General features: G+C 42.1%; 1 protein-coding gene across 2 annotated transcripts; it reads left to right on the top strand.

The window, feature by feature from the left end:
• Positions 1-15,001: 15,001 nt before the first annotated feature.
• On the top strand, positions 15,002-57,536 carry UPF3A (UPF3A regulator of nonsense mediated mRNA decay). 2 transcript variants are annotated; one of them, XM_057707812.1, is made up of 12 exons: positions 15,002-15,270; positions 15,757-15,863; positions 17,814-17,920; positions 19,195-19,293; positions 19,410-19,520; positions 22,823-22,878; positions 22,968-23,126; positions 27,851-28,011; positions 29,733-30,027; positions 37,736-37,873; positions 38,683-38,831; positions 57,437-57,536. In XM_057707812.1, exons 1-12 carry the CDS (start codon positions 15,064-15,066, stop codon positions 57,441-57,443), a joined length of 1,596 nt encoding a protein of 531 aa, XP_057563795.1. In that variant the 5' UTR covers positions 15,002-15,063; the 3' UTR covers positions 57,444-57,536. The 2 variants fall into 2 exon arrangements, with proteins under 2 accessions (XP_057563795.1, XP_057563796.1); XM_057707813.1 differs by lacking the exons at positions 37,736-37,873; positions 57,437-57,536 and having other exon boundaries at positions 15,003-15,270; positions 38,683-40,509.
• The last annotated feature ends 4,723 nt before the right edge of the window (positions 57,537-62,259 follow it).

The raw sequence follows: 62,259 nt of genomic DNA, 5'->3' as shown, positions 1-62,259 counted from the left end.
GGGTTTTGGGTTTTGGGTGTGAAGTACCCTTCTCATGACATTGTGTCAGGGGTACACATTATCAGCATGATTTACCACAGGAGGTGTGGACCTGATCACTTGGTGGCAGTGGTGTCTGCCAGGTTTCTCCACCACAAAGTCACTGTTTCCCCCTTTACATGCTTCAGAGTCAAATCACTAAGTCCAGCCTACCCTCCTTTGGACAAGGGGTTTAAGTTAAGCTCCATCCCGGGGTTGGGGGAGGTATGATTTCATCTGTTCTCTCTTATTCCTTCATTTTATTTATTTATGCCACTTATCAACATAGACTCATGTATACATATTGTCTATTTTAGGTTATAATTCTGTACTAATGTTAATTATTTTGCAGCTTCAGTTGTTTCAGCTTTGGCCATTTGGAGCTCTTCCAGCTTGGCTCTTATGTCCTTGTGATGTGCCTCCATCCATTTGTTTTTTTCTTCTGGTTTTTCCTTTATTTTGGTAAAATATATACAACATAAACTATGGACTTTAGTTAATACTAATGCAGCACTCTTGGTAACAACCGTACCACATCAATGCAAGATGGGGATGTGGGTGGGTGGTTAGTGTATGGGAACTCTGCTTTCTGTCCCGTTTTTCTGTAAACGTAAGAAATAAAGTGTATGCATGTGCAGATAGGTAGCCATTTTAATTGTTTTTAACTGTATAATTCAGTGGCCTTTATTTCCAACTTTTTTTCATCACTGCAAACAAACTTTTTACCCACTAAGCAGTAACTTCCCACTTGTCTCTCCCTCAGCCTCTGATAACCTCTAATCTTAATTTCTGTCTCTGAATTTGCCTGTGCTAGATAATTTCGTGTAAGTGGAATCATATACTTTTTGTCCTTTTGCATCTGGTTTATTTTATGTAGCATAATATTTTCAGGGTTTATGCATGTCGTAGCTTCTTTCGGAATTTGGTTCCTTTTTATGGCTGAATACTATTCCGTTATGTGTATGTTTACCACATTCATCTCTTGGCAGACATTTGTGAACCGTGTTGCTGTGAACATGGCTGCATGGTTCCCTGGGCCCCTGCTTTCAGTCCTTCGGGTGTGAGCCTGGGAATGGAATTGCTGGGTCATGTGATGACACTGTGGTCAGTGCCTGTACCGTTTTACATTCCCATCACCAGTGCACACAGGTTCCAGTCTCTGCATCCTCATTAATGCTTTTTTTTTTTTTTTTTTTTTTTTTTTTTTTACTGTTTTTCTCTTGTTTGTAGTTTTTTACCATAGCCCTCACAGTAGGGGAAGTGGTGTCTCATTTGGGTTGATTTGCATTTCCCTCATGACTAGTCATGTTTAGCTTTGTGTCCTGTGCTTATTGGCCATTTGAATATCTTCTTTGGAGAAACGTCTATTCAAAGCATTTGCTTACTTTAAAATTGGGTTATCTTACTGTTGTGGAGTTGTTGGATTTCTTTATAGACTTTTGATATTAAACCCTTATCAGATACATGATTTGCACTTATTTTCTCCCATTCTTTGGGTTGTCCTTTCACTCACTTGATAGCGTTCTTGATACGCAAAAGTTTTTAATTAAATGAAATCCAATTTATGTATTTTTTCTTTTGTTTTTGACTTGTAGACTGTGCTTTTGTATCATTTAAGAAACTACTGCTGAATCTAGGGTTATGCAGTTTCACTTCTGATATTTCTTCTGAGATTTTTATCATCTTAGCTCTTTAAATTAGGTCTTTGATCCATTTCGAGTTAATTTTTTTAAGTGTCGTAAGTTAAGAGCCCAACTTCATTCTTTCACATGTGGATATTGTTTTCCCAGCACCATTTCTTGAAGAGACTGTCCTTTTTGGCATCCATGTTGAGTTGATGGTAAATAGGAGGGTTTGTTTCTGGGCTCTGAACTCTATTCCATTGGTCCACATGTGTACCTTGATGGTAGTACCACACCATTTTGTTAACTGTAGCTTTGTAGTAAATTTTGAAATTGGGAAGTGTGAGTCTTCCAATTTTTTTTTTTTTTTCCAGGATTATTCTGCCTATTGTAGTCCCTTGAATTTCCATATGAATTTTAGAACTTTTTTCCATTTATGAAAAAAAGCCATTGGGATTTTGATAGGTATTTAATTGAGTATGTATATCTTCTTAGTTGTATGTATGTATGTCTAATCCATAAGCACATGATGTCTTTTTGTTTATTTGTCTTTAATGGCTTTCAGCAGTCCTTTCCAGTTTTCATTGTACACATCTTTCACCTCCTTGGTTAAATTTATTCCTGTGTATTTTATACTTTATGATACCATTGTGAATGGAATTGTTTTCTTAGTTTCCTTTTTGGATTGTTTCTTTCCTAGTGTATAGAAATACAACTGATTTGTGTTGACTTTGTATCCTGAATGTGTTTGTTATTAACTTTAACAACGTGTGTGTGTGCGTTCGTTCTTAAGAATTTTCTACACAATAAGATCATGTCATCTGCAAATAGGTTTTACTTTTTCCTTTCCAATTTGGATTCCTTTTATTTCTTTTCCTTGCATATAACTGCTCTGATTAGAATTCCAGTATTTTATTGAATAGAAGCGGCAAAAGTAGGCATTCCTGATCTTAAAGGGAAAGCTCTTAGTCTTACATAGATGTCCTTTTTAGTGTTGGAGACGTTCTCTTCTATTCCTAGTTTATTGAGTGTTTTGTTCAATCAGGAAAGGGTGCTGATTTTGTCAAATGCTATTTTTTTGGATCAGCTGAGGTGTTCAGGTTTAATGAGTTCTAGGATTTTGGAGCTGTTCAAGGAAAAGACACCACCATAAATGGCAGTCGCATGCTTTATTTGGGGTAGCTTTATTTGAGCCCTGTTTTGATAGGTTGCAAGAAGGGGTAGCCCCTTCCAGAGATGGCAGCGTGGGGCCACAACCTAGAAGGAGAAGAGGGCAACGGAACTCCTGGGGGAGAGGGAAGTTCCAGAGGGGCTCACATGTCTCCATGATGGAGTAGCAGCATGCAGGGAGTTTCTGGGTTACAGAAGTGCAAAGTGCAGTAGCACCTTAGGGTCTTTTATAGCCCCAGGGTTTGTCTTATTTACAGCCGCCAGATGCTAGGTATAGTTTTGATGGGTGGGCAAAATAGGCAGGCTCTAAATGGCTGCAAATATGTGCTTGTTTGGGCTATATATGAACATGTGAAAATTGTGATTTGGCTCTGGTGGACTTAAGCTAATCATCCTAGCAGCCTGCTATGAAGGAGGAAACAACATGGGGTCAATATGCAGGGGCCATATTTTACTCATTTGTGTAACATCTTGCAGGGTTTTTTCCCCTTCATTCTATTGATAGATTTTCATATGCTGTACCAACCTTGCAGTCCTGCAATAAGTCTTCAATTTTTTTGAAATGTTTGAGAATACATGTTAATTCCTTAAATGTTTGGTGGAATTCATCAGTGAAGCCCTCTGGTACTGGGCCTTTGTGTGTTGCAAGGTTTTTGAGTACTGATTAAATCTCCTTACTTATTATAGCTGTTTCTTGAGTCAGTTTTCATGGTTTGTATGTTTCTAGGAATTTGTCCATTCTGTCCAGGTTATTCAGTTTGTTGGTGTACAGTTGTTCATAATATCCTGTTATAATCCTTTTTATTTTTGTAAAGTCAGTAATAATTTCTCCTCTTCCATTTTATGTGTTAGAAATTTGAGTATTTTTTTTTCTTTGTCAGTCTGGCTAAAGATTTGTCAATTTTGTGTGTCTTTTGAAAAAACTAACTTTTCTGTTTACATTTTCTTGTTTTTCTTGTCTATATCTTATTTCCACTCTAATTTATTGTTTTCTTATTTCTGCTAGCCGTGGTTTTAGTTTGCTGTTCTTTTTCTGATTCCTTAAGGTGTATAGTTACACTATTGAATTAGAATTTTTTATTAACATAGGCATTTATAGCTATAAATTTCCCTCTGAGCGCCATTTTTGCTGCATCCCGTAAGTTTTTCCATTTTTATTTCTGTCTGTCTTAAGGTACTTTCTAATTTTCCATGCAATTCTTCTTTGATCCATTAGTTGTTTAAGAGTGTGTTAATTTCCAGGGACTTCCCTGGTGGTCCAGTGGTGAAGAATCCATCCTGCAGTGCAGGGAATGTGGGTTCGATCCCTGGTCAGGGAACTGAGATCCCACATGCTGTGGGGCAACTAAGCCCACGCGCCTCAACTAGAGAGCCCGTGTGCCGCAAACTACAGAGCCCACACGCCACAACTACAGAGCCCACACGCTCTGGAGCACGTGCACCACAACTAAAGAGAAGCCCACACACCACAGCCATAGATCCTGCATGCTGCAACAGAGATCCTGCATGCCGCAGCTAAGACCCAATGCAGCCAAAAATAAATATTTTAAAAAGTGTGTTAATTTCCACATATGTGAGTTTTCCAGTTTGCCTTCTATTATTGATTTCTAGTTTCATTCCATTGTGGTTAGAAGGATACTTTATGTGATTTTAGTGTGAGGATATTAAGACTCTTCTTGTGGCCTAATTTATGGTCCTGCTGGAGAATGTACCATGTTCAGTTGAGAAGACTGTATGTTTTGCTTTTGTTGGGTGGAGTGTTCTGTACGTGTATGTTAGGTCTAATCGGTTTATGGCATTGTTCAAGTCTTCTGTTTCCTTGTTGATCTTCTACCTCGTTGTGTTATTTTTGAAAGTGGGATGTTGATGTCTCCAAATATTGTTGTAGAACTGTTTCTCCCTTCAGTTCTGTCCATTTTTGCTTCATATTTTGGGGGCCCTCTAATTAGATGCGTATATTGAATTGGCCAAAAAGTTCTTTGTAGTTTTTCTATAAGATGTCAGACAAACTTTTTGGCCAATCCAGTATATTTATACCTGTTATAGCTTCTGAATTCATGTGTAATAAGCAGGTGATTATCATTAACATGTCTTTTTTTCGTTGATTTTATAGAAGTATAGTTGATGTGCAATATTACATAAGTTACAGGTGTACAACAGAGTGATTCATGATTTTTAAAGGTTATATTCCATTTATAGTTAAAATACTGGCTATATTCCCTGTGTGCAGAATACATGCTTGTAGCTTATTTATTTTATACATAATAGTTTTTACCTCTTAATCCCTTACTCCTATCTTGCACGTCCCCTCTTCCCTCTCCCCGCTGGTAACTACTAGTTTGTTCTCTATATCTGTGAGTCTGTTTCTTTTTTGTTATAGTCACTAGTTTGTTGTATTTTTTAGATTCCACATATAAGTGGTATCATACGGTATTTGTCTTTCTCTGTCTAATTTATTTCACTTAGCATAATACCCTCGAAGAAGTTCGTCCTTGTTGTTGTAAATGGCAAAATTTCATTTTTTTATGGCTGAGTAGTATTCCATTGTGTATGTGTATATGTGTATATATATGTACACACACCACTTTTTAAAAATTTTTTTTAGTTAATTATTTATTGCCTGTGTTGGGTCTTTGTTGTTATGCGAGGGCTTTCTCTAGTTGTGGGAGCAGGGGCTACTCTTTGTTGCGGTGTGTGGGCTTCTCACTGCAGTGGCTTCTCTTGTTGCAGAGCACAGGCTCTAGGTGTGTGGGCTTCAGTAGTTGCAGCACGAGGGCTCAGTAGTTGTGGCTCTCAGGCTCTAGAGTGCAGGCTCAGTAGTTGTGGCACATGGGCTTAGTTGCTGTGCGGCATGTGAGATCTTCCCAGACCAGGAATTGAACCCGTGTCCCCTGCATTGGCAGGCAGGTTCTTAACCACTGTGCCATCAGGGAAGTCCCGCTACACCACTTCTGTATCCATTCTTCTGTTGATGGACACTTAGGTTGTATCCATATCTTGACGATTGTAAATAATCCTGCTATGAATGTTGGGATGTGTGTATCTTTTTGAATGAATGTTTTTGTTTTGCTTTTGTTTTTTGGCTATCTACCCAGGAGTGAGATTGATGGGTCATATGGTAGTTCTATTTCTGGTTTTCTGAGGAATCTTCATACTGTTTTCCATAGTGGCTGCATCAGTTTACATTCCCACCAGCAGTGTACAAGGGTTCCCATTTCTGCACATCCTTCTTTTTGATGATAGCCATTGTGGTTTTAATTTGCATTTCTCTGATGATTAGCGATTTTGGAAAAATGTCTGTTCAGGTCTTCTGTCCATTTTCTACTTGGGTTTTTTTTTTAATTAAGTTGTATGAGCTATATATATATTTTGATACTAACCCCTTATCAGTCATATCATTTGCAAGTATCTTCTCCCATTCAGCCGGTTGTCTTTCTATTTTGACAATGGTTTCCTTTGCTGTGCAAAAGCTTTTAAGTTTAGTTAGGTCCCATTTGTTTACTTCTGCTTTTAGTATTTCCTATGCTTTAGGAGACATCCAAAAAATATTGCTACAATTTATGTCAGAGTGTTCTGCCTATGTTTTTTATCTAGGGATTTTGGAGTTTCTGGTCTTACAGTTTGATCTTTAATCCATTTTAAGTTTATTTTTTTATATGGTGTCAGAGAATGTTCTAATTTCATTGTTTTACGTGTATCTGTCCAGTTTTTCAAGCACCACTTATTGAAGAGATTGTCTTTTTGCCATTGTGTATTCTTGCCTCCTTTGTCACAGATTAATTGACCATAGTGTGTGGGTTTATCTCTGGGCTCTCTCTTCTGTTCCATTGATCTGTGTGTCTGGTTTTTTTGCTAGTACCGTGCTTTTTGCTTATGGTAGCTTTGTAGTATATAGCCTGAAGTAAGGGAGCATGATTCCTCTAGCTCTGTTCTTTCTCAAGATTGTTTTGGCAGTTCAGGGTCTTTTGTGCTTCCTTACAAATTTTCGGATTATTTATTTTAGTTCTGTGAAAAATACCCTTGGTATTTTGATGGGATTGCATTGAAGCTGTAAATTGCTTTGGGAAGTATGGTCATTTTAACAATATTAATTCTTCCATCCATGAGCACAGTATTATCTTTCCATCCGTTTCATCTTCCGTTTCCTTCATCAATGTCTTTTAATTTTCCAAGTATAGGACTGTTACCTCCTTAGATAGGTTTATTCATAGGTGTTTTTTTTTTAACGTGATGATAAATGGGGTTAATTCCTTAATTTCTCTTTCTCATACCTTGTAGCTAGTGTATGGGAATGCACATATTTCTGTATATTAATTTTGTATCCTGAAACTTTACTGAATTCATTGATGAGCTCTAGTAGTTTTTTGGTGGTGTCTTTAGGATTTTCTATGTATAGTATTATGTCACCTGCAAACAGTAACAGTTTTTCTTCCTTTCCGATTTCGATTCCATTTATTTATTTATTTATTTATTTATTTATTTATTTATTTATTTATTTATTTATTTTCTTGTCTGATTGTTGTGGCTAGGACTTCCAATCCTGTGATTAATAAAAGTGATGAGAGTGGGCATCCTTGTCTTGTTACTGATCTTAGAAGAAATGCTTTTAGGTTTTCACCATTTTGTGTGATGTTAGCTATGGGTTATATGGCCTTTATTATGTTGAGGTGTGTTCCCTCTTTGCCCACTTTCTGGAGCGCTTTTATCATAAATGGCTGTTGAATACTGTCAAAAGCTTTTTCTGCATTTATTGAGATGATCATACGGTTTTAATTCTTCAGCTTGTTAATGTGGTGTATCACATTGATCAGTTTGTGGATATTGAAAATTCCTTGCATCCCCGGAATAAATCCCACTTGATTATGGTATATGATGCTTTCATTGTATTGTTGAATTGAGTTTGCTAATATTTTGTTGAGGATTTTCGCATCTGTGCTCATCAGTGAGCCTGTAATTTTTGTGTGTGTGTGATATCTTTGGGTATCAGGGCAATGCTGGCCTCACGGAATGAATTCAGAAGCATTCCTTCCTCCGCAATTTTTTGGAATAGTTTGAGAAGAATAGGTGTTGACTCATCTCTAAATGTTTGGTAGAATTCACCTGTGATGCCATTTAGTCCTGGCCTTTTGTTTGAGAGTTTTTTAATTACTGATTCAGTTTCATTACTGGTAATTTGTCTGTTGATATTTTCTGTTTTCTTCCTAGTTCAATCTTGGGAAAGTGTACATTTCTAAAAATTTGTTTCTTCTAGGTTATCTGTTTTATTGGCATTTTGTTGTTTGTAGTAGTCTTTGTATCTCAGTGGTGTTGGTTGTGAATTCTCCCTTTTCATTTCTCATTTTATTCATTTGGGTCCTGTTTTTTTCTTGATGAGTCTGGATAAAGATTTATCAATTTCATTTATCTTTTCAAAGAACTAGCTCTTTTTATCTTTTCTATTGCTTTTTTATTCTTTCATTTATTTCTGCTCTGATCTTTATGATTCCTTTCCTTCTACTAGTTTTGGGTATTGTTTGTTCTTTTTTATTTCCTTTAGGTGTAAGATTAGCTTGCAGTTGAAATTTTTATTGTTTCCTGAGGTGAATTTGTACCTCTATAAACTTCCCTCTTGGGCCTGTGTTTGCTGTGTTCCATAGATTTTGGGTTGTTATCTTTTCATTTCATTTGTCTTGAAGTATATTTTTATTTCTTCTTTGATTTCCTCAGTGACCCATTGGTTTTAGTAGCATATTGTTTAGTAGCATAATAGTTGTATTTTTTAAATTATTTATGTATTAGGCTGCATTGGGTCTTAGTTGTGGCACACGGGATCTTCGTTGCGGTGTGAGGGATCTTTTGTTGTGGCATCTGGGCTCTTTGTGGCACACAGGCTTCTGTCTAGTTGTGGTGTGCGGGTTCAGTAGTTGTGTCACGCAGGCTCTCTAGTTGTGGTGCATGGGCTCCAGAGCACATGGGCTCAGTAGTTGTGGTGTGTGGGCTTAGTTGCCCTGCTGCATGTGGGATCTTAGTTCCCCAACCAGGGATCAAACCCTTGTCCCCTGCGTCGGAAGGCAGATTCTTAACCACTGGACCACCAGGGAGGGCCGTAAGTGTTTGTATTTTTTGCATTTTCTTCTTGTAGTAAATTTCCAGTCTCATAGCATTGTGGTCAGAACAGATATTTGATGTGATTTCAACTTTCTTAAATTTACTGAGGTTTGTTCTGTGGCCTAGCATATGACCTATTCTGGAGAATGTTCCAGGTGCACTTGAAAAGAATATGTCATTCTGCTGCTTTTTGGTGGAATGTTCTGTATATATCCTAAATCCATCTGGTCTAATGTGTCATTTAAGGCCAGTGTTTCCGTATTGATTTTCTGCCGTGATGATCTGTCCATTGGTGTAGGTGGAGTGTTAAAGTCCTGTACTGTTATTGTGTTACTGTCTTTTTCTCCCTTTATGCCTGTTAATATTTGCTCTATATATTTTGGTGCTTCTATGATGAGTGCATATATTTACAATTGTTATATATTCTTGGATTGATCCCTTGATCATCATGTAGTGTTCTTTTTTGTTGTAACAGTCTTTGTTTCAAAATATATTTTTTCTTATATAAATATTGCTACCCCAGCTTTCTCTTGATTTCCATTTACATGGAATATCTTTTTCCATCCCCTCACTTTCAGTGTGTGTCTTTATATCTGAAGTGAGTCTCTTCTAGGCAGCATATATACAAGTCTGGGTTTTCGTGTTGATTTCAGCCACTCTGTCTTTTGATTGTAGCATTTAGACCATTTACATTTAAAGTATTTATTGATATGTATATTTTTACTGCCATCTTGTTAATTGCTTTGTGTTTGTTTTTGTAGGTCTTTTTGTTCCTTCTTTTGTTCTCTTCTCCTTTGATTTGATGACTATCTGTAGTGTTATGTTTAATGATTCCCTTTTCTTTTGTGTGTATCTCTTACAGATTTTCGGTTTGTGGTTACCACAAGGTTTTTATATAGCAATCTGTATGTATACGTGATTGAATTAAGTTGCTGATCTTTTAACTTCAAATGCATTTTAACATCCCTGCTTTGGACTCTCCTCCCCTCACGATTTTTGTATTTGATATCATATTTTGCATCTCATTGTTTTGTGTATCTCTTAACTGCTTATTGTGGATATAGATGATTTTACTGCTCTTATCCTTTAACCTTCCTACTAGCTTTGTGCTTGAGATGATTTGCTACCTCTGCTTTATGTTTGCCTTTACTGGTTAGCTTTTTGCTTTCTTAATTCCCATGTTTCTAGTTGTGACCTTTTCTTTTTTACTTAGAGAAGGTTTACATTTCTTGTAAAGCTGGTTTGGTGGTGCTGAACTCTTAGCTTTGTATTGTCTATAAAGCTTTTGATCTCCATCAAATCTAAATAAGAGCCCTGCCAAAGAGAATATTCTTGGTTGTAGGTTTTTTGCTTTCCTCACTTTAAATATACCACTCCCTTCTGGCCTGTGGAGTTTCTGCTGAAAAGTCAGCTGATGTTCCCTTGTATGTTATTTGCTGCTTTTAATATTCTCTTTATCTTCAACTTTTACTATTTTAATTACTAAGTGTCTTGGTGTGTATCTCTTTGGTTTCATCCTGTATGTGACTGTGTGCTTCCTGGACTTGGGTGACTGTTTCCTTTCCCAGGTTAGGGAAATTTTCAGCTGTTATGTCTTCAGGTATATTCTCAGCCCCTTTCTCTTTCTCTTCTCCTTCTGGGACCCTAATAGTGTGAATATTAGTGCACTTATTGTAGTCTCAGAGGTCTCTTAAACCACCTTGTTCCTTTTCGTTTTTTTTCCTTTTTTTGTTCAGCATCAGTAATTTCTGCCAGTCTGTCTTCTGGCTCACTGATCTGTTCCTCTGTGTCATTTACTCTGCTGTTGATCCCTTTTGGTGTGTTGTTCATTTCAATTATTGCCTTCTTCATCTCTGTTTGGTTCTTCTTTATATTTTCTAACTCTTTGTTAAATACTTCTAACCTCCCGTTCTGCGCATCCATTCTTCTCCTGAGTTCCTGGATCATCTTTACAATTACTACCCTGAACTCTTTCTCAGGTAGGTTCCACTTCACTTAGCTCTTCTGTGGTTTTATTTTTTTCCTTCATCTGGAACATGTTCCTCTGTTGCCTCATTTTGCTTAAGTTTCTGTTTGTAATTTTACCTTAGAAAAGTGGCCTCTGTAGGAGATGTCCTATACGTCCCAGCAGTGCACTCCCCTTTTGTCTCCTGAGCCGTGTGCTCTGAGGTTCCCCCGTGAGGACTGCGTGGGTCCTCCTGTTGTGGCGGGCTGACCATGTGAGCAGTCTGGTAGGCTTGGTTGGCACCCAGTCTGATTGGTTGCCAAGTTCTGCTTTGTGTGGAGGCTGCTGGTTGGCGGGGTCTGGTCATTGGGGCCTGGTCAGGAGGCAGCTGACTGCAGAATCCCTGGGGGCTCTGGGGCTAGTGCTGGCTCATTGGTGGGCAGAGTCATGGTCCAGAAGACTTTGGGGCTATTGCCTGCCTACTGGCGGGTGGAGCCAGGTCTTGGGGTTAGTGCCAGCCTACTGGTGGGCACAGCCAGGTCCTGGGGTCTGGTTGCAGGGCCCATGGTTCCCAGAGCTGGTACTGCATCACTGGTTGGGGGGGCCAGTTTTGACACAGTTGGGTACAGAGGCCAGGGTGTCCCAAAGCTTGTGTTGTGCTGCAAGTGGGCGGGCTGGATTTGCAGGCTGTGGAGCTGTGGTTTTCTTGCATCTGGTGTTTGCCCTCTGGTGGATAAGGCTGGTCTGAATGCTACAGCTGGCTTTCTGGAGGGCAGGGCTGAGGCCTATGCACTGGTAGGTGGAACTGGTTCCTGGGCCCTCTGGTGGGCAGGGCCTTGTCTAGAGGTGGCTGTGGGTTCAGGAGGGGTCTCAAGGCAGCTTGTCTGCTGACAGGTGGGGCTATGTCCCCACTCAGTTAGTTGCTTCAGGTGTCTCAGCAGTGGTGCCTACAAGCTATAAGCTAGAGCGAGGGTTCCAAGGGCACTTCCCAGCACCAGTGTCCATGTGGTAGAAGGAGCTTCCAAGAGTGGCTTGCCCCGGTGTCTGTGTTGCCTCCTGCCTCTCTAGGAGGCTCTCCAGGATCAGCAGGTCCGTCTGACCCAGCCTCCTATCAAATTACTGCTCCTGCCCTGGGTCCTGGAGCGTGTAAGATTTTGTGTGCACCCTTTGAGAACGAAGTCTCTATTTCCCTAATCCCTCTGGCTCTCCCAAAAGTAAGTCCTGCTGGCCTTCAAAACCAAATGTTTTGGGGGCTTGTCTTCCCAGTACAGGACCACTGGGCTGGGAAGCCTGACGTGGGGCTCAGACCCCTCCCTCCTTCGAGAGAACCTCTGCAATGTAATTATTCTCGAGTTTGGGGTCCTAGGGCTGCGGGACTTGACCACATCACAAGTCCACCCTCCTACCCATCTCATGGTTCCTTCTTTATGTCTTCAGTTGTGGAAGCTCTTTTCTGGTAGGTCCCAGTTTTCTTCACTGATGGTTGTTCTGCCAACAGTTGTGACTTTCGTGTGCTTATAAGGTGAGGTGAGCTCAGGCTCATTCTACTCCACCATCGTGGCCAGTCCAGGAATTTCTTCATGCTGAGCCAGCCTCTTTCCGGAGTCATTTCCCAGGCAGTTAAATACAGCCATGCACAGTCCACTGGGCCAGAGCCTGAACTAATTAGGGTGTCTTGAGTTTTACAGTTGCTTTTCTCCAGTAATATGTCATTTTTAATATGTCACAGCTTAGATAACTATCTTGTCCAAGCATCTGAATCAGTTGTGGCAGAACTGATTGAAATGATATACCACATTTGTTGGGGGCAAGAAAGAAAAGTTCTTACATAGTTTCACACATTGGCAGGTGATTTACAACATGAAAAACATGTTAAAATTATCTTTAAAAAGTTTATACAAGTACAAAAATTTTACTAGATCTCTAATCTTTGAACATATTTTCACCTCTTCACTGAAATTTGCAAAATAAAAAGTCTTGCTGTTAAATAGAGGGTAACTATAAGCAGAGAACAACTGTTAGTACAATAAAGAGATGGAATTAGGTCCTTCATTTGTTGAAATCGTTTCTTTCAAGCTCTCATCCTGACATCAGGCACATTGTCCTGTTTTTTCATAGAAAATGTTTTATTGCAAGACATTTATTTACAGCATCATTAACAAATAAGGTATTGTATAGAAATGAATTTCCAATATTCTCCCTTAAACAGTAAAACTTTTTATCTTAACCTAAAACGTATCGTATATTTCTACCTTTTTAAGGGTTAGAAATGTAATAGCTAAGGCAGAAAATAGAGATAGCATATAAGATAGAAAAATAGCTCTCATTTATTGAGGCCCCCATGTGCTAACTCCAGTAAGTCTTTGAAGACTTTGTACAGATGAGGAATCTGAGCACAACTAGTGAGGCATCCAAGGCTGCATTCAGCCCCATTCCCTGTCTCAGCTCCTCACACTACCACGGTAGCCGTAGGCAGTGATGCACTTAGAGTCCTTGAATTGCCTGCTGCTATTTAGACTCAGAGTGTTCCTGAGTTTTCATTTTTCTTTTACAATGGCTTTTCTATCTCTTCTCTGTCAGGCATCACATATGCCTATTTTTATGCCTCCCCTCTCTTTAGCTGGGCTAGAATATCAGATGACAAAACTTAAAATAGTCACTTTTAAAATAAATAAAAATGAAGGTATTAATGCTTTTCCACATTTATTTTGCCCACCAGACAGTAACATTTTATTTTTTTCATAGGTCATGTGGCATGATATTTTCAGTTTTTTGGAAAAGTGAACTGATAAGTAAGCCATGATCTTGTCGACAGTGCTTTAAGACATAAAAGACAAGAGCTTCATGACATTTGACAAAGCTGTTCCTCACATCAGCAACAGTTTAATATGTTGTGTTCAGAAAGTGTCAAAAAAAAAAAAAAAGGTAATGTGTAATTGTACTGCCAAGTATTTTTCTGTTACCACCCAGTTCTCTAGTATCTCATCATAATGGCTAGTTTCCTAAAAGTCAGCCTTCTTGCCAACTTTAAAATGACCGTGCTGTCATCTTTAAAGAAAAATTGGAGTGTAACGGTCCCCAGTTGCTTTAAGCCACTGTTATCCATCCATTAGACCTGTGCTCTGCAGCAAAATGTATGAAATAATAAAAACAGCTCCTGGCCTCCTTTCTGGGGTTTTAGAGAACCCAGTTTCGGAACTGCTTTTGTGAGTCTTTCGGCCCCCTTAAAATGACACATTTCAAGTGTGTTCATAGGTAGTGAGTGGTTCAGGGATGAAGGACTGGACTGAGTTAAACCTGGATTTACCCCCAGCGGCTGCCAGCGACTCCCTCATCTCTTAATGCCTCAGTCAGTCTGTTCTCAAGTGTCTACGTTTGTTTGTACTTAAAGTTCTGGGAAGAAAGTTGCTACGGATGAAAACTGCTGCCAAAATGAATATGGAAAAACGTGGCATTTAAAAATTAACTTCTATATGAATCATTCTAACCCGGAGTGTTTCCGCCTGAGTATTTGTGAAAGAATCCCATGGAGAGCCTCGAAACGCTGAGTGAGACCCACGGTGGAAACCAGTGAGGCCCCGTCTCCTGAGCGCCCAGGGCGCCCGAGCCGCTGCGGGCCTCGACACCCGCGCCCTGGGACCCGCCGCCGCGCACCTTCGTTCTCCGCTTCTCCGCAGCCAATCCCCTCCCTCAGCTCCGGGCGTCTCTTCCGCTCCGCAGGGGAGAGCCACGTGCTGATCGCCGCCGCTCGTCAGCCGCTCGCTCTGCTCGCGTGTGGCTGCTGCTCTGAGGAAACGCTCCCGTTTCCCGGGAAGCTCAGGCAGCTGGAAGCAGCCCGCGAGCGCTTGTGTGTCCCCCTCCGCAGCGTTCGGCTGGACGGCCGGCTCTGCTCTGAACGGCTCCCGCCCGGACCAGGCCCTCGGGCCCCGACCGCCCCGCTGACCCGCTCTTGGGCGGCGCCTCCAAGCCGCTGTCCGCGCGCAGCCCCTCCTACGTCAGGCTGCTGACCGCGGCCCCGGGGCCGCCCCGCAGGTCCCGGACTCGCGCCCGGGCGGGGGCGGCATCGGAGGTCGCGGGCGGGAGAGGGACGCAGGCGTGGAGCGGCCGGCGGGGGCGGGGGCCGTGCGGCCTCGGGACGCCTGGGACTGGGTGGGGGCGGCCCCCTTCTCGCGAGGTTTCGGCGCTGACGGGAGGCTGTGGCGGCTCGGCGGCGGGTGCGGGATGCGCTCGGAGAAGGAGGGAGCCGGAGCCACCAGAGTGGCGGTTGCTACGCGAGGTCCGAGCGGGAGGGAGAAGCCGTCTCCCGCAGAAACCCAGTCCCGCCGGGAGTCTCCGCGGCGGGATCCCGAAGCGCCGCCGGCTTCGTCCTCCGGCTGCGGGGGAGGCGCAGGCAAACCTCGCGAGGAAAAGAGGGCGGTCCTGAGCAAGGTGGGGGCGGGGTGAGGGCTGGGCCATGCCGGCAAAGATCGCGATAAGAGGACGGTCCTGAGCCGTTGGGGGCGGGGCCGTGGGCGTTTCAGCACCGCGGACAGCGGCCGGGCCGGGCGGCCGTCGCGACGGCGAGCACGCCCTTCGGCGCGATCTTTTCGGGCTTTGGAGGAAGAAGTCAGTTCAGCCTGTGGTGGTTTCCCGTCGCGGCTGTGGCGCTGGGCTCCCCAGCGCGGGCAGTAGCCGTCCACGCTGCCGAGCGCCTGGTCTGCTGCAGGGGAGGTGGCGGGCCGGGAGAGCGGAGCCCGCGGCGCCGGGGCGTGGGCGCGGGCGGGCCGCGGGCGGGAGGCGGAGGGCGCCCCCGGGACGGAGCCGCCGCGGGTGCGGCCCTGCGGGTGCCGTGCCGCCCGCTGGGGCGCGTGGGGGCGGGCGCGCGCGGCGGTGCGGTGGCCGGCGCACCGGAAGCCGGCCGGCGTTTCTCCCCAGGTGGTCATCCGGCGGCTGCCTCCCGGCCTCACCAGGGAGCAGCTGGCGCAGCAGCTCCGGCCTCTGCCCGCCCACGACTACTTCGCCTTCTTTCCCGCGGACCTCAGGTGAGGGGATTGTACCGCGGTGGGGAGGCGGAGGGGTTTCCCTGGTGGCCGCGCGGTTGGGGCGCTGAGCTGTCACGGCTGCGGCCCGGGTTCGGCCCCCGCTCGGGGAGCGAAGCTCCCACGCCCTGCGCAGCACAGCCGAAGGAAAAAAAAGTGCTGAGAGGCATTGTCAGGTGATGGTAAAGTGACACGGATAACAGAAGCCGTGTCTGCGTCCATCTTCCTTCCCACACGTACGCAGCGCTCCGTGCAGACCTTTATTTCTGAACGTTATTCCTAAGTAGGCAGATCACTAAATTCCCCTAAAATAGATTTGAATATCTCCATAGCACCACCATAGTCTAAAAACAAAAGCAATCCAACAACATATTGCTGAATTTTTTTACTTTGGATATAACTAAACCTTATTTCATATAATTTTTTTTAAAGATTTTTAAAATTATTTTATTTATTGGCTGCATTGGGTCTTCGTTGCACGCGGGCTTTCTCTAGCTGCTGAGAGGGGCTGCTACTCTTCACTGTGGTGCGGAGGCTCCTCTTTGTAGTGGCTTCTCTCGTTGTGGAGCACGGGCTCTAGGTGTGTGGGCTTCAGTAGCTGTGGCACACGGGCTCAACAGTTGCGGCGCGTGGGCTTAGTTGTTCCGTGGCGTGTGGAATCTTCCCGGACCAGGGCTGGAACCCGTGTTCCCTGCATTGGCAGGCGGATTCTTAACCACTGCGCCACCTAGGAAGTCCCCTCATATAACCTTTTAAAGTAAATTGTAAAGAGATATGAGAGAAAACTGAGTAAATAATAGATGTATAACCTAATGATTTTTATAGGTGAACACACCATGTAACTAAGACCAGGGAAAGAAGTAGAACATTCCAGACCCCAGAAGCCTCCTAGTGCTACCATCACTAACACCCCCACCCTTGGCCCACCCCTGCTAAGTTATATCTTTTTCAATTCTTTTAGACAGCTTGGTAGTAAGATGTTTCTGACAATACTTTAACACTTAAAAATCTCCTTTTTACTAGAAAAGAGAGCTGACCTCAAGTTAGCCCAACAGGTGACAGTTCAGCTAGAATTTAGTGATTTTCACTGTGTGATTTCTTAGTAATTTCATGTTATCTTTATTTTTCTCTTCAGTATCAGGAGTTCTCACTTATGGTAGCCATATAAACTTTCCTTTTGAATAAATACATTTAAGTGAAAAAGGTCAGTTCAGTCAAAGAAAAATATCACAGGTAACTATAGATTTAGTTTTTAAAAAAACAACATAAATATGATTTTTTCAAATGACTAAAGTTTAGGAAAACTAGTGCAGTTGAAGGAGGTCAGGCACTGGACTCTGAGGGTCTCAGATTGGAATCCCAGTCCTGCCTTTTTACTAATTGCTCCCTCTGCACACACCTAACTTCTCTGAGCCTCGGTGTTCTCATCTATGAAATGGGGTTGAAAGTTCCTGCCTGTGAAGGACATTGGTAGCTGTGAGACAGAGGGAAAGGCTTAGTTCTTCCGTAGATCCCATGTCATGTGCTACAGTAAATACTCTTTAAGATACCTAAACGTGTTCTTTAAATCAGTAAAGGATCCCTTTTGCAATATAATATTTTCTTCTCTGAATGAATCATGACTAGATTGTATTGCAGTCATGATGCGCGATTAGGAGTGATCTTTAAATAACCTTGCCTTTGATTTTCTACCTCTGAGGACCAGTATTTTAACTGTGCAGTAGAGAAACCAACCTAAAGTGTCGCTCCCAAATCATTAAAAACTATCTCAGTTAACATTTTGTTTGTTTTTGAGTTTTTTTGCCAAAGAATATCCAGATTGTTGTAATTAACTGAGAGGTGATTCTTTGGCATAAAGGTTTTAATCTGAAGTAGTGTGTTGTATCCAGGAAAAAAAAAAATTAAAAGAAGCCTTCAGTTTTTTACTATTTTCATTGTTATCTTTTCTTTCAGTCTTTATCCTCATCTCTACTCAAGAGCATACATTAACTTTAGAAATCCTGATGACATCCTTCTTTTTAGAGATCGTTTTGATGGATATATCTTCGTTGACAGTAAAGGTTGGGTCATTGGCTTTTTAAACTATTATAATTTTTACGTACCTAATTAAGTTTTCCTGGATGTTTGTGGGTTTTAATTAAGAACCCTTAGATGCTAGTCTAAAATCAGTTCATGAAGATACATGTATGTGTGTGGCACAGTTGCTTTGCTGCGCACCAGAAGTTATCGCAACATTGTTAATCAACTAAACCTCAATATAAAATAGAAAGTTTAAAGAGAGTTCATAAATTTTGATTGTTATTCTGATTGTGGGCTTATTTTAAAAATTAAAATTACACATAAACCAAAGAATCCCAGCAATTTTGTGTAGCAGTGGCAACCTATTCATGTATTATCATTGGGGAGAGGTGCTTTTCACCTAAATGAGTTTTCTAGATAAGTGAACTTTACTCTTTTATGTCCCCAAACCAAATTATTTTATCCTAGTACTATGTACCAGGCATTATGGATGCAGCATTGAAAATGAATCCGACATTGTCCCTGTCTGTCTGAAGCCCCACTCTCCTCCTGGTTCTTGACTTTATTCTGGATAGTTGAGGATAAAATAAATACACAAAAGTGTCTTCCAGATAAATGAGAGTTAAAATATCATAGTCATCTGACAGCTATAAAAGTGATTACTCAGTGGGTTTGGTACCGAGGTAGCAGTGTTCCATCTCTTGATTAAGCAGATACTTAGTGAATGTTTCCCACCCCACATAACAACAAAATTGGTTTCAAGTGACTTTCATTCTAAATTTTTCTGTTTGAAGAAAATCTTACCTGAATATCATGTACACCCTTTGAAAACCTCTCTTTTAGCAGAGTGTCTCTTGTAAACAAAGTTAGTTCCTTGAACTCATATAACAGATTGATGATTGAGTTAACCTTTTAAATTTAAAAAATGTAAGATGTGGCTAGGAAACCTATTTAAAGGTATATTCCAAAATAAACTCTTTGGTGGAAGAGTGATAAGGCTTATTGAAGTATAAGTTCCATATGGTAAAACATACCACTTTAAGGTATACAGTTTAATGAATTTTGAATGTATTCAGTCATGTAACCACAACTACAATATGAGGAATTGTTTTATTTAGTACACAGTTTCTCATGTTTTGTTTAAATCTGGAGTTTGATCTGCTGAGATACTGTTATTTGAAAGTGTAATTAAATTATAATTTAAACATAATATTGTCAGTGCTGTGCTCAATGCTTAAGTAAGCTAGAATATTGTTTTAAAATGAATACAGTAGAATTTCAGAATGGCTTTTGTAATTTGTTTTTCCTGTTAAAGGCGTAGAATATCCTGCAGTGGTAGAATTTGCTCCATTCCAGAAGATAGCCAAAAAGAAGCTAAAGAAAAAAGATGCCAAAACTGGAAGCATTGAAGATGGTGAGTCCTTTTTCAAATGCTGGTGTGTAAAACTGCCAAATTAAACACACTGGTCACATATAATTCCTCTCCCATATATGGGGAGGAATATATTTTCTTTCTATTTTAATTTACAGATCCAGAATATAAGAAGTTTTTAGAAACTTACTGTGTGGAGGAGGAGAAAACTAGTGCCAATCCTGAAACTCTTCTGGGAGACATAGAGGCAAAGACAAGAGAACTTGTTGGTCTGTTTTGCCCATTTTTTTTCCCTTTACTTTATTGAGAGATGTTTTTATAGAATATATATTTTTTCTTTTTAATGATTATTATAAAAAATTGACACATGTGACAGGCTTGGCAGAAATACAGAGTATTTCCCAGTTTTGATAAAAGGAAAGATGGCAAGATTGCAACTTGGGAAAATATTTCTGAGCATCTGTTGATGGAGAGAGAACACCTGAATTTTCAGGTGTTTTACAGTCATTTTGTTTCAGAGTTCCGAATGAGCAGTAGAAAAGACATTTGAGTGCTGTGTGCCGGGCTGCATCAGGGAAGCTTATGTCTCAAAGTTGAAGTCAGTCATCTTTGCAAAGAGCTTCACAGAAATGAGATGCTTTGCTTACCTGTGAGGTCATCTTGCTGTTGTTCAAAACACTATCAAGGCCCCTGAGCGAATGAGGCAGATGAGTGGATAAGCCCAGCCAGAGCACAGAATCTGGTTTGAGTCAGGCCTTCAGCCCTCTACCTGCACATGGTATATTTTGGAAATGGCTGTCTCCTGGTAGCAGTCCCCCAAAACTCAAGAGTAGACGTGAAACTCCTTTCTCTGTTAGGCAACCTGCTTGTTGTTCCCAAATATATGTGTAGTGTCTCCCTGCCTCCACTGGGTCTGGGGCCTCCGCTCGTGGCCCAGTGCTCCTCCCACCTCTTCTGCCCTCCCCTCCCCATGCCTACCTCCTGCTTACCCACTGAGACTTATAGGACAGCACGATTACACTGTTTATAATTTATCTTCCTATCTGTTTATCTCCCTCTCCTCTCATTTTGTCTCCCTACCCCCCAACAGAAGTGTATTTTTGTCTTTGTAGTCTCAGCACATAATACATTGCTTGGACAAGTTTAGGTATTTGGAAGGTATGTGTTGAGTAAATTAGTAAGAAAGGTTAACATTATTGAAACGTTCTTCATTAGTCTAATAATGAAGCTTTATATTTTGTAAGAGGTGATTTAATATGTGGCTCAAGGGATCTTTAGTCACTAAAGTATTCATGGAGATGTGGTCAGCACATATTGGCTGGGCGCCGACTCTGAGTCTGGGCACCGCAACAGCACGTGAACAGGATGCACAGGCTTCTGCCCTCATGCAGCTGCCCTCCTAGTGGGGTGACTGTAGCAAACGCATGTTGAAATGCTCAAGCCAGAGCATTTCCACTTGTGGTAAGTACCACAGACGTAATGGAATAGAATATTGGGTTAGGGGAAGAGGCCCCTCTAAGACCGTATTTGAGCCGAGACCAGCTGGGCCAAGAGATGGAAGAAGAGGGGTCTCCAAACACAAGGGCTGCAGGCTGGAGCTCTGGGCCTGCAGGAGTGGGGTGCCTGCCAGCGTGGTTGGCGCATGGTGGGCAAACGGTAGAGTAGCTGGAGGGCTGGGGCACAGCACGATGGGCTGGATTTTATTTGAGGAACAGCTAGAGACCATCAAGGGAGTGACGTGGTCTGATTGATTTTTCCCCGTCACTCTGGTTGCTCCATAAGGTGGAGAAGCTGGGCTCTGCCTAGGAGGGTTTTGCTGTCATCAGGAAAGGCTGCTTGAACGAGTCCGGGAGAGTCATCTTGTTTTCTGAGGTCGAGCTGGCAGCGCTGGCTGAGGATTGGGTGTGGAGATAAGAAAGCAGAAAGGACAGAGGCCTCCAGGAGCTTGACTGGAGCAGATCAGGGGGTTGTGGCACCATGACTGCCATGGGGAAGAAACAGTATTGAGGGCAAATTGCAATTGCACTGTAGAACATAGTAGATTTAAGAAGAGCTAAACAAAGAAGCAAATTAGAAATTATTTACAGAACTCATCTTTCTCCCCCTCCCCCCCCTTTTTTTTTTTACCACTTCTTCTTAAGTGCCCTGTACAGGACAGCTGCAGGGAAGTAGCAAGATCTTTCACTTCCGGGCAGTTGTTAGATATCCACTTGCTGGTCACACACACAGTGTCCTGCAGATTCCAGCCGCCCCCTGCAGAGGAGGGACGAGTCCATTCTCTCCCGTTCCCAGCACCTCGCCCAGTGCTTGCTGCACGGTAGATGCAGATTTACTGAGTGAATAAGTGTGACTTAGAATCCACTAGCCCAGGGTGAGGCTATAGAACTTTGTTTCTGTGATTCCTGTTTCTGCCTAAATTTAATCTTAATCAGGTAATTCATGGCAAATGCCTTTCTCTTTTCTTAGATTTTGACCTTTAGTGGATTCTTGTGATCAAGTCTGAGCAGTGTGGGTTAAACGCAAATATTAGTTCACCCTGAAGTTGCAGGTTAGTGCAGGCATATCAGGGTCTTTAGAGCAGACAGACCCGGGCTCAGGTCCCAGCTCTGAGACTTACCAGCCCTGGGACCTGCTTCCTCATAGGTGATTGTGGCCGAGCCTGGTAGGTGGGAACACTTTCACTGTTGGTTAAATCCGTGTTGTGCTGCATGGTCGTGCATCTTCTATTTAGTAAATGATACATTTTTATGGTTTGTAAAGCACTTTCTTAATCAGCGTCTCATTTACCCATCACATCAGTCCTCTGGGGGAACAAGGCAGGTGTTTGTAGGAAGGGAGGGAAGGCAGGTGCGGTCTCGGTGTCGGCTCCCCGCCCCCCACCCAGGTGGGTCTCTGTCCTGCCCTGGTCGACAAGACCAGAACCTCCAGTGCAGAGCAGAGTCCTCACTCATTTCCAGTCCCGCCCCGCCCCTCGTGGGTACCAAGATCTGTGGGTGCTTAAGTCCCTGCAATAAAATGGTGTTATATTTGCATGCAGCTTGCCCACGTCCTGCTGTATGCTCTAAATCATGTCTAGATTACTTATAACACCCGATACACTGTAAATGCTGTGAAAATAGCTACCACTGAGTCACAAATTCAAAAAGTTTTGCTTTTAAAACCTTCTGGAATTTTTTTCCCAAATATTTTGGATTCACATTTGCTTGAATCTGTGGGTGCGGAACCAGTGGATGTGGAGGCCATCTGTATATAAGTACATTATGACATTCGGAAAGTTTATTGAATTCATTTTGCTTTTTCGCTTGTATACCTTTTTTGTGAGTCATATATGAGACCCCCTTAAGAATCAGGAATTAAATGCGTAGTGTGTCAGTAGACTGTCAGTACCTCCAAATTACTTGACTTTATGGTGATAGAGTAAGAACTCCCTCAAATACAGTGTATGCTCATGTAAATTTTAAAATGATATATTCTTCCCTTAATTATTTAAAGATTAAATTGAAAGCAAGTATTTAAAATAAAGAAATCTTATTTTAGAGTTAAATACTACATTGCCATTTTTGTATTTTAGCTAGAAGAACCACACCTCTTTTGGAATATATTAAAAATAGAAAATTAGAAAAGCAGGTAGGTCTGGCCTTTTACCCAATGAATAGCCTTCTTGTTTCCGTCAAGTCCACGCAGACAGTTTATACACATACTTTGCACATCTTTAGAGAATTCGAGAAGAAAAGCGAGAAGAACGGAGGAGGAGGGAGTTGGAGAAGAAACGCTTACGGGAAGAAGAGAAAAGAAGGAGAAGAGAAGAGGAGAAATGTGAAAGGAAAGCAGCAGAAAAACAGAAGAGAACTGCTGAGAAAGAAGTAAGGATGAAGGTAAAGTCGAGGAGACTTTTTTTTTTTTTTTGCAAAAATAGGTCTACCTTTTAGGTATTTTAGCTCTTTAGAACTTTAAGAACATTTTCATTAGTGTAGTCTTTTACTATTAGAGTTCTTTGTTCTACAGCAGTCATTCTCAAACTGTGCTCCCTGAGCCCCAAGGGTTCTTTGGGCTTGCTGTGTTTGGGGGACCACATGCGTGGAAGGGTGAGAGAGGACCTGCTTCCTGGGTGTGGCAGGAGCGCTTCTCCCAGAGGAGCCCACATTTGAATGTCATAGGTTGGGCTTCTGCTTATATTTACCTTTCAAGAAAGATTTCCTAACTCAAAAACTACACATTTGAAACCCACTGGCTTTGTGTATACTGGCCTTTCTGTATGCAGGCTGGCTCATAGCAGTGGGTTGTATCATTTCTTTTGTGGAAGTGACAATGGTTTCTGCCTCTCTTGCCCAGTTTTTCCTTTGACGGATGCATTTTTAGGAGGGTAGCTTCATGCACAGAGGGAATTTTCCTCTGTGTAAAATTTATTGCCCAAACTGGGGTCAGCCCTTACCTTCTTAGTATTCTTCTCAGATGACTCCAGCTAAGCTTAGATTTCAACCTAATGTGAGTCTTACCTCTTCCATGAAGGGTTTAAGGTACCTTTTAGGGATTCATAAAGGAAAGAAATGAAAGGTCAGGACTTAGGGGCCGTAGGGAGAAAGGGAAGGATGGGGAAGAGATCGCAGTTGCCGTAGCTGAGCCATCGATTCCTTTCTGAGGTGCTTGCAGTCAGAAACAGAAAAGTTGATCAAGGGACATATTTTTCATTATCCATGAAGAGAAAACATGCCATTCCTTCAAGGAAAGCAAAGCTTTTTCTAGGGCTTTGCTTCTAAAACAGTTTCTCCCATAGATGGTCATATGGGGTCACATGGAGTTCGCTAGCAATGGAGGGAACTTCTTAACAACCTTCCTATGAGACACACAGTCCATCGATCAGGACTGGCGAGGTTATGCTGCAGTAAAAAGAGTCTCAAGATCTCATTGGTTTCACGCAGTTAAAGTTCTGTTCTTATTCACATTACGTGTCCATTGTGCGTTGCTCTTCACAGCCACTCAGTGACCCAGGCTGATGAGGCTCCATCTTGCGTTTGCTTCCACAGTCTTTATGATGGGGAAGGGGGTGTGTAACACAGCTGGCTGCACACTGGTTCTTAAACCTTCCACGTGGAAGTCATAGGTCCCATCTGCCCACATTTCACTGGCCAGAACACAGTGCATGTCCCCGCCTAACCTCAAGTTTGGGGACATTGGAAGTGCCTGGAGGAAAACCTAAAATATCCAATGAACAGCACTAGTGAATAATGGAATTTCTGAAGACGATCTCTTGAAGTGTCTCTTTTTAAGTTTAAGAATTTGCTGAAAAACTCAACCTGATGGAAAGGTGTGGGCCGGGTCCTGTTGCTCCAGCGAGTTTGCTGCAAAGATAAAACCTCAGTGTGCAAGATGAGTAGGTAGCCCTTTATCCCACAAGAAATCAGCCAGAGTGGTTTCTTTCATCTTGGCTTTGATGACAATTGTTACAGATCTACATAGTCTTTATAATCTGATAATAACGTTGAGGAATCCAGTCAAGATTATTAAATGAAGATCATCCGTCCTGCTTCTGCCAGGACATGGGCCTAGGAACAGGCCAAGCCAGCGTGTCCCTCAGGAAAGAACTCGGAGAGCGTCTTCTGTTTGTCTGTGTGGTTTAAGTGTGAACACAACTCTTCATAACAAAAGTGTAGCAACTATACTTCTTATAGCAAACATACTTAGTCTCAACAGTATAAATTAACAGTTCTTGGAAGAAAATAAAATGAAACCTTAATATTATGGGAAGGCCTTTGTCATTGTAGAAAGTCAACTCTGTCATGACCAGAGGGAAAGTAGGTACACCTCTAATGCAAATTTTATACTCACAGGTATGCAAATATTGTCTAACCTTTTCCTTTTCTCAGCAAAGAATAATAGCACTTAATGCTTTATATTCTCCAAAGCACGTTTGTCAACAGCTTGGAGAGTTTCTCGGGAAGACTCTTTAAAACTTGTGGCCTACAATTTTGAATATAATTTTAAGTAAGACTTACAGTATTTGGAGCATAGCATTTTATTTTTATGTTTGAATATGCAATTAGAATCCCAAATAAGCCGAAGAAATAAAAACAAGTTATGTCAGTAAAAGTAACTGTAGGACACTTCATATAGATAAAAAAGAAACCAGAACAGGGGCACAGCAAGGGAAAGGCTTAGTCTTACTGCATCTGGTAAAACAGAATCCTGGCAGATTAGACCCCAGGGACATGAGCCATCTATATCTCTGTCCTCCGAGTATCTGGTGTTCTGACCTGACTGTACATATCAGACTCCAAGGGTAGCCTTTAACGAGGATCTGTGCTCAGTTTGGGGATCTCTGACCTAAGATTCACCTGGAGAATTGAAATTTAAAACAAAAAAAAAAAGCTAAAAAATAAAATCTGTAAAGAAAGGCATAAAGAATTTGTATCAATAACCCAAAAGTATAGAGGCAGAGAGAGGTCTTCATGGCTATTTTTAACAATAAAGAAAAATATGACTCAAGGAGAGCAACCCAGTGGTGTATTTTCAGGACGTGAAAACTAAGCAGCGAGCTCACGTTGAAGTAGGAAGTCAGGTTACCAAAGTCACAAATACAGTTCCTGAATACTGTATATAAATTGCAGGCTATAAATAACATCCGAAAAAGTTGTGTGATCTTTTCCATGAAGCTCTTTAAAAACAGATGTGTGTGTGTGGGATCAGGTTACACGCATGTAGAACAAGCATAGATGCGGGCTGGACAGGGCACAGTCAGCCTGACCCTGCTGCCCTCCTGCGCTTTCTCCCTGGCTTCCTTCACAGGGAGCTCCCCCCGAGACTCACGCCCTCTCGTGAGTGGCTGCCCTCACCACCTGGTCCCTGTTCACATCCTGTCTGTGCAGTGGGGCCTTATTGTCCTTTCATTCTGTTTATTACATGTTTGTAGCATCTCATACCACCTGAGAGTGCCTGCTTCACTCCTCGCTCTTTTTGTCGCTGTGCACACCGTTCTCCCACCCACACGGCCACCACTGCCTTGGCAAGACTGTCAAGTGTGAGTCCTTAATTGTGGGCGCTTGTCTCTTACTCACAGCTGCATTCCCAGCACCGAGCCCAGGGTCTTTTCCCCAGTTCATGGCACACGGGTCCTAAAACCCTTGTAGTCTCGAGTGGCAGGAGTGTCCTCTGCGTGCTAATGAGCTAACAGCTGGCTGGGGCCGTGGGTGGCTTGAGATTGGAGAGTGAGTTCAGTCACCAGCGGCCAGAGGTTTAATCAGTGATGCCTGTGTAATGGCATCCCCATAAAAGTCCCTGAAGCTTGGGGTTTGGAGAGCACCCAAGCTGGTGACCATACACATCCCACTGCCAAGAGGGTGGAGCCCGAGAGGGCATGGAAACCTCAAACCGTTCCCAGGTACCATGCTCTGGGCATCTCTCCCATCTGGCTGTGCCTGAGTGTATCCTTTATAATAAACCAGTAATAGTAAGTAAAGCACTTCCCTGAGTTCTGTGAGTCATTCTCATTCAAGAACCCCCTGAACTGATAGCTGGTCATTCAGAAGTACTGGTGACAACCTGGGACCTGCAACTGGCCTCTGAAGTGGGGACAGTCCTGTGGGATCTGACATTAATTCCAGGAGGATAGTGTCAGGGTTGAATCATAGGATACCCAACCTGTGCTGGACAGTTGGAAAGGTGGTGATGGAAAAAACCTTTGGTTTCAGAAATATTGTAAAAACAGTGCACAAAATTGTGGGATGAATGGAGGCATGTACTATTGCACTTCCCTGTGGTTTACATACATTACTTTTTTAATTAAAAAAAAATAGACTGTTATCTGTAACTCATTGCACACCTCTGATGAGAAGCAACTTACAGCTGTTTCCTGACAATCTGTGTTTCATTCTTAAATGAACTCATTGAGTCTAAATGTGTCTGTGTGTGATTTTTCTGTACTACAACTTAAGTAAGGTCACTTATAAGTGAGAACAAAACTCTCACAAGTAGACTTTTGTTAATGGTCTGCAAACTGACTCTACCTGTGGTACTTAAAGTTCAAAGAGTAAGAACAGGGAGGAATGCCCAATTTCATATCAAAATAAATGTGTCATAGCAACCTGCTAAGTCTGTTTCAAAAAGGAGAGTAATAGGTGTTTTGAAAACTATTCTCAGAGTCATCAATATAAAGGTGTCTTTTAAAATTTTTTTTTCCTTATTACAAAAGTAATACTTGTTCGTTTTAGAAAAACTAGAACCTATAGATGAAATAAAATAATTTCATTTCTGCCAACTGAAAATAATAACAGTGTTGCAAGCCTTTTAGACATTTTTCTGTGTGTGTGAATCAGCATATACATAGAAATCAGATCATTCTGCTTTGTAACATTCTTTTCTTCATTAATATAGTATCTTTTTATCACATTATCCTAAGTTGTTTTTCATAACTACAAGGTATTTCATTGATTGAATATTCCCCTGTGTATTTAACCAAAAACCTGTTTGTTGGACCTTTAGCTTATGTTTTTTGCTATTCAAACCTTTGGGCTCAATATTAGTGTATATTTTTAATTATTTATTAAATACCTTCTTTTATAACATACTCCTAAAGTGGTATTTTACTAGCATTATACTTTCTCAGCTTCTCAAGAAACCAGAAAAGGGAGAGGAGCCAAGCACTGAGAAACCAAAAGAAAGAGGAGAGGAAATTGACACCGGAGATGGGAAACGGGAACCTGCCCCCGGCTCTGTAGTCGTGAAGTCCAGGCCCTTGGAGAGCTCACTGGAGGAGCTGAGGGAAAAGTGAGCCGTGCTCTTGTTTCTCTGACCATGTTAAGCACCCAGGGTTGTCAGTGAGTCGTGGTCATATATCCTTTGTCAGTTCGAGTGCTTGTGTTTCATAAAATGCTTGGAATTGAAGAGTTTTGCCGGGATGTGCTTCTCCGCATTTTCGTCTCTCCCTGGTCAGCACTCATGCCGATGGTGAACCATTTGATCTGCAGCCTCAGGGCTGTCTTCAGACAGAGAGCGTCCTGGGGTCCTTCCCTCCGCTGTCTCCTCTCCTGGCTCTTCTCCTGGACCCCTATCTTTGCACTTCCCATCTTCAAGATCTTCCCAGTCTCTTTTCCTTGGTGATTTTTATCAGTTTGTAATTTTCCTCTGTGTTTTGAGATATCTTGCCCATTTGATCTTCCACACCTCCTTCAGTGTATCTGCAGAATTGTCAGTTGGAGGGCCCAGCCTTTAGGTGCTGGAGATCTTTTGTGATAGAGAAATAGAGTCCCAAGTGCTGTCATTCCTTTGTTGGAGTGGTCAGCCCCTCTGGTCCTGCCGGGATTTGCCCAGCAGCTGTGGATGCTGGCATTCCACTAGCCCTGCCTCTGTCCGGCAAGGGGGTCGTCTGCCTGCTCACAGACAAGCAGCTCATGAGAGGAACTTGAGCAGTGCTCTGGGCACAGGACACACGACAGTCTCTGAGCAGGGAGCCCTTCCCTCCTGCCCCTGTGTCCGTGGTCAGGGGGCCACGTGCTGCTGTGTTTCTTGTTCCCCTGACCCAGGGCTCCTCCCCATGTGCTGCATGTGGACACCTGCAGAGCTTCCTGGAGCCCAGGGCCACTCTCCTCAAAGGGGTGGCTGGAAATAGATGGAGTTCAGGGGGCAAGGTCATGGGATTAGATTGCTTTTTGCCCAGAATCACAGTAATCTGAATGACTTCTTACTGCCTTTCTGGCACAGAGTTGTGATAAAGGTTTCCTTTTTTCTTTATAGGGGTTCTGGTTAATTGGTTTGTTTATAAGATTAATTTATACATGACTGTGAAATCTGTGATCTTTTAACACTCTAGTTTATCTTACAGGCATTTCTGTTATTACTGCTTATGATACAGCAATGCCTTTGTCATGTTTCTGGCACAGATTTGTGCTTGTGGATTTTTATGTTCCCATCAGCCCTGCTGCCATTGTGTGCAGGGGAGCCGCAGACAGTATGTGAGGCTCGTGGAGAGAAAGACTAAATACCAGCTGAGCTAAGCAGCCACTTATTTACTTACTATTCATTTAACAGTTTGATATATGCATGCATTAATTTTTTTTAAGTTAATTTTAGCTTGGCTTGGAACAGAAACTCAGCTGTAAATACCAGCTCTGTGTCATAATGAGTGTGCATCTGGGCTACTAGGGAAGTCCATTGACTACTTTTAGTCCCATTTACTTTATCTGTAAAAATGAGAGGGTTATATTTACTAAGAATTATAAAAATAAGTGTATATGTACATTAGCATAGGGCCTATTACATGTGTGTCACTCAAGCATAGTAGTAAATACTGTTATTACTGTTGTTTGTTCGTCTTTTCAAAAGTTTCTTATTGAACACCTGTCGTGTGCCCATCATGTGCAAACTTGGCACTGCAGTGATGAGAGACTTCTATATGCCCTGCTTGTTTTTGAACTTGTAGTCTGGAAGGGAAGACAGGTAATTGATAGGCAATTTAAATAAGGTTATTGGTAATTTGTATTGAATCACAGGTCACAAAATGACAGTGATATAGAGCAAAGGGATATGGAGAGAAGATTCCGGGAAAAAGAACTTGAAGCACAAAGATACTACTTGGATGACAGCAGAAAACATAGAGCTCACTATGAGTTGGACAAGTTTTCAGGAAGAAGCGAAGAAGAGACAAAATGGGGGAAGGGATTCACCCCAGTCAGAGGGAAGAAAGGCAGCCAGGACGGAGGCGGCCCCGTGGAGGCAGCAGAGAGACCAGGAAGGGAGAAGAGTGAAGATGGACTGGCACCCGAAAAGGAGCGCGTGGGAAACAAGGTTCTTTTATTCTTTGGGGATAATCTTTTACTTCATTTTCATCTGCTCAAAGTATAAACTGTAATTCTGCAGGCCTACAACTGCTTTTCTAAGCAGAAATGTTTTATTTAACCAAGAGTATTGAGGTGTCTTGGGGTACAGGATCGCAGGCTCCGACCGTATCTTAGGGAGGCCACTGCCCTGAAGAGTCTGTATTTGCAGAGCAGTTATTCCTGTCCACCGAGTCCTGAAATGAAACCAGTATCATCTTTTCTCAGAGAATCAATTTTTTTAACCAGGAAAGAAGAAAACCTTTTATTTAGTATAAAACTAGCACGTTCACACTATTTGCTTGAGAATAAGTAATGGAAAGATTATACATGTTACCCCTAAGACAGTAAGGAAAACAGTAATGACATATCATGGTGCTTTCTTTTACATTATTAACAGTGTTCTGATTTTTTAAAATTGAAGTTTAGTTGATTTACAGTATTGTGTCAGTTTCAGGTGTACAGCAAACTAATTCAGTTACTTTTTTGAGATAATATCCCATTATAGGTTACTACGAGATATTGAATATAATTCCCTGTGCTGTACAGTAGGACCTTGTTGTTTATCTCTTCTATATATAGTAGTCTGTATCTGCTAATCCCAGACCCCTAATTTACCTCTCTCCCCTTTCCACTTTGGTAACTGTAAGTTTGTTTTATATGTCTGAGCTGTTTCTGTTTTGTATATAGATTCTTTGTATTATCTTTAAATTCCACATATAAGTGATACCATGTGATACTTGTCTTTCTCTTTCTGACTTACTTCACCTAGTATGATAATCTCTAGGTTGATCCAAGTTGCTGCAAATGGCAGAATTCCATTCTTTTTTATGGCCGAGTAATATTCCATTGTATATACACCACATCTTCTTTATCCATTCATCTGTTCACGGGCACTTAGGTTGCTTCCATACCTTGACTATGGTGAGTCCCCTACATATGAACAAGTTCCATTCAGAGAGCACATTTTTTAAATCCAGTTTGTTCATAAGTCCAACAAAGTTAGCTTAGGTACCCAACTAGCACAATTGGCTATACAGTACTGTACTGTGATAGGTTTATAATACTTTTCACAGAAATAGTACATCAAAAACAAACAAAAAATAAAGAAGAAAACTTTTTTAATCTTACAGCACAGTACCTTGAGAAGTACAGTAGTGCAGTGCAACAGCTGGCAGACAGGGGCTGGCATTGAGTGAACAGGCAAGAAGAGTTACTGACTGGAGGTGGGAGACAGGAGAGCTGAAGGATCATGAGCAATAGGAGATGGAGGACGAGCTGCAATTTCACTCATGCCTGATGTGGATGGAATGCACGTTCACATCTTTGAAAGTTCACAATTTGAATATTCGTATGTTGGGGGCTTACTGTATTGTAAATAGTGCTGCTGTGAACATTGGGGTGTATGTGTCTTTTTGAATTAGAGTTTTTGTGTTTTCCAGTTACATACCCAGGAGTGATATTGCTGAATAATATGGTAACTCTATTTTTAGTTTTTTAAGGAACTCCCGTACTGTTTGCCATAGTGGCTGCACCAATCTACATTCCCACCAACAGTGAACAAAGGTTCCCTTTTTCTCCACACCCTCTCCAGTGTTTACTATTTGTAGACTTTTTAACAATAGCCATTCTGACCAGTGCCAGGTGATACCTCATTGTGGTTTTGATTTGCATTTGTCTAATAATTAGTGACGTTGAGCATCTTTTCATGTAACTATTGGGCATCCGTATGTCTTTGGAAAAATGTCTATTTAGGTCTTCAGCCCTTTTTTTTTTCTTTTTGATTGGGTTGTTTGTTTTTTTTGGTATTGAATTGTATGAATTGTGTATGTATTTTAAATGTTAACGCCTTGTTCGTCACATTGTTTGCAAATATTTTCTCCCCTTCTGTAGGTTGTCTCTTCGTTTTGTTGATGGTTTCCTTTGCTCTGCAAAGGCTTTTAAGTTTAATTGGGTCTCATTTGTTTATTTTTGCTTTTATTTCTTTTGCGTTGGGAGACTGACTTAAGAAAATATTGCTGTGATTTATGTAAGAGAATGTTTTGCCTATGTCCTCTTCTAGAAGTCTTATGGTGTCATGTCTTATATATTTAGGTCTTTAAACAATTTTGAGTTTATCTTTGTATGTGATGTGAGAGAGTATTCTAATTTCATTGATTTACATGCAGCTGTACAGCTCTCCCAACACCCCTTACTGAAAAGACTGTCTTTTCTCCATTGTATATTCTTGCCTCCTTTGTCATGGATTAATTACCTGTAGGTGTGTGGGTTTATTTCTGGGCTCTCTATTCAGTTCCACTGATACATATGTCAGTTTTTGTGCCATGATGTTTTGATTACTGTGGCTTTGTAGTATAGGCTGACATCTGAAATGGTTTTGCCTTCAGTCTTGTTCTTCTACTTCAGGATTGCTTTGGCAATTCTGGGCCTTTTGTGGTTCTGTGTAAATTTTAGGATTATTTGTTCTAGTTCCGTGAAAAATGTCATGGGTATTTTGGTGGGGATTGCATTAAACCTGTAGATTGCTTTGGGTAGGCCATTTTAGCAATATTAATTCTTCTGATCCAAGAGCATGGGAAATCTTTCTATTTCTTTGAATCATCTTCAGTTTCCTTTTTCAGTGTTTTATAGTTTTCAGCATATAGGTCTTTAACCTCCTTGGTTAAATTTATTCCTGGGTATTTTATTTTTTTGACATGATTTTAAATGGGATTCTTTATTTTCTCTTTCTGATATTTCATTATTAGTGTAAAGAAATGCAACAGATTTTTGTATACTAACCTTGTATCCTGCTGCCCTGCTGAATTCATTTATTAGTTCTGATAGTTTTGTGTGGAGACTTTAGGTTTCTCTATATAAAGTGTCATGTCATCTGCAAATAATGACAGTTTTACCTCTTCCCTTCCAATTTAGATACATTTTATTTCTTTTTCTTGTCTGATTGCTGTGGCTAGGACTTCCAGTACTATGTTGAATAGAATTGGTGAGAGTGGCCATCCTTGTCTTGTTCCTGAATTTAGCAGGAAGGCTTTTAGGTTGTCACCATTGAATACTATGTTGGCTGTGGGTTTGTCATAAATGGCTTTTATTATGCTGAGATATATTCCCTCTATGCCCACTTTGGTTTTAGAGTTTTTATCATGAATGGGTGTTGGATTCTGTCAGGTGCTTTTTGTGCATCTGTTGAAATGATCATGTTGTTTCTCCTCCTTTTTGTTGATGTCGTGCATCATATGGTTTCATCTGTATGTGTTGACCCATCCCTGCAACCATGGAATGAATCCGACTTGAGCATGGTGTGATGATCCTTTTTATGTGTTATTGGATTTGATTTGCTAATGTTTTTTTGAGGATTTTAATATCTGTACTTATCAAAGATATTGGTCTGTAATTTTCTTTTCTGTAGAGTCTTTGTATGGTTTTGGTATCAGGATGATGATGGTGGTTCATAGAATGAATTTGGAAGTGTTCTCTCCTCTTCAGTTTTTTGGAACAGTTCGAAAAGGATAGGTGTAAGTACTTGTATATGTGGTAGAATTCCCCACTGAAGTTATCAGTCCTGGACTTTTGTTTGCAGGGAATTATTTTTTATTACAGAATCTATTTCACATCTAGTGAGCGGTCTGTTCAAATTATATATTTCTTCTTGACTCAGTTCCGTGAGGCTCTGTGTTTCTAGAAACTCGTTCATTTCCTCTAGGTTGTCCAGTTTGTTAACATGTAACTGTTCATAGTATTCTCTTACGATTTGCTGTATTTCTGTGGTATTAGTTGTTATGTTCATGTCTTTCATTTCTTATTTTATGTATTTGGGTCTTCTGTCTTTTCTTGGTGAGCCCAGATAGAGGTTTGTCAATTTTATTGATCTTTTTAAAAGAAGCAGCTCTTGGTTTTATTGATCTTTTCAATTGTTTTTTTTAATCTAGTCTATTTATGTCCTCTCTCATTGCTATTATTTCCTTCCTTCTACTGACTTTGGGTTTTGTTTGTTCTGTTTTTCTAATTCTTTTAGGTGGTAGGTTAGGTTGTTTGAGATTTCTCTTGTTTCTTGAAGAAGGCCTGTATTGCTATGAACTTCCCTCTTAGAACTGCTTTTGCTGCACCTATAGATTTTTGTAAGGTTGTGTCTTCATTGTTGTTTGTCTCGGGTATTTTCTGACATCTTCTTTGATCTTATCATTGACCCATTGTTTTTTTAGTAGCACATTGTTTAGTTTCCGTGTATTCATTCTTTACCCATTTTCCTTTCTGTGGTTGACTTCTAGTTTCATACCATTGTGGTCACAAAAGATGCTTGAAAGAATTTCTGTCCTCTTAAATTTGTTGAGGCTTGTTTTGTCACCTAGTATGTGGTTTGTCCTAGAGAACACTCCATGCGCACTTGAAAATATGTATATTCTGGGTTTTTTTGGATGTAGTGTCCTGTAGCTATCAATTAAGTTCAAGTGATCTATTGTGTCATTAGGATATTTGTTGCCCTGTTGATTTTCAGTCTGGATGATCTGCTGATTGATGTCAGTGGGATATTAAAGTCTCTTGCTATTACTATGGTATTGTCAATTTGACAGTTTATATCTGTTAGTATTTGTTTTACACATTTAGATGCTCCTATATTGGGTACATGTATGTTAACAAGTATAATATCCTCTACTTGTATTGATCCCTTTATCATTATATAATGCCCTTCTTTGTCTTTCTTTATGGCCTTGGTTTTAAAGTCTATTTTGTCTGATGTGAGTATTGCTACTCCCACTTTCTTGTCATTTCCATTTGCATGAAATATCTTTTCCCATCTCCTCATTTTCTGTGTCTTTCACCCTGAACTGAGTCTCTTGTAGGCAGCATATTGTAGGTTCTTGTTTTTTAATCAATCTACCACTCTTTTGATTGGAGCATTTAGTCCATTGACATTTGAAGTAGTTATCAATAAATATGTATTTATTGACATTTTAATCCTTGTTTTCCAGTTGTTTTTTGTAGTTTTTTGTTCATTTCTTCTTTTTGCTTTCTTTTTGTAGTTTGATGATTTTCTTTTGTGGTACGCTTGAGTTTCTTTCTTTTTGGTTTTTGTGAATCTGTTGTATATTTTTTATTTGTGGTTACCATGGAGTTCAAGTATGTTAACCAATCACTATATCTACTTTCTTTAAACTGATAGTAATTCGAGTTCAAACACACTCGAAAATATTTACATTTTAAAACTCGCCTCCCCGACGTTTTGTGATTTTGATGTCCTGTTTTACATATTATCTTTCTGTCTTATTTTTCCGATTGGGTGATTTCCATTATTCCATCTTCCAGATCACTTATTCATTCTTCTTTGTCACTTAGTCTGCTGTTCATTGCTTGATTGATTTTTCTCTCAGCAACTGAATTGTCTGTTTTTGACTGGTTCATCTTTATAGTTTCTAGTTCCTTGTCACAGTGATCTACATTTCTATCAATAATCTTTCTTAATTCTGGTAGCATTTTTATTACCTCCTTTCTGAACTTGGGGCCTAGTAGACTGATGAACTCTGTTTCATTATTATTATTATTATTACTATTATTATTATTCAGGGGATTTCTCTTGTTCTTTTAATTGGGAGTAGCTTCTCTGCCTTTTCATTCTAGTTAACTTTCTCTGTCTCTAAGAATTTAGGAGAAATAGTTATCTACTGTGGTCTCGAAAGTGTGTTTTCATGTGGGAATGTCCTTGTGCAGACTGTGTGTATTCATTATTGTTGGTGTGAGGGCTAGGTTTTGGTATGAACACCAGCCTCGTCTTTCCTCAGGGCGTGCTGGCCGTTATCCCCTTGTGAGGGGTGTGGTTGGTGTTGTACTATCCAGAGCCTGTGCTCGATGTGTGTCAGGGCTTCCTCTCTGCTCCGTGGCTGTTGTCACCCTGTCGGGGGCAGTGTCTGCTCCCTAGCTGTTGGCGTAGAAGCCCTGAGGGTTGGGTTCGATCACACTCTGTTGCCCTTGAGTGCCCTGCCCCAAAGGAGGTGAGTGCTGAAGCAAGTGTGGCCCGTGTGGTCACCGAGAACCTATGTGCCGCCTGTGTAGGCATCCACAGTTCTGCTCAGAAGCAGCCCAAGGTCATATCCCTTTCTCTGTTGTGTCTGTCCCAGATCTCATGCAAGGCTGTGGTATGGAAGAGGCTGGGGCTGGGGCTTGGGGCGTTGTGGCTACAGGAATTGAGGTGGCTGTGCTGCTGCCTGAGACCTGTCTGCCTCAGATGCAGTGCTAGGCTGCCGCGTGGAGTGGGTGGAGCTGGGGCTCATACTGACAATGGCTTTTGCCGCCCCACCTGGACCCCACCCCAGGCAGGGGTCTGTCTCTGCGCCATTAGACCGAATCTCTGCCCAGATCTTGTGCCAGACTGTGGTGTGCAGTGAGCTGGGCCAGGGTGTTTGCCCTTCAGATCTGGAGTGCAGTGAGGTGGCCCTGCTGCTGCAAAGCTCTCTCCACCCTGACTGTCAGCAAGCTGGCACATGCGCACTCCTCACGAGTAGAATCCAGACTTCTCCAGCGCGTCTGTCTGTCTCAGCAGACTTCCCAGCAGGCAGGAGGACCTTCTCCTCTGTGCAGGACTCCCAGGACTGGGAGGCGCAGGTTGTTGCTAGGCCTGCCTGCTCCCCGGGGTGAGGGTCCACCCACAAGGACTTTCTCCTCCTTACAGACCCCTCCTGGGGCGCAGGTCCTACCTGGTTACATGGAGCTCGCTCTTGCAGCTTTGGTTGTATAGGGGTCTTCTGCCAGTTTCCTGTTAGTTTAACATGAGAACTGTTCCCCAGGTAGGTGTGTTCCTGGTGTGTTTGTGGGGGGAGGTGAGCTCCACATCTTCCTCCTCCTCCTCCTGGGAGTGTTCTGATCACTCACAGATAATCAGGTGTCTCATCAGTGCCCGTAAGCCAGCTCAGTGTGGTCGGCACATAGCTGGGGTCACGTTGTTGCAGAGAAGCGTTGTACACAGGGCCGCCTCCCTGCCAGGCCCAGCTCTGTGGTGCGGGTCAGCCCCCACAGCCTGGCCTCCAGGTGAGCTGAGGAGACCGAGGTCTGGGCTGCAGGCCGTGCCCACCTCCCACCTGCTCCCTGACCATGGTAGCCTCTCTCTGTTCTGTCTCTGATTTTGTCATTTCAGGAAGCTGTATAAGTAGGAACATGGCATGTAACCTTTGAGGCTGGCTTTTTCACTCAGCATAATCCCCTCACATCCATCCAGGGTGTGGTGGGTATCAGCGATGTTGATTTTTAAAGTGTCCCCAGTGAAGGTTAAGGCCAGCTCCAGACAGAGGGAGTCTTCTCATCTTCACCCTTGACTGGCCATGCCCATATACTCAGAGGTTTCTGCAGTTACCTTAACCTCAGATATACTAAGTACAGCCTTGTGGCTTTCTGGTGGTCTTTGTTCATACAGACACTTGTTTTTCACCTGCCTGTTCATTTAGCAGCAGTGAGTGACTTGGGTATTTGCATGGCTTTGGGCGTGGAAACCCAAGGTGATTCCTCCGCTCAGCTAAGGCTGTGCTGCTGTAGTGGTAATAAGGTGCTCTGTGTCATAGCTCCTCTCTCATGAAGCGGTTACGATGTCCTTCTGGGATCTGTCTGTACACACTGACGTTACCCTGGGAAAGCAGAGCCGTGCTTTTGGCCCCATGCAGAGGTGGTGTATGAAGCCTGCCTCTCTGTCTACACAGGGATTTGGGACCATGTGCCCTGCCAAGCCCTTTCCCACCCTCCTCATCGGCCAGGCTGATATTAAGGAAAAGAACATTCTGATAAACCCCATGGTAGTGACTGTGAGGCTTCCACACACAGCCCAGGAGTGGGTAAAGGTGAGTGGTGAGCCCTGGAGAAACAGCATAGGACATGCCCCCCTGAGTCACTGTCCTGGCCCCCAGGTGGCCCTGGAAGGCTGAGGCTGCTGCTCTGCCCATGTAAGCAGATGGCTCCCTCTGAGCTGGGCCCACAGCAGGGCTGGCTGGCCTCCCCGAGGCCAGTCCTGGCCTGCAGAATCACCTCGTCCTCCCTGGCTTCGCTCGCATGCTTTGAAGCAGTTTCATTTCATTTCACGTACTTTATCCAGTAATGTTTTTATCCCGCCACCTCTACGAGTTTCGTATGATGACTGGTTAGTGTTTTCTATAAAGGGGACAGATGAGGAATAAGCTACACAGAAATTGCTTATGACAAATGTGTGTGACTACTCAGGTCCTAGCTCTAAAAAGCCACCTCTCTAGAGGCCATGCCTCATGTTGTTTCAGCCTTTGCGTCCACCCTTTGTGGTGAGTTTGAGGGGCTAAGATGAGTGTGTTTGAGTTTTCACTTCTCAAAAAAGGAGGGAATGCCATGATTGTACTAATTCCACAGAGTGTTCTAGGTTTGAGCAATAACATTTTCCCAGACACTAACTTTACGTTCAGGTTTTTTTGAATATTAACTGTCTTTCTTTTTCTTGGCTCTTTTTTCTTTTTAATCTCGAAATGCGTAGTTTCTGAGATAGCACTGTGAAAAAGGCTGATTTTTAGCTGCAAGACTGATTTTCTTAAAATAATTAGAATTATCCGGCCCTAGAAATAGATAGAGCTGTTGCTCCCTCCTGTGTTTCTGGCCCCTGACAGCGTAACACACCCTCTCTCGGCAGGACCGGCCAGGCTTGCAGCTGTACCGGTCCAGAGCTCGCATCCGAGCCCGTGAATGTGATGGAAGACCTGCTGAGGAGGTCCGTGACAGGAGGAGGGGTGAGGCAGAAGATTCAACAGGGGCCGGAGCTGAGAAGAGCAAAGAGGCAGAGTGAGTCATTGTGCATGTTGGTGCTGTGGGTGCTCCCACCCGCACTCTGTGGATTAGAGAGGCTGTTCCTTCCAAAAGTGTATAAATCAACTTGGAGTAAAACCAGCAAGGTAAATTTACTTCTTATAAAGAAACAGGAAACTAGAACTATAAAGGTGGCGTAGAAATATCTAGAAACCATGCTTAAGCGATCTTTTAAAAGTGTGAACAGTTGCAGATGTTACCATTTTTGATATAAACGAGTATATATAATTTAGCCAAAGCAGAAGAAAGCAGAAAGGTATGACCAAAACCATAAGAAAACTAGTGGTATATGGGTGTGAATTCTGAAGCACTTTAAACATGTTGTAGAAATAACTTGGACTTTGAGTTTTACACATTTGTAAGTCAGTGATCTGTATTTCATGATTTTTGTTGGTTTTCTGTGAGCTGTAGTTTCTGGAAAGTGAGCAGCTCTCATTCCTTACAAGCCTCGTAATTCAGTCATTTAATGCACCTTCTCTCGTAAGGATTCGATGAAGTCTTGTGCTGTAGCCCCTCTGATAGGAACTTTAACACCGTATAAAGCCCAGCAGCTTTCATTGTTGCCCGTTTCACAGTATGGCCACTGAATTAACAAAGATAGTTCCAGTCTTTTGATGGAGTGCTTGTGGTTTATGACATAAGTGGCATTATTTTGAGAGAGGGCTAGCTTAGGTATGCCATTTGGGGTTTTTCTCTTTGCAGTCTGAAGCAGTTTTAAAATAACAACGTAGCTTTCTGCAACTGTGTATTCTACAGTATTTTTTCCTTTCAGTGAAATTTTTAAATGTTAATGCTTTAGGCACTGTGCTTAAATAAAATTTTTAGTTGCTATGAATTTGAATTCCAGTTATAGTACTTTTCCTATATAGAATTTTCTGTAATAAAATACTGCTTTTTAAAGTGTAGCTTTAATCATCTGAATATTTTGCTAATTATATCTATTCCTTATAAAATATAAAATGTTTATCAAGAAACGGAGGCTTATTTATTAACAGACTTCTATGACTGCTGGGCATACAGTCAGTCTCACAGCGTTGCTGTGCTCTTGCTCTTGACTTTCTGAGCTCCAGGAGAACATGCTGTGGATTCAGGGAAGTCCAGGTAACCCAGCAGCATCAACTCTGGCTGGAAAGGACTGTAGACTTTACAGGCTGTATGGTCTGTGTCACAGCTGTTATACTCTGCTGTCATAGTGAGAAAGCAGCCTTAAAATACATGTACAATAGAGAATGAATGGTCAGGGCTGTAATCCTATAAAACTTAATTTACAGAAACAGGCAGCAGACCATATTGGGCCTGTGGGCCATAGTTGGTTTAGTGTTCATTTTCAAAATTCATGGTTTAAAACAATGGTTGTTATACTTTTTGGTCTCAGGAACGCTTTACATTCTTAAGAATTATTAACATTCAGAAGATACAGAGATGTCTAAAGAAATAAAAACAAATACCTTTGGGTATTACCTCTCGGATTTAACCATTGTTATAACTGGGCTCCCCTCTCCCCTTAGTCATGTTATGTATCTAATTTATATTTCTATAACTCAGTGCTTTGTAACTTGCTTTTTTCCCATACTCATCTTGCCTAGTTATTGATGCCAAAAATTCACATCATTTTTAATGAATGCCTAGTATATCTTGCATGAATAAACCACAGTTTACCCAATTAAAAAAAAAAAAGAATTATTAACAACTCCAAAGGACTTTTGTTTCTCAGCTAGATTATGTGTCTTGATATTTACTGTATTCAAAATTAAAGCAAAAATGTTTAAGCACAAGAATACATAAACACATGTTCCTTTTAGTTGTCAGAGTAATAACATCAACATACATCATCTAGCCTCGGGAAACTCCACTATACACTCATGAGAAGATCACAGTAAAAAGGCAAGTAATGTTTTAGTCTTAATGAGTAATTACACCCAAGGGAGGGACCAAGATGGTGACACAGGAGGCTCCTGAACGTCCCGCCTCTCACAGACACACCAAATGTACAGCTACACACAGAGCAGTTCCCTCAGAGGAAAATCCGGAAACTAGCTAAGTGACTTCTACACATCCGGCAAATGAGACTACACAACAATGAAGCAGGTGGGAAAGTCTGAGACAACCTCTCACCATAAGCCCGAACCCTAGCACAGCACCATACAATTGGAAGGGAACCCCCAACTCCCAGCTTCTTTCTGAAGAAAAGCTAGGGCCACCGCATCTAGCACCCCAACTTTTATGGCTCCCCATCTGAGGGATGGCCCTTTAAATCATCTAGCTCTGAAAGCCAGTGGGGCTTCTGTCCATGAGACCCACAAGACAGGTTGCATGAGAGCTCTCTCTGCAGCTGTTCACCCCCCGGGCTCAGCACAGACAGAGCGGGCAAAAACACTCATCTCCCAGATTCTCCCCTGAAGGATTTGACTGCATACTGTCCTGGTTGCTACTTGAGGACGCAGCTTCTAATCAGCCTGCATGTGGAAGTGGACCAAGACTTTGATGGATGTTGGCACACCTTCCACTACTGGAAGCCACTAAGAATAAAGGTGATGGCATGGACAATCATAAAGGTTTGAGAGGCAACACACTCAGGCCAAGCTGATTGATGAGGTTCATCTCCTACGTGAGACTAGTGTGTCAAGACTGAGAGAGGTAGCTGTTTTATCTAATGTACAGAAACCAACACAGAGACTAAAGGAAAATAAGAAGTGGGGGAATATGTTCCATACAAAAGAACAAGGTAAATATCTTGAAACTGATCTTAATGGAGATAGGTAATTTACCCAGTAGAGTTCAAAATAATGGTTACAGAGGTGCTCACCAAGTCAGGAGAGCAATGTATGAATAATGCATGAATTTCAACAAAGATATAGAAAATATTGAAAAGTAGCAAACAGAAATCATAGGACCAAATCTTAAAATAACTAAACTGAAAATTTCAATAGAGGAATTCAACAGCAGACTAAATCAAGTGGAGGGAAGGATCAGCAGACTCAAAGATAGGGCAGTAGAATCCATCCATTCAGAGGGGCAAAAAGAAAAAGAATGAAAAAGAGTGAAGATAGCTTAAGGGACTTATAGGACACCAGGAGAAGACCAATATGTGCATTATAGGGGTCCCAGAAGGAGAAGAGGGAGGGAAAGGGGTAGAAACCTTTTTTTAAATAATAATAATAGTAATAATAATAATAATAATAATAATAATAATAATAATAATAATAATAATGGCTGAAAACTTCCATAACCTGTGGAAAGAAACAAACACCCAGATACAGGAAGCCTAAAGAATACCAAATAAGATGGATCCAAAGTGACCCACACTGAGACGTATTGTAATTTTATGTCAAAAGTTAAAGAATCTTAAAAGCAGCAAGAGAAAAGCAACTTGTTGTGTACGATGGAACCCTCACAAGACTGTCAGTGGATTTTTCAGCAGAAACTTTGCAAGTCAGAAGGTTGTGGGATGTTATATTCAACATACTGGAGGGGAGGGTGGGGAAACACCAACCAAGAATACTCTGCCCAGCAAAGTTGTTCTTCAGAATTGAAGAAGAGATAAGGAGTTTTGCAGACAGACAAAGCTGAAGGAGTTCATCACCACTAGACCAGCCCTACAAGCAATGTTAGTTCTTCAAGCTGAAACAAAAGGCCACTGATTACCAACAGGAAAACATGAAAGTATACAACTCACTGGTAAAGGTAAATATATAGTTAAGTTCAAAATACTCTAATATTGTAATGATAGTGGGTAAATCATAACTCTAGTATAAAGGTTAAAAGACAAAAGTTTTAAAATAACTATATAATAATTTGGTAATGGATACACAGTATAAATAGATGCAAGTTATGACATCAAGAAAAAAAATGTGGGAGGGTAAAGTAAAAATGTAGAGCATTTGTATGCATTTGAAGTTAAGCTGTTATCAGCTAAAAGTAAACTGTTTTAATGTTTTACATAAGCCTCATGGAAACCACTAAGCAAAAACCTGTCGCAGATGCACAAGACATAAAGAGAAAGGAATCAGAACATACTATTAAAGAAAATCATCAAATCAGAAAGAACGAGAGCAAAAGAGGAAGAAAGGAACTTCAAAACAGCCAGAAGGGACTTCCCTGGTGGTGCAGTGGTTAAGAATCCACCTGCTCAGAGAAGAATCAAGATGGCGGAGTAGGAGGAGTGCGCTCACTCCCTCTTGCAAGAGCACTGGAATTACAACTAACTGCTGAACAATCATTGACAAAAAGACACTGGAACTCACCAAAAAAAATACCCCACATCCAGAGACAAAGGAGAAGCTGCAATGAGATGGTAGGAGGGGCGCAATCGCGTTAAAATCAAATCCCCTAAATGCTGGGTGGGTGACTCACAAGCTGGAGAACAGTTATACCGCAGAAGTCCTGAGGGTTCTGAGCCCCACGTCAGGCTTCCTAACCTGGGGGTCCAGCAATGGGAGGAGGAATCCCCAGAGAATCAGACTCTGCAAGCCAGCAGGATTTGATTGCAGGACCTCCACAGGACTGGGGGAAATGGAGACTCCACTCTTGGAGGGCACACAAAAAAGTGTGCTCACCAGGACCCAGGGGGAAGGAGCAGTGACCCCGTAGGAAACTGAACCAGACCTACCTGCTGGTGTTGGAGGGTTGCCTGCAGAGGTGGGGGGCAGCTGTGGCTCACCCAGGAGACAGGGGCACTGGCGGCAGGGGTTCTGAGAAGTGCTCATTGGCGTGAGCCCTCCCAGAGTCCACCATTAGCCCCACCAAAGAGCCTGTAAGCTCCAGTGCTGGGTCTCCCCAGGCCAAACGACCACCAGGGTGGGAACACAGCCCCACCCATTGGCAGACAAGCAGATTAAAGTGTCACTGAGCTCCACCCACCAAATCAGATTAAAGTTTTACTGAGCTCCACCCACCCAGCCCAACCCACCATCAGTCCCTCTCATCAGGAAGCACCCAGGAGCCTCCTAGACAGCTTCCTCCGCAAGAGGGCAGACAGCACAATCAAGTAGTATCAGCAGTATTTCATCTTGTGGAATTGAAAATCACAGGCACAGAAAGACAGAGAAAATGAAAAGGCAAAAGACTTTGTACCAGATGAAGGGACAAGATAAAACACCAGAAAAACAACTAAATGAAGAGGCAATAGGCACTCTTCAGGAAAAAGAATTCAGAATAATGATGGTGAAGATGATCCAGGACTTTGAAAAAAGACTGGACGCAAAGATCAAAAAGTTGCAAGAAAAGTTTACCAAAGACCTAGAAGAATTAAAGAACAAACAGAGATATGCAACACAATAACTGAAATGAAAAGTACACTAGAAGGAACCAATAGCAGATTAACTGAGGCAGAGGGGTGAATAAGTGACCTGGAAGACAGAATGGTGATAATCACTGATGCAGAAAAGAATAAAGAAAAAAGAATGAAAAGAACTGAAGACAGCCTAGGAGACCTCTGGGACAACGTTAAATGCACCAACATTCACATTATAGGGGTCCCAGAAGGAGAGGAGAGAGAGAGGGCCGGAGAAAATACTGGAAGAGATTATAGTTGAAAACTACCCTGACATGGGAAAGGAAATAGCTACCCAAGTCCAGGAAGCACAGAGAGTCTCAGGCAGGATAAAACCAAGGAGAAACACGCCAAGACATATAGTAGTCAAATGGACAAAAATTAAAGACAGAGAAAAGTTATTAAAAGCAACAAGGGAAAAACAACAAATGCAAGGGAACTCCCATAATGGTAACAGCTGATTTCTCAGCAGAAACTCTGCAAGCCAGAAGGGAGTGGCATGATATATTTAAAGTGATGAAAGGGAAGAACCTATAGCCAAAAATACTCTACTGAGCAAGGATCTCATTCAAATTCGATGGAGAAAGCAAAAGCTTTACAGACAAGCAACAGCTAAGAGAATTCAGCACCACCAAACCAGCCCTACCACAAATGCTAAAGGAACTTCTCTAAGCAGGAAACATAAGAGAAGAAATACAGAAACAAAAACAGAACAATTAAGAAAATGGTAATAGGAACATACATATCGATAATTACCTTGAATGTAAATGGACTAAATCCACCAACCAAAAGACACAGACTGGCTGAATGGATACAAAAACAAGACCCATATATATGCTGTCTACAAGAGACCCACTTCTGACCTAGGGACACATACAGACTGAAAGGGAGGGGATGGAAAAAGATATTCCATGCAAATAGAAATCAAAAGAAAGCTGGAGTAGCAATACTCATATCAGATAAAATAGACTTTAAAATAAAAAATGTTACAAGAGACAAGAAAGGACGCTACATAAAGATCAAGGGATCCATCCAAGAAGAGGAGATAACAGTTATAAATATATATGCACCCAATATAGGAGCACCTCAATACATAAAGCAAATGCTAACAACTATGAAAGAGGAAATCGACAGTAACACAATAATAGTGGGAGGCTTTAACACCCCACTTACACCAATGGACAGATCTTCCAGACAGAAAATTAATAAGGAAACACAAGCTTTAAATGACACAATAAAGCAGCTTGATTTAATAGATACCTATAGGACATTACATCCAAAAACAGCAGATTACACATTCTTCTCACGTATGCATGGAACATTCTCCAGGATAGATCACATTTTGGGTCATAAATCAAGCCTTGGTAAATTCAAGAAAATTGAAATCATATCAAACATCTTTTCTGACCACAATACTATGAGATTAGAAATCAATGACAGGAAAAAAGCTGTAAAAAACACAAACACATGGAGGCTACACAATATGCTACTAAATAACCAACAGATCACTGAAGAAATAAAAGAGGAAATCAAAAAATACCTAGAGACAAATGACAACGAAAACACAACGATCCAAAACCTGTGGGCTGCAGCAAAGGCAGTTCTGAGGGAAGTTTATAGCGATACAATCCTACCTCAAGAAACAGGAAAAATCCCAAATAATCTAACCTTATACCTAAAGAAACTAGAGAAAGAAGGGCAAACAAAACCCAAAGTTAGTAGACGGAGAGAAATCATAAAGATCAAAGCAGAAATAAATGACATAGAAACAAATCAGTGGCAAAAATCAATAAAACTAAAAGCTGGTTCTTTGAGAAGGTAAATAAAATTGATAAACCTCTAGCAAGACTCATCAAGAAAAAGAGGGAGAGGACTCAAATCAATAAAATTAGAAAGGAAACAGGAGAAGTGACAACGGACACAGCAGAAATAAAAAGCACCATAAGAGATTACTACAAGCAACTACATGCCAATAAAATGGACAACCTGGAGGAAATGAACACATTCTTAGAAAGGTATAACCTTTCAAGACTGAATCAGGAAGACATAGAAACTATGAACAGTCCAATCACAAGTAATGAAATTGAAACTGATTAAAAATCTCCCAACAAACAAAAGTCCAGGACCAGATGGATTCACAGGTGAATTTTATCAAACATTTAGAGAAGAGCTAACACCCATCCTTCTCAAACTCTTCCAAAACATTGCAGAGGAAGGAACACTCCCAAACTCATTTTATGAAGCCACCATCACCCTGATACCAAAACCAGACAAAGATACTACAAAAAAAGCAAACTACAGACCAATATCACTGATGAATTTAGATGCAAAAATCCTCAACAGAATACTGGCCGACAGAATCCCACAACACATGAAAAGGATCATACACCATGATCAAGTGGGGTTTATCCCTGGAATGCAAGGATTCTTCAATATACACAAATTAATCAATGTGATACACCATATTAACAAATTGAAGGATAAAAACCACATGATCATCTCAATAGATGCAGAAAAAGCTTTTGACAAAATTCAACACCCATTTATGATAACTCTCCAGTAGGTGGGCATAGAGGGAACCTACCTCAAATAATAAAGGCCATATATGACAAACCCACAGCAAACATCATTCTCAATGGTGAAAAACTGGAAGTATTCCCTCTAAGATCAGGAACAAGACAAGGATGTCCACTCTCGCCACTCCTATTCAACATAGTTTTGGAAGTCCTTGCCACAGCAATCAGAGAAGAAAAAGAAATAAAAGGAATCCAAATTGGAAAAGAAGAAGTAAAACTGTCACTGTTCACAGATGACATGATACTATACATAGAAAGTCCTAAAGATGCCACCAGAAAACTACTTGAGCTAATCAATGAATTTGGTAAAGTTGCAGGATACAAAATTAACACACAGAATCTCTTGCATTTCTATACACTAACAATGAAAGATCAGAAAGAGAAATTAAGGAAACAATCCCATTCACCATTGCAACAAAAAGAATAAAATACCTCGGAATAAACCTAACCAAGCAGGTAAAAGACCTGTACTCAGAAAACGGTAAGACACTAATGAAAGAAATCAAAGATGACACAGACAGATGGAGGGACATACCATGTTCTTGGATTAGAAGAATCAACATTGTGAAAATGACTGTATTACCAAAAGCAATTTATACATTCAGTGCAATCCCCATCAAACTACCAATGGCATTTTTCACAGAACTAGAACAAGAAATTTTATGATTTGTATGGAAATGCAAAAGACCCCGTATAGCCAAAGCAATCTTGAGAAGGAAAGACAGAGTTGGTGGAATCAGGCTTCCTGACTTCAGGCTATACTACAAGGCTACAGTGATCAAGACAGTATGGTACTAGCACAAAAACAGAAATATAGATCAGTGGAACAGGATAGAAAGCCCAGAGATAAACTACGGTCAACTAATCTATGACAAAGGAGGCAAGGATATACAGTGGGGAAAAGGCAGCCTCTTCAATAAGTGGTACTGGGAAAACTGGACAGCTACATGTAAAAGAATGAGATTAGAACACTTCCTAACATCATACACAAAAATAAACTCCAAATGGATTAAAGACCTAAATGTAAGGCCAGACACTATAAAACTCCTAGAGGAAAACATAGGAAGAACACTCTTCAACGTAAATAACAGCAAGATCTTTTTTAATCCACCCCCTAGAGTAATGGAAATAAAAACAAAAATAAATAAGTGGGACCTAATGAAACTTCAAAGCTTCTGCAGCAAAGGCAAGGAAACTATAAGCAAGATGAAAAGACAACCCTCAGAATGGGAGAAAATATTTGCAAACGAATCAACAGACAAAGAATTAATCTCCAAAATACATAAACAGTTCATCCAGCTCAATATCAAAAAAACAACCCAATCAAAAAATGGGCAGAAGACCTAAATAGGCATTTCTCCAAAGAAGACATACGGATGGTCAAGAGGCACATGAAAAGCTGCTCCACGTCACTAATTACTAGAGAAATGCAAATCAAAACTACAATGAGGTATCACCTCACACCGGTTAAAATGGGCATCATCAGAAAATTGACAAACAGTGAATGCTGGAGAGGGTGTGGAGAAAAGGGAACGCTCTTGCACTGCTGGTGGGAATGTAAATTGATACAGCCACTATGGAGAAAAGTATGGACGTTCCTTGCAAAACTAAAAATAGAACTACCATATGACCCAGCAATCCCACTACTGGGCATATACCCAGAGAACACCATAATTCAAAAAGACACATGCACTCCAGTGTTCATTGTGGCACTATTTACAATAGCCAGGACATGGAAGCAACCTAAATATCCATCAACAGATGAGTGGATAAAGAAGATGTGGTACATATATACAATGGAATATTACTCATCTGTAAAAAGGAATGAAACTGGGACAATTTTAGAGACATGAATGGACCTAGAGACTGTCAGAGTGAAGTGAGTGAGAAAGAGGAAAACAAATACCGTATATTAACACATATATGTGGACTATAGAAAAATGGTACAAATCAACCGGTTTGCAAGGCAGAAATAGAGACACAGATGTAGAGAACAAACATATGGACACCAAGTGGGGAAAGTGGGGAGGGTTGGAGGGGCGAATGAATTGGGAGATTGGGATACCAAATTGTACACTCTAAATATATGCAGTTTATTGTAAAAAATTAAAAATTAAAAAAAAAAGAATCCACCTGCTAATGCAGGGAACACAGGTACAAGCCCTGATCCCAGAAGATCCCACATGCTGCAGAGCAGCTAAGCCCATGCGCCACAACTGCTGAAGCCCGAGTGCCACAACTACTGAAGCCAGCACGCCTAGAACCTTTGCTCCACAACCAGAGAAGCCACCGCAGTGAGAAGCCTCCGCTCACCACAATTAGAGAAAGCCCCATGTGCAGCAACAAGTACCCAACACAGCAATCAATCAATCAATCCATAAATAAATGTAAAAAAAATTCCTTAACAAAAGTATTGAATAGTTACAACCTCTGAAAGGTGCCTAAGATCCCTCTTCAGGGATTATCAGAACTCATTTTGAGACCACAGGTTTAAAACAGTAATACATCTTTATAATGGGTCACTTTGTTATGAAACACTTTGTACACACTTTCCAGTGCAGGCTTTCAGGTTGGCTGGGCAGGGCACTCACAGTCTCTGAGGTCTGGGGCTGTCTAGCAGCCTGTGGCTGGTAAGATCGAAAGCTGTTCACATATGTGTGAAGTTTTTATTACCATTTACAAAAAAACTTAGTTTTTCATATGTCTAAGAAATGGGAAAAATGTTAAGGAAAAGATTACTGTTCTCATGGACACATCCCGTGGAATTACAGCTCACAGTCGTGGGCAGGGACCACGTCCTCCATGTGATGGAGGGCTCCCATGAGGGTTGGCCTCCTGTTTCACTTAGTAATTCGTCTGCAAAACTTTCTTTTAATGTTTTTATTGTTTCTCATTTTGGATTTCAGTCCTTGGTTTTATTCAACTACTTAGTAATTTTAATAACTATATTCTAAACATGAACATAAAGGAAAGGAGCTGTGTGTTGGGATTTTCATTGCTCTCAGCCTTGATAGTAAAATACAAACACTGACTGAAGTAGTTTCTCAAATCCGACATGAAATATAGGCTCTTTGAAGGGTCTCATTTACCATCTTTGGAAACAAGTTTTTACTTGCCAAATAATAGTACTTATTGAGTAATCTTCTCCCATTTCATAAATCCCGCGGCAGTGAAACACCTGTAGAAGGTGAGGTAACACACAGGGCAGCCAGCTCTTTACAGCAAATCTAAGGCAGGAGAGTGGACACTGCAGCCACTTCCCAGCAGCCCGTTTCTTCCCCAACGCATGTCTCCCTTGTGAGGTGAGTGAGTTCTGCACATGGAAAAGATCCACACGGACAAGGGCGTGTCTTCACGTCACACTATGAGAAAGGATCAGTTATCACTGGATTCTCATTTGAGTGTCTGCCTTAACTCTGATGAGAAGACATCTAATCATCTATAGTAGCAGACTTGCTTTCTATTCTGTCCTTCCTGTCTTTAAAATTAAGGACAGGTATGAGGTTAAAGTGGAGAATTAAGTAGGTATTTGATCCTCTTGATCTGTTCACAGATTAATAGCAGTAAAGAAAAAGAAAAATTAGGAGTTTATTTTCAGAACAGTATTGAGAATCAAGAGGGTCTTTTAAAGACATAGTTTCCTACTTAAATCTACCAGATAATTGCTTCAACCCAATCTCAGCTATAGGCAAAGTCTACTGGTAGTCATTTTTATATGACAATTCAGTTTTAATTTTTATTGTTTAATTTTGTCGCTTCAGTTAAGTTTAGAAAAATGCCATCTGTCTTCTTTGGGTGAACTCCTGCCGGGCTGCATCCCTATCTCCTTTGTATCAAAAGCATGTTTATCCTGTGAAGTTCTAAATCTCTCTCAGAATTCTTCACTGCTCCACATCTAAAAGAAAAATAAATACGTAAGTAACCTTGTATCGCAAAAGAGATTTTAAAAAATGTCTTAGTCAATTTAAACATAAGCAGTCTATCCCATCAAAAGAATGGTATTTTTCAATAATCGCATTTTTAGTAAAATAATTTAAATTATTATCCTGGTAGAAAAATCAGTGTGCCAAGTTGAGAGCAATGTGCCGGCATGGTACACACAGTGTGCCGGTGTGGCACACATGGTGTGCCTACATAAAGTTACTCTGTCACAGGCTCACAGAGTAGCCATTTCCTACATCACTAGGACTGTACTTTTCTGAATCAAAAAATGGAACAGTGGGCTTAACAGGATTTTCATGCCACTCTGGGGTGTGAGGGCCAATGTAGGAGATGCTGTTTGGACAACAAACTGCTGGCATTTCTAGGATATCTTAATAGACAGTAGGACCCGTGATATTTGGATTCAGGCCTTGCTATGGACTGAACTATGCCCCCTACCCCACCCCCACCCCGGCATTCATGCGTTGAAGCCTTAGCCCCCAGTGTGGCTGTATTTGGAGTAAAGAAGTAATTTAATGAGGTCGTAAGGATGGGACCCTGATCTGATAGAAGTTATGTCCATCCTTATGAGAGAAGACACCGGAGCTCACTAGCTCTCTCTCTGCCACGTGAGCACACAGCCAGAAGGTAGCTGTCTGCCAGCCGGGAAGGACCCCACTAGGACCAAATAGGCCAGCACCTTGATCTTGGACTTCTGGCCTCCAGAACTGTGAGAAATAAATGTTTTTGTTTAAACTGCTCAGTGTGTGTGTGGTATTTTGTTATGGCAGCCTGAGCAGGCTGAGACAGGCCTGTCCCAGGAAACCCAAGGAGCCCAATGTGAGGGAAGGAACAAATGGTGGTGGCCTGCAGCAATGGCTCCTCTCTCCTGGACTCCCAGCCTCTTCCTCTTCTGGATCATTTCTGTCGGCATTCAAATGAGATTTGTTAGTTCTTATATTATGAAAAAAATTCCTCAAGCAAAATTGCCTTATCTGTTAAAACATAACATAGAAATATCCTTACGCCCAGCATTTGAACTCCTAACACTACATCCTACAGATGGACCTGCTGCCATAAAACAGACACACCAGCTGTCACGTGCCCTTCTTCCTGCAGCAGCCCAGGCCTTCCTCCCGGGATGTGGCTGAGTGACAGCTTCACAGCGTGCAGCACTGACACCAACCTGTCCACACTGTGGGGTAAAGTCTGAAGTGCAGAATGTGTTTCAAACGCTTTAAAGACTCACAGGAGGCTAGCATTTGCACAGAAAATGTTTGGAAAGATGTGTGCCAATTACTAACATTTTACAGTGGCTAATTATTGAGACTACATTGTGGAAGTAAAGCTTTTACATTTTGATACACATTTAAAATCTTACTTTGTACAACCTCTGCAGCCCTCCACCACCCTGACCCCATGGCCCTGTCCCTCCTCCACGGCCCACCCACTGGACAACAAGCCCGTGAAGGTAGAGACTGAGGTGTTTACTACTGTTTATGCCCAGCAAGTTGGTGGGACTAGGTAAATATTTATTGAATAAACACTCAAATGACAAAACACCTTATATTGCAACTTACTGGTTCTTAAATGAGAAAATTTATCTTTAAGCCAGTATTTATCTCACAGATAAATTGTTTTATGACTAGAATTTCTGACTACCTGAATATTTTTATATATGTATTTTGGTCTAGAAATGACCTAAACCTCATAGTGAAATATCTTTAAAAATACTCAAGCTTTTAGGAAAAATACTGACAGGAAATATGCCAAAATTTAATAGCAACTGAAGGTAACATTAAGATGATTTTTAGTTCTTTTCTTTCTAATTTTTGAATAATGATTATGCACAAAAAAATAGATTTTCATTACTTCTCTTTCCAAATGGATTCAAAGCTCATAATTACCAAATGTATACAAATGTCTGAAATAATTAGTCCAAAATGAGGAATTTGAAAACTAATTCATTCCCCAAGAATATCCATCTGCTGCCAAGTTCCCCAGTGAAGAACAGGGGCAAAATCTGCACTTAGGAATTCCTGTGCAATTTCTTTTTCTGTTTTTGGTATTTGCTTAAGTTTAAGCTTGAGTAGAAACTATATTAGTACTATTTTCAACATTCTGATGTGTGTCCTTTAAAAAATGTCACTTACCTTTGAAGGCAGCATGATGTATTTCCTCTTGCTAGAATTGCTTGGTTTGGGACCCTCACTGTCTTATATTTTACAGATGACCATTTTAACACTCTCGCTACCTGTGCTACTTTTTACTCTTGAGCAGTCGCTTAACCAGTTTTTTAGGTTATAGGGGAAAAAAAAAAAGTTTCATTATTGCCCAAACCCAGTGTTTGTCGTTATATGAAGTTAAAATTTTCTCAGTCATTCCCTTTCTCTTTGAAATTCTGTGTAGTGTTTACCAGTAAAAACTATCTTAAGGTCTTACCTTTTGGAATTTTTTGTAGGTTTTTGACAGCTGCTCAATGTCATCCAAATTAAGAAAGGAAAAGATGTGTAGGATAATGTTGTCAGGCAAGCCAAGTAGCAAATCACATTTCCCCTGACACAGATTCAAAGAATAATCTAGTACTTCTTTTCCAAACAGTTTCTCCATCTGCCCTAAACATCAGTGAGAAAGAGAAACCGAGAGACTAGATTGTGACAGGTTAACTCAAACCCACCCACTCTCAAAAAAAAAGTCACTTGAATTTAAAAGCACCTGTGCTGCTTAGCCCGGGTGAAGCTGTCTTTATAATAAAGTCCTGTCCCACTGAAGAGACAGTCACCATTGAGAAGTCCTAGCTTAAGTGGAGTAGATACTCCTATTTGTGAAGTTCTTTACATCCTGACAACAGCTCTTTGGAGAGACAGTTATCATCACATCCTGCACGTGGCCACCGCGTGCCTCTGGGCGGCAAGCACTTTTCTAGGCGTCAAGCATCCACTGGGTAGCGAAGCAGACCATCCCCTGACGTCACGTAAAATGGATGGAAGCCCCTAGAAGCTCACAGCCTTCCTCAGATCCTCCACATCATAAATGGCAGAACCAGTTCCCCTAAATCAGGAATTCTTAACCCAAAAGCCGTGTTGGGTGCTTTGTGACGTTGTTCTCGGGGTCATCCGTAGGTCCCCTGGATCCACGTCATACTGTTATGATGAAGCGTGTCGTGCGTTTTTCCACAGGATGGTCTGTGTGAGCTGCCACCAGCTCCTCAAAGTAGTAACTGTTACAGCGTTGAAATGTGTATGCGTTAGGCTGTTGGTAATCCAGCATTAAATTTCTACAGCCTTCTTGCCACAAACACATAAAATGGAGCAATTCAGTATTACAGGCAGAAACTGTTGCCTAAAGTAACAGACATTCCGTATGTTCTCTGGGCTGAAGCGTTGCGGGTCGTCACGGTCGCCTTCTTTATACTGAACAGAGCCCGCCCCTCCCACCGCGGCGGCTCTCCACCGGCCCCGCTCCCCCCACCCCCACCCCGAGCAGGCCCGTGTGGCCCAGGCCAGAGTCATCGGTGCAGCCCCCAGACACGGGCAGGCTCCTAGCGCATGCCTGGGGGCTGCACTGGCCAAGTGGTGGACTCCCGACGTGTGAGTCCAGCGGGACAGCGGGGCAAACTCATCCTGTCCTCCTGTGTGTGACCCAGGGGCCCACGGGGAGTCAGCCTCCCGATGGAGCTGCAGTGCGCATCAGAGTGCAGGCGGAAAGGCGGCGGGCTCCTGACTCCATGCTGGAGCTGCTGTGCCGGCTCCTCCTGGAGCCCACCTCCCTGTGAGCCTGGAGTTGGCTGGGCATCTCGGTACTAAAGCAGTCTGAGTCGCGTGTCTGTTACTTTCAGGGATGAAGCTGTATGATAAAGCTTTGACTTGGAGGAAAACCACTGCTGCTCTGCTGTGGTGATGCTCTGTGATTCCCCAGGCCTCAGCAGCTCCTGGGGGTTTGCTAGAAATGCACCTTCTCAAGCCCTGCCTCAGAGCCACTGATAACCTAGGGCCCAGCCTTCCCCTCGGCGATCAGGCTATTTGGATGCTTCTAGGCACCCTTTCCCGCCACCATGCTGCCTTGTAAGACCAGGAGGCCACGCCAGTTTTCAGCCGTAACCTCCATTTACAAAATAACCACAGAGAAACACCCCAGAGGCTCAAGGTTCTATTCTAGGACCAACTGATGGACTGTGATAGAGCGGTGGATCCTCTTGTAACTTTTGCTCATTAAACTGGAAATATTCAGAAGAATTCTAAGTCTTCCAAGTTTCCTGGAACCTAGCATTTCCACTTAATAGGCATTTCAATAAACCTCTTGTGCTGCTTGTAAGAGGTACATTACAGGTCCTGCCCTTTAAGGAGCAAGGAGCAGAGCTCCATCTTCACCTCCGCACACCAGACACAGCCCCCACTCGCCAAGGACAGCTCTACACCAAGGTCTGCTCAGCATTCATCCAGTTCAACGATGCTCGTCTGAGTGTGTGCTTTGTGCCGGGGCTGTGGCTGCACCGTCAGGACACAAAGCACAGGACTTTGCTGGTAACGGGCTTTCCATTTGGCAGGGAAATGCACACAAGTGAACGGACGATTATAATTCACTGGGATACGAGCTGAAATGAGGTGTGGACAGGAAATATGGATAATTCTTATTTTATCAATCACCTTCTCCCCACGTACACCGTTCTATTTGGGAGGAATAAAATTTGGGGTCCCTTGCCCTGGCAACAGGAGGTCAGGCCTCAACCAGTGAGGAGCTCCTGCCCATGACCCTGCCTCACGAGGGGTGCAGAGGGGAGGTGATGACTTGGGGCTGTTCTCGGCAGTAGCGTGTGCCTGGCAGGTGACAACAGTGACCCCTCGGGGCCTGGTGTGTGCTCCTGCATGCGGCCCTGCCTCTGTGGTTCTGAGCCTCATCTCATTCTCCAGGCTTCCAGTTGATTCTCTGAGCGTTTGAGATGCTTCCAATAAGTTCTCTTTCTGCTTAAGTCAGCTAGGATTGGTTCCTGTTACTTAAAACCAATAATTTCAAAGGAAAACTGATGAACAGGGGGAGGGTTGTAGGCAACAGTAAGGGAATTTGCAGAAAGGAAATTTGGGGACGTAAGTTACATTGCCCTGAGTGAAAATTCCACTGATATTCTGGAAAATGGCTAAGTAGCTATGGTCACCTAAAATAAACTGTTCATAATGGGTCAGGTTTGAGAAAAGTGCATTGGCATTGCCACAGAACAGTGTGAAAGGTAAAAGGAATTCGACAGTGTAGGTTAGAGTATCAATTCCTAACAGCACTGAATGTTTTCAAATGGGAAACAAAATGTCTAAAGTTGTCAAACATAAGAACTGGGACTTGCTATACAGACACGAAAATAATTTATGTCTTATAGGCGCAGGGTTGGAATAGCCACAAAATGTCCATGTGAAAGTTGGTTCAGCGATCTGGAAATAATGAGACTCTGTATCAGAACGGAGCAGACTCAGAATATGTCAGACTCACAAATACCCAATTAAGCCTCCCATGCCATTCCGACCACCAAGGAAGCTGATTTTCTTATGCTCCCCCCACCCCACTGCCATTTCCAGATCTGAAGTAGCCAATAACAAAGTCAGTGTCTAGAGGAGGCAGCTTCCAACCAAAAGAGCAAGCACTTCATCATTTCACATCAGCAAACGGGGGGGAACAAAGGTAGGCATGGATTCCAGGTGTAGGGTTCTACACAAGAAGGAAAAGAGTGCTAGGTTGGGCTGAATGTGTGGCTACTGTGGTGGTTTAACTATCAGTTCTAGTTGTTCACTCAACTGATTAATAGCACCTAAACTTAGTGGCGGCTAAGTGACGTTGAGATGCCAAAAAGTCCCATCAGAACTCAGAGATTTCCGAGGATAGTAAGCCTGGAATGAACAGGTTATGGGCAACCCAGCCTCTTCCTCCGAACCATGGCCCCCAAGGGTCCAATAATACTCTTTTCTCCAAAACTTTGAAAATGCACTGATGAGGGAAACACCAGAATCTTTGAAAAGACTTTAGTGACGTCAGTTAACGTGGGCTCTGTAGCAGACTGATGTCTACATCCTCATCTCTGGAATCCATGACTACTACCATATATGGGAGAAAGGGGGACCTTTGCAGATGCACTAAAGTAAGGATCTTGAGATGGGAAGATTCTCCTGGATTGTCCGGGTGAGCCCTAAATTCAATCATGTGTCCTTTTAAGAGGGTGGCAGGGAGAGATTTTACACAGAGATATGCAGAAGAGAAGGCAACGTGAAGACAGAGCAGGAGAGAAGCTGGAAGATGTGGCCTTGAAGCCTGGGGAGATGCCAGCTGCCAGCAGAAGCGGGAGGAGGCAGGGAGCAGACTCTTCCGAAGAGCCTGCACAGGGAGGGGGGCTTCTGACACTGACTTCTAACCTCTGGACTGCAAGGGAACATATTTCGGGCCTTTTAAGCCACGAGACTCATGGTAATTTGTTACAGCAACGATAGGAAGGTTACAGGCTCCCTGACTTAAAGGGAAAAGGGAAAATACAGGCATTTTAGAGTCAAGGTCAGGAAGGTGACCCTCACAGTCAGAAGGGCCTGTGTGGTAATTAGAGCAGCCCTGCCCCCATTCCACTCGGGCTGAGCTGGATGAACTACCCACTAGATTTCTGCTTGTCTGCGGAGCGAGAGCCCATTTGGGGCCTGACGTGAGCCGCCATGAAAGAGAGACATGGCCCTTCAACCAATTTCCAGAGAAGAGTCAGCTCACAGACCCAGAGACCTTTGACTGTTTGGAAAGAACGTTGTAAGAACTTACAAGTTTTTTTCTGTGACTTTTTCTTCCTTTAGGCATTGACCTTAGATTAACCAAAATCCACAAGCTTGACAATGTATTCTGTTTGCAAGGCTGTGTCTCTGCCGGAAAGATGCAGGGCAAGTACGCCGGTCAGGACCTCGGCTACAGATGTCCTGTGAGCAACCACGGAGTTGACGGTCTCAAGCAGAGGATGCAAGGGACCAGCACGGGTGCCCCCGATGGGGCCAACCTGGGGAAGGCACTGCTGCGAAACTGGGTCCCCTGACGTGACAAGCCTCGGGGACAGTTGGCACTTCTTGTGCTCCTGCCTATCCCTCTGTGTCCAACACACCGTGCTGCCTCCACCTCCACCTCTCTGTGCCTTCATCGCCTCCTGATCTGGCCGTCTCCGCAGCTGCTGAGATGCCTCTCTCTTGCCTCCTCACAAAGGAGCTTGTTTGAGGTGCAGAATCTCAGGCCCCACCCAGACTTCCTGACCCCTCCAGACTCCCACATGCCCGGGCCTTCCTGAGAAACTCACCCTCTGCTCTAGACTCCTCTCGGTGTCCGCCTGCCCCTCCCCTCCACTTTGGCGCACCACCAAAGCAGGCTGCGTCATCCTTTTCATATCTGAGCCTGCAGTTGTTCCTGGTACGTAGTAGGCACCTAAAAATGCCCACTGAGTGAATAAATGAACGCACCCTTCACTGGTCTCACACGTGTCCCACTCCTTGGATAGAATAAGACGAGCGACGGACCATATGGCCGGTGGAGGACTCCTGGCAGCCACCAGCCGGGAGGCTCCACGGGAGGCACTGCAGCTCTGCCTGGGCTGCTGCACGTTGACGGCCTGGGAGAGTGCAGCCTAGTGGGGTCAGCCCTGGGGCTCCCTCACGGCTCCCAGACAGGCTTCTAGTGCCAGGAACGAAGGGCCTTCTTTAAAGAGGGAGGACAGCTTGAAACTGCCACACACCTAGAGCCCGATACCTGCCTTGCTGTTGCTTCTTCAGCAAGAAATCTGCATGGGGCGTCCTCGCCTCTCTAGGGAGGTTTGTTTCTTGTTCTAGGCAGAAAGAAACCATCCATGACTTCCAGATTACCTGCCCCAAAAAACAAACACACACGCAGTCTGGCGCAGCAATTGCCCACCACGGAGGCCAGAGAGAAAGAGTTCCCAAAACAAGTCTGGAAAAGGGCGGAGGGAGGGAGGCACTGGCACAGAAACTCAGCAGTTGATGTAAATACTATTTCAGTGCAATATTTTTAAAAATCTAAATTAATGCTAAGAAATCTACGAATAACAAAATATAAACATTTTTAATAAGGACAGGATCTGGCCAACCCCTCTGGCTGGTCTGAGTCTTGATGTGATGTGCTCTGGAAGCTCCAGCCTGAGAAGGGCTCATCCAGGTGGATGTGTCTTCTACCCAGGAACTGTTTCACTGAGATTTTCCATTAAGAAAAGCTGCTGGGCCCTCCTCCAGGCCCACTGAATCACAGTCTGCATTTATCAAATACCCCAGCGATACTTATAAGCTATGTCAGCCTTTTTCAGCTCCAGTCTGTACAGGACTTGCTGGTAAACAATGTATAGGGTTTGCATGCACCAGAAAAGCACAAAACATGCTGAGGAACTGGGGAAGACTTGGCCCAGTTTGCAACTGGAAAAGCTTTACACTTAGCCAGCTGTTGTTTCCTTAACAAGTGGTCCTCAAAACTTTGGCTCCTGTACCTCCCAAAAGAATTTTCATATTTTAATTTCACATACTTTTATCTTAATGAGGAGGATAAAATTCCCTGCAAGAAAAATACACATATTAATTTACATTTTGGATTTCATATCATAAGGTTCTAAGTATTAAAAAGTACCTCTAATACAATAGGAAATAATCAAATATTAAAATAGTTGCGGTATGAACTGCAATAGCCTGAATGTTTGTGCCCCTCCCCCCAGATTCACATGTTGAACTCGAATCCCTAGTGCGATGGCGTTTGGACGTGGGATTTTTGGGAGGTCATTAAACCATGAGCGTGGAGCCCTCGTGAATGGGATTAGGATCTTCTATAAGAGGCCCCAGAGCACTCCCTCACCCATCCTGACACATGAGGACACAGCAAGAAGAGGGCCATGTATGGACCAGGAAGCAGGCTTTCACCAAACACCGCATCTGCCAGCCCCTTGACCTTGGACTTCCCAGCGTCAAGTACTGTGAGAAATAAATTTCTGTTGTTTATAAGCCACCCCGTCTAAGGCAGTTTGTTATAGCAGTCCAAACCAACTAAGACATAAACATAAAATGTATGATGGTTAGAAATAACCTTCCTTGAATTAAAAACAGCAGAATGTTTATAATTTTTGAAACTGGTGAGGGTCCATTTTACTACTCTCTCTACTTCTGCGGATGTTTAAAATATTCAACAATAAAGTGTTAAAAAGAAAATTCATCTCAGAAAGATGGCGATTTTTTCCCAATTGGTTCGTATATTGACAGATAACTTTAAGGAATACTTTTTACTAGTGGAATAAGACAATGTTGGACAGTTCTATTCCTGGTGTCCATTTTTATTGATCTAATTGCTGAGAAACCTTGGTGACACTGAATGGAGCAGAGGAGTTTTGTTATAAAATACCACTTAATCCTTTAAAATTCTTTCATGTTATATACCCAATGTTTATAGTTATCTATAATCAAAAATTACTTCTAATGGTCTACCGTTTGATAGTTCTAATTTTATTGGGAGCAAAGAATGAGAAATCATCTGACTTTTAAAAGGCTTCGCTATTCAATGATTAGAATCGTTCAGTTTCTCGGTTCCTGGGAAGTATACAAAAGGTTTTTCCAACATCTCAAATAACTATTAATTGTACCTGCTAATCTTTCATTCTTGGAAGTGAACAGTTTCATCTACTTAAAAAGGCTTGGGGAAAATAACCAAAGCAGTCGTTTCAGGACATCTTTGCCAGTACAATGTTTTCATAGAGAGTTTTCTAAAGCCTTGGATTGCAAATGTAATTAATCAAATTTATGGAAAATAGTCACCATGTAATAAACTTTGCCAGTTAGTTCTTACTATCAAGCCAATCAGCCAAATCAGGCCTATTTACTCAGAAAAACTTCATTTTTCAATTCAAATAAATGTGAACTTGATGTCTCAAAATGATGACTTATTTATACAAAAATTAGAAACACCTTATAAGTAAATGCAGTAATGTCAAGATTAAAATTATATGGAATTAAAAAAAATTATATGGAATTAATAGTCTGTTTCTTATTACCTAATTTAAAATAATGTGTAGCTAATAAATAAAATGAAAAAAAAATGTGTAGCTAAACCAGTGGCTTATTGATGAAGCAAAGAATGTGATAATGGAAGCTATATTTCTTCAGTAAATATGTGTACATGAGTATATAAAACTCTAGCATTGGGCTTTTGGGAATAATTAAATAAGATTTTTTTAAAACACAAATAAATCCTTTAATTTTGTCTTATACCACTACCAAACATCTTATATTTACTATTTTAAAAAATAGTAAACTATATACTGCTAAAAGCTATCCTGTCTAGCAACTAGCATATAAATTTACTTTTTAATCAATGGGAAGCATGAATAATAAAATATTTAATTGGATGAAGAATGACTGTAATTGGGAAATATACATGATAAAAAGAGGTTTTAACTATCTTAATGATTACAGCACACCTTATCATGAAGAAATCACATAAAATTTTACCCATAGGCTTTATGGAACGTATTTTGGAAATAGTCCCATTAACCAATTTTCTCTAACTCAGCGAACTCATTTCAGCCTGCCTTTACTGGTTGAACGGCTGTTCCCTAAATTCTCCTCTGAACTAGCTCATCTGCTTATTCCACACTCACAAGCTGATTAAACTGTGAAACATTCATTCTGGTTTTACTTTCTGGAAATCATACTTTGACCTCAAGGCCACACACCTTAACTGTTTTTCTTTTTTTTTTTTAAAGGATAGTAATTTTTTTTAAACTATTTATTTATTTATTTATTTATTGGCTGCATTGGGTCTTCATTGCTGCACGTGGTCTTTCTCTAGTTGCGGCAAGCGGGGTCTACTCTTCATTGTGGTGTGCGGGCTCCTCATTTTGGTGGCTTCTCTTATTGCAGAGCACAGGCTCTAGGTGCATGGGCTTCAGTAGTTGTGGCACACAGGCTCAGTAGTTGTGGCTCACGGGCTCTAGAGCACAGGTTCAGTAGTTGTGGCACATGGGCTTAGTTGCTCTGCAGCATGTGGGATCTTCCTGGGGCAGGGATCGAACCCATGTCCCCTGCATTGGCAGGTGGATTCTTAACCACTGCGTCACCTAGGAAGTCCTTAACTGTTTTTCTAAACTGTCTCTCAACTGTTTTATCCCATCGTGTCCTTGAACTCATCTTGCGAAGCAGGCATTATCATCTCAGGTGTTAATGTGCCAAAGATCAACAGACCTGGGGCTTCCCTGGTGGCACAGTGGTTAAGAATCCGCCTGCCAATGCAGGGGACATGGGTTCGAGCCCTGGTCCGGAAAGATCCCACATGCTGCAGAGCAACTAAGCCCATACGCCATAACTACTGAGCCTGTGCTCTAGAGCCCACAAGCCACAACTATTGAGACCACGTGCCACAACTACTGAAGCCCACGCACCTAGAGTCTGTGCTCCGCAACAAGAGAAGCCACCGCAATGAGAAGCCTGCAAGCCCGCACAGTGCAATGAAGAGTAGCCCCTGCTCTCTGAAACTAAAGTCCACGCACAGCAACAAAGACCCAACACAGCCAATAAATAAGTAAATAATTTATAAAATACCAGCCCTGTGCTGCCCTTTAGAGAGAAAAAAAAAAAAGTAAGCAGACCTGTGA

The sequence above is a fragment of the Hippopotamus amphibius genome, chromosome 14, assembly GCF_030028045.1.
Source record: "Hippopotamus amphibius kiboko isolate mHipAmp2 chromosome 14, mHipAmp2.hap2, whole genome shotgun sequence".
Classification (NCBI taxonomy): Eukaryota; Metazoa; Chordata; class Mammalia; order Artiodactyla; family Hippopotamidae; genus Hippopotamus; species Hippopotamus amphibius.
Note: the sequence above shows the minus strand (reverse complement) of the source record. Positions and strands in the feature narration are given on the sequence as shown.

Excerpts from the sequence above, each read along its gene's own strand:
- UPF3A (XM_057707812.1), top strand. The coding sequence starts at position 15,064 with ATGCGCTCGGAGAAGGAGGGAGCCGGAGCCACCAGAGTGGCGGTTGCT. Across the intron at positions 19,521-22,822 it reads AAAGACAAGAGAACTTGTTG|CTAGAAGAACCACACCTCTT; the intron begins GTCTGTTTTGCC and ends TTTGTATTTTAG. Across the intron at positions 30,028-37,735 it reads AGGAGCGCGTGGGAAACAAG|GGATTTGGGACCATGTGCCC; the intron begins GTTCTTTTATTC and ends CTGTCTACACAG.